The sequence below is a fragment of the Ictidomys tridecemlineatus genome, chromosome 3 (assembly GCF_052094955.1).
Source record: "Ictidomys tridecemlineatus isolate mIctTri1 chromosome 3, mIctTri1.hap1, whole genome shotgun sequence".
NCBI classification, from domain to species: Eukaryota; Metazoa; Chordata; class Mammalia; order Rodentia; family Sciuridae; genus Ictidomys; species Ictidomys tridecemlineatus.
This window is the reverse complement of record NC_135479.1, coordinates 87,690,059-87,748,825: the sequence shown is the minus strand read 5'-3', so window position 1 is coordinate 87,748,825 and position 58,767 is coordinate 87,690,059. Positions and strand designations below refer to the sequence as shown.

Here is a 58,767-nt window from a genome sequence, read left to right as displayed (position 1 = left end):
CCTCTTTTCCAGTATAAGCAAATATTTTTGTTTATTTCTTTGATCCTTGCTCCAGTAATCATTTCCCCATTCCTTCATGACACTCCACTTTACTAAAATAATTTTTCCTGTTGTTGGGGAGGAAACATTTTTCTTTTTTCTTTTTTTTTTTTTTTTTTTTTGGTACTGGAGATTGAACTCAGGGGTGCTTTACAATGGAGCCCTATCCCCAGCCCTTTTTATTTCTTATTTTAAGACACAGTCTTGGGGCTGGGATTGTGGCTCAGCGGTAGAGCGCTGGTTTAGCAGGGCGGGACCTGGGTTCAATCCTCAGCACCACATAAAAAAAATAGGCATTGTGTTGTGTCCATCTACACCTAAAAGTTTTTTATTAAAAAAAAACAAAAAAGTCTTGCAGAGGATCTCCCTAAGTTGCTGAAGCTGGCCTCAAACTTGTGATACTGAAGCCAGATTTAAAGATAGGTAGTCAGTGTAGTTAGGTAAATACAGTCTATTACTGAGTAAAATCGAAAATGAAGGCCTTGTTGAGAACGGAGTCCTGGGAAAGCAGAACAAGTCTTGGAATGTTAATGTCCCCAAGGCCCATCCCAAAGAAATTTTAATGAAAGAGCTCCCAGCAAATTTAGAAATGCTAATCCAAAAGTCCTTCCTGCCCAGATTACTCCTTTGGCCCACCTATGCCCCACCCTTTGGGCCTTCCCGCCTACATTCCATCAATGAAAGATAACAGAACAAAGGACAGGAATGCGACAGGATTCCACCTCTTGGGTCCCCTTCTTCCTCTGGGGAGAAGTCTTTTCTGCCTTTAATAAACTTCTACTTTCCACTCTAACCTTGCCTCAGCGTGCTTCTCTGGTGTTCTACTTCAGCATTGGGGAAACAAGGACCCGCTGGTAAACAGTGGTAACAGTTTACCAAGAGGTGGAATCCGTGGAAGGGCAATGTCTTCCCCTTTTTATGGCTAAAGTCTTCATTCAGCTTTCCCGCATTCCTGTCCTTTGTTCTGTTATCTTTCAGTGTTGGAATGTAGGTGGGAAGGCCCAAAGGGTGGGGCATAGGTGGGCCTAAGGAGTAATCTGGGCAGGAAGGACTTTTGGATTAGCATCTCTAAATTTGCTGGGAGCTGTCTCATTAACATTTCTTTGGGATGGGCTCTGGGCCTTGGGGACATTAATATTCCAAGTGCTCTTAACTGCTTTTCCAGGACTCCATTCTCAACATGGCCTTCATTTTCAATTTTACTCATTAGACCTGATTTACCTAACTACATTAACTACCTATCTTTAAATTTGACTTCAATACTCCTGTCCCAGTCTCCCAAATTGCTGGAATTACGGGTGTGAGCCTTTGTGTGTGTGTGGCCGGTTTGAGGTGGCTAAGGGAACAAAGCACCAGGCAACCCTAAGGGAAAGAACTACAAATCGGGTGCCTATACAAGCAGTGAAGGCCACCTGTCAATCTTCGGGGTCTCCTGACATCCTGGAAGGACATAGAGCTCAGCAAGATCCCCCAAATAGCCCCAGTAGAACAGGGGACTCTTAAAAACCTCCCCTTCCTGTCCCAAGCCCTCCTTTCCTGCTCTAATCCGGCTTATCCTGGGTGCGACTCCCCAGGAACCAGCTCTGTTGGACTGGAGGGTCTCACCCAGGAGCAAATCTCAATATAGCCTTGTTCAGCAGCTTTTAATCTGCCTCCTTTTGGTCACCAGTGCCTGACCTTACACTGTGCTCAGTGAAAAATTTTTCCTTCTACACTTTTTTTGGCAGTACTGAGGCTTGTAGAAGCTAGGCAAGTGCTCTACCACTGAATCTCATCCCCAGCCTCTTTCTATACTCTAGTGTTGGGGGTGTTTGTGAATTAAACTGACAAAAGACACATTAGCAAGAGAAAAGACAGATCTCTATCCACAGAGGAAGTTGGAGTTCACAGAATAATAGACTCAAAGAGGCAGTTAGAATTTGGAGTTTATGTACCATGTGATTGAAGGAAAGGGAGGGGGGAGAAAGAATGCTTATGGGAAAAAACTTTTAGGAAAGATAAAATAACCCCCAGGAGAGTAGATGGGCCACGGGAGGGGTCTATGACAATGTCTAGGTGATTTATTATCCCAGTGCTTCCTCTGGTGAAAGATGTCTATAGTCCCTGGTTTTGAAACTTCTGGGGAAGAGATTTAGAACAGTTGAACTCTTCTGGGAAATACTGATTTTGGGTAGTTAAAGAGAGTTCAAAAGCAAAACAAAATTTCCAACAACTCTGTTGATTCTCAAATACCATTAGCCCAAAATAATTCTTCTGCGACCATGGCATACACTGGGTCCCTTGACTGTACTGGAAAAACAAACAAACCCAAACCTAATGACCATTGATTCTTGATTAAACTGGCTTAGTTTTTCCAAAGGGGCCAAAGTTTGTAAGTGTGAAGACAAAGTCAGAAAACTGTTCCTGGGACAGGGGGTCTGGGTCATTGGTAGAGCATTTGCCTAGTGTACATGAGACCCTGGATTCTAGCCAAACACTGCAAAAATCAAGGACAACCAAACTGTCAGTCGGAAATGTATGTGGTACCTCCTGCTGGGAATGCCTGTCTAGGCAGGCCTGTGCTCTGACACAACCAAAAGCCAGGGCACATCTACTTCCTTCTTGGAAATAATGATGTCCACTCCCACAGTACCCTTGGGCACCTGCTGGTCCTTGGTCAGGTAGAAACCATCAGTTCATTAGCCTCTTTTGGTCTTAGATGAAGGCCGTGGCCAGAAATCCCTAATTCTACCCCTGTCCTCCAGTTCCAGCCCACGCTCATATGCACACACAAACATAGCTGAAAGCATACAGTCAAACAACCGTAATCTGCCTTTTGAGAATTCCTGAAATCCTCCAAACAGTGTTTTGTTCCACTTAAAAGACATTGACCATTCATTGCATGATGTTACTTCATTTCAGGTGTGACTAAAAAGAGATGTGTTTCAGAATAGATGAAAATGATGCAGAAACCCATGCCTAGAACTCATGGTGACTTGTTTAGAAACTTGATGACATTTTCTAAGAAAATCGAGTTTTCAGGAGTGATTTTGATCAAGTTGTCTGAAACTGCTCCACCTTGCATCTTCTCCAGGTTTGGAACAAACCTGGTGCCTTGTGTGATTTTACCTCTCTACTGAATCCTGCCAGAGTGTTCTATCAGACATTGGTCTGCTTGAACAGCTCCCCGTTGTCCAGACTCAACAGATGAAAAGGGAGTTCATTATCTTTCTTGCACAATGTAGCTTCCTTTTGAGACGTCCGTTTCTCTGCCTGAGTGTAATTCTCTCTAGATATAACTGGCCTGGCCTGACACCATGGACCCTTTGGCTCTTTCCATTTCTTATTCCAGGTATAATCACCTTGGATATTCCTTTAGAAGTTTCTAGAATAAACTCAGCTATCTGTTCCCAATGTGGAGTTGAAAAACCAGCCTTACCTCAGAGCAAAGCCTGTGCAAGGAAGGGGCATGACCTTTGTCCTTGGAAAGACCCACAAAGCACTCCTAGGCACATTCCCACCCTGCTGAGTTGTTTATCTACAAATAACAGGAGAGATCTGCAGAGTCAGGTGTCCCTGATTCAATCAGGCTAGGTGGGGACCCATAGCAGCCATCAATCAGCATGAGACAAGGAAGATACCTGGGATGCCAGATGACCCTCCCTGTAGTTTATGGTGGTCGACCATAATGGGAAACTCTGTAGTTCAGCAAGTACTCCCCTTGTCGTTTAAACCAACCAGTTCAAATGAATCCCCCTCTTGTACTAACCAATCACCCTTACCCAACTTGTTCCCACCAGTGAATGTGCTAATCATGTTTTAGAGTTGTTTTATGATTTTCCCGTGGTGTGTGATGATTTGCTAAGAGATGCTGTGATGTATGTGAAGTCCCTGCCTTCCCCAAAGAGTGTATAAAACTGCTGCAAACCCTGGGCTGGGGCCTCTCAGAGTCACCAGTTGCTGTGCACACTTGGAGGACCGAGCTAGCTCGCAATAAACACCTCTTTGCTGCTTACATCGATCTTGGTCTCTGGTGGTCTTTTGGGGGTCCCGAATTTGAGCATAACAGAGTCTGAACCTCATTCCCCTGCCCTGGTTTCCTTCTTTCTTCTGTCCCCAATTTTACCTGTCCTCTAACAGGACCCTCCACCTGGCACCCTCCTGCTCCAGATGTCCCTGGCTCCACATTGTCCTCAGGACAAAATCTAAATGCCCCAGGTGGTTGCTTCAGCTCTGCCACATCATTGGCCCAGCATGCCTTCAAGTGTCACCCCAGGACGCCTCTCTAGGACCCTGGCAGATGGTCTGCACTGTCACCCAAACACACTCTGGACTGTCTTTGAAAATCTCTGAAATTGGACAGAACTTCCCCAATCTCCTCTGGCTGCATTAGGAAAACAAAACCAAAAACTCCTCATCTTTGCATTGTCACCAAGCATCCTTTGCCACCACGTATGCCTGTGCTCCAAGGAAACCTCAGCATGGTTGGTCGTGTTTCTTCTGCTCATTTGGCCCCAGGTCCCACAGCAATGAGAATGTTGTCGCTGACGCTTAACAAGCTCATCACAGTCTATCAAACTATTGCAGGCATTTTAAATTGACAACTCATGAGTGGTAAAAAATGTTAAAATAGTAAAAATGGGCCAGGCACAGTGGTGCAGGCCTGTAATCACAGCAACTCAGGAGGTTGAAGCAGGAGGATTGAAAGTCCAAAGCCAGCCTCAGCAACTTAGCAAGACCCTGAGCAACTCAGTGAGACCCTGTGTCTAACAAAACATATATTATAAAAAAAGGTCTGGGGATGTGGTTTAGTGGTTAAGCACCGTGGGTTTAATCCCTGGTCCAAAAAAAAAAAAATAAAAATGGTTACACAATTAAAAAGAAACCCACATGCACTGTTAATAGACTCTTCAGAAATTCCTACAGTTGTAAAGCAGGCACATAATATTCATTAATTTTTTTTAATTGGGGAAAAATATACATAAGATTTACAACCATAAACATAGTTAAACACAGTTCAGTTATGGTGCAGTATCTTCACATTTTATGTAACAGAACATTTTCACTTTGCAAAATTGAAATTTTGTACTCATTAAAGAACAAGTCCCCATTTTCCTCTCCCTCCAACTTTGGCAGCCACAGTTCAACTTTCTGTCTCCATGATTATCTCCTATAAAGGGAAACACGGATTTTGTCTTTGTGACTGGGTTTAACTTAGCGTAACGTCCTCATCTATGTTATAGCACGTTAGAATTTCCTTTTAAAGGCTGAATAATATTCCATAGTAGGTCTGCACATTTTGTTCATTCATTCTTCAGTGGACATTTGAACTGCTTCCACCTTTTGGCTGTCTCCATGAACATGGTATACAAATATCCTTTATGTCTTTGCTTTCAATTCTTTTGGAAATATAGTCAGATATGAAGTAGCTAAATTATACTACATCAATTCTTTTTTGCAACTGAGGATTGAAATAACACTCCTCCTTTTTGGGGGGAGGTGGGGAACAGGGTTTCACCAAGTTGCCAAGGCTGGCATCTAACTTGAAATCCTCCTATCTCAACCTCCCAAGTTGCTGGTATTACGGGTGTGCACCACTGTGCCTGGCTTCAATTCTTATTTATTTATTTAGGCACTTGGGATTGAGCCCAGGAGCTTTACCACTGAGCTATGTCCCCAGTCCTTTTGATTTATTTATTTATTTTGAGACAGGGTCTCTCTAAGTTACTGAGGTTGGCCTTGAACTGGGATCCTCCTACCTCAGCTTTCTGAGTTGCTGGGATTACAGACATCACTGCTGTGCCCAGCTTAAATTTATTTATTATTTTTTATTGTGTAGTTGTAGATGGACACAATATCTTTTTTTAAAAAATATTTATTTATTTTCTAGTTTTTGGCGGACTCAACATCTTTATTGGTATGTGATGCTGAGGATTGAACCCGGGCTGCACACATGCCAGGTGAGCACGCTACCGCTTGAGCCACATCCCCAGCCCCACAATATCTTTTTATTTGTTTTTATGTGGTGCTGAGGATCTAACCCAGTGCCTCACATGTGCTCAGCAAGTGCTCTACCATTGAGCTTTAACCCCAGCCCCTCTAATTTATTTTTAATATGAAACTCCCTATATGTATTATTATTGTTTTTTATTTATTTTTTTTAGTTGTGAGTGGATACAGTACCATTGTTTTATTTTTACGTGGTGCTGAGAATTGAACCTAGTTCCTTGCACATGCTAGGCAAGTGCTCTACCCCTGAGCCACAGCCCCAGCCCCATATGTATTATTCTATAGCCTGATTTTGAAAATAGTATCACTTAGATATCCTACATATCCACATTATTCTTTTTAAAGGCTACATAGTATTGCATCACTTACATTTACTGTGGTTTATTTAGAGGACTCTTTAAAAGATTTAATTTTCACAATGTAAAATAAATGTTACTACATTAAATATTTTTATATTTCCTCCCACACCTATGAGAATGTATCTATAAAACAAATTTCTAAAAGTAGAATGACTACATCAAAAGCTATACAGTTTTCAAGTGGATAGACACTGACAAAATACCTCCTAAAGAAGCACACTGATTTTAGGCATGGAAATTTTTAAACAATAATTTTTTAAGTAGATGCAGTTTCTCATGAGGTTTCATGCATCAGATACATAAATTCTGGTAAATATGTTAAGTTGGCTGTCATTATTCTGTAGTGTCGGGGACTAGAAGGAAATTCTCCTTCCAAGATTAACCTGACAGCCCCCTGGGAGACATCCTACCTGGGAGGCATCCTGCAGCTACCTACCTCCCTGGAACATCCTGTGGTTATCAGGATCATCAGACATCTTGCAGCTGGCAGTTTTACCACCCACATCCAACAATTGCGGAGACCTTCCCCATCCCCAGCATATGAATACCCACCCAGCAATTGCTGATTAGAGAGCTTCCCCATCCCCAGCATATAAATACCCCTGTGTGAACAATAAAAGTTTGCAGCTTGATCAGAACTTTTGTCTTGCTGTCACCTTGTCCCTTCATTCCTCCCCATCTAGGTTCACTGCCCACGTTGATGTGTCCTGTGGGATGGGACACTGTAACCTTCTTTATCCTGCCCAATGACATTCTTTTGACACTTATACCCTGTTATTGCTCACTGATACTGTAGGAGGACCTGTCTTAGCTAGGTCCTAAGATCCTGGAGAGTGAGATAATTTGCTATACTCCCTGCCCACTTCCACAGTTATTTTCCATGAATCTGTGCACACTTATTAAATTTGTATGTAGAAGAATGAAGATTTTTATTTTTACTTCAAACTGAAGAGGCCATAATCTTTTTTTCTTTTCAATTTTTCTTGCCTCAAAGGTGAAATAAGGTGGACCCACTCAGTCCCAATGATAACAGTAACAATAGCAGCTATTAACATTTGTTTTTAAGTGACATTATGAACCAGATACTGTCCTAAAACTTTTAACATCTGCCAGCTCACTCAAAGCTCACAGAACGAGACAGGTGTTATTCTTATTTGTTTCTTACATAAGGGGAAACTGAGATGTGGTGAAGTTAACTGCTCCAGGTCACATGCCTGGAAAATACCAAGACCTCCGCAGAGAATTCTGGTTCATCTGGATGCCCAGTGCATGCTCTTCATACCTGTACCATATGTGGCATGTAAAACTCAGCTAATCTGATGTATAATTCATACATCCATCAATCACACTTCTTCCATTTCCCCTGGGGCTGTTCAGCATCCTCAAGGCCAAGTAGGGTGATCAGAAATTTCCTCATTTGGAGAAGATCCCTTTTGTATGTGTGTGTGTGGGGGGGGGTACTGGGGATTGAACCCAAGGATGCTCTACCCCTGAGCCACATCCTAGCCCTTCAATTTTATTATGAAACAGAGTCTAGCTAAGTCTCCCAGGCTGGCCTTACACTTAGGCTCCTCCTGCCTTAGCCTCTCAAGTGGCTAGGATTACATGTGTGTACCATGTGCCTGGTTGAAAAGATCCTAAATGGGGGGGATGTTTCCTTTTGGGAAGTTGTTATTACTTCTCAACATTCCTATTATTCCCAGTAACAAGCTGCTATTGTTACTGTTATCATTAGTGGTCGGACTGAGTGGGTCCACCTTATTTCACCTTTGAGGCAAGAAAAATTGAAAAGAAAAAAAAAGAAGATTTATGGCCTCTTCAGTTTGAAGTAAAAATAAAAATCTTCATTCTTCTACAAACAAATTTTTTATAAAAAAAAATAGTCTTTCTTTCTTGGGGTGGGGGGGGGAAAGGGTATACTTCTTTCAAATTACAAATTTCACATGCACAAATGTAAAGGTAAAAATTCTAAGCTGATTCCAAGCTGCAAGAGCTTGAGTTAAAGTGTAAGAGACTAGGGCATTGTAAAGCTTCTAGATTACAAGGCCTGGGTTAAAAAGTAAAAAGACAATTGTTACAATCATACAAGTCTATTGTTACAATTCCTCTGCTATCCCCGGAACTTGTAATCCCTGTAAAGTTGTTAGAACAATGAGGGAACTGCCTAGTAAATGTCTCCATTGATTCCCTGGTTGATTAATAGCTAAGGGCTCTAGGTAGCATGACACGTACGCATCTAGGCCCCAGAACCAATCAGTTTAAATGTATACCCCACTTAGAAATGACCAATCATCTCTGCCTAAATTGTTCCCGCCAATGTATGTACTAATCATGTTTCAGAATTGTTGTTCAATTTTCCGGCGCCTCATGATGATTTGTTCTGATGTATGCAAAGCCCCCCACCCTCTCCAAAAAGTGTACTTAAGCTCCACCTGACCTCCGCTCTGGGCTCTGGGCTGCTCTCCCTTCTTGAGTGAGCACAGAGTCCCAGCGCGCTGGAACAGGATCCTCAATAAACTTCCCCCCTGCGATTGCATGAAGTGAGTGAGTCTCTTGTGTGGTTTCTCCCCTCCGACGCTCCGCTGCACCCCAACACAAGAAAAGAAGTCCCAGAGAAGAATTGCACCTGAATTTACCAAGACCTACTGAGAAACTTGCATTTTAGATATGCCGTGTGATAAGATTAACATCACTTTCAATTTTCATAAAAGAACCTTATGGAATTTTAGAACTTGAAAATGTTTTGGTTACAATGAAAAAAAAATATGATTACAGAACAAGCAATGTCCTTCCAGGCATGTCTGCGTCGTCGCCATCAAAATAGATGACCTGCGCGTGGAAACCTGACATCCATATTCGGTTTTTAGCCTGTGAGATAATAAATGGGAAATCATAAGGGGTTGGGGGGAGGAATTTCAACTTTACACAATAGAGAATGAACATATCTAAATCAATTCCCTCCAAGAGGTAGCGCAGGCTTCCTGAAGAGTTTAGGTAAATTCGCCTTTTATAGACCTGCAACAGGCTACTAGGAAGTAGAGAATTTGGGCAGGCAAAGGGATTAAAGGGGAGACAGGGTTTGCACTAAATCTTTGAGGGAACGATGCTGTTCTCTTCCTATTTGTCTATTGATGCAATCATCATTCATTATAATGGGACGTTGGTTTAGGGGCGTGTGATCTAAAACATAAATTCTCCTTATTCAGCGCGAAATCTGCATCTGACCGCGCCATCTACCCCAGCGGTGCGCGGAGGCTGCATCCAGCGCCCCCTGGTGGACACTACTCACCAACACAGATATTTAAGAACGAACCTTTCTTTTTCTTCTTTCTTGGGGCCTTTAAAGACTTCTTGCTATTTTTCCAAATAGATCTGAAGGTGTCTGAAGAGATCTGGGGAGTGACTGTGATTTTTAAGACTGGTAGTTTACCTGAGGGGAAGAAGAACATAATCACAAAGGAGTAGGCCATCTCACAGCCCCATTGGATGGGCTGGATCTTAGGCTTCTGAGCCTATTGCACATGATCCGTCATTGAAGGAAGTTCCCTGGTAGGCCAATAAGTGACCCCAGGCTCTTAATTTGGATTTTGTGAAAGAGGCAAAATTAGAAATTAGCTGGTTAACTTGCAAATGATAAGAACACAGGTACAATCAGTAAAAGAACGTTAGTTCTACAATCAGTGATATTACTAATTGCCTTTTAACATTTAAAATGATGTGATTAGGGCTAAATGGTAAGAGACTTTCCCTAAGGAATCCAACCAGTTGTCCCCATTTGGGGAGTCTTTCATGAAGTTCAAACTAACCATCTGAAGCACCCCGTCAGAAACATCCCATAATTATTTTAGCTCAAGAGCTAAATAAATGCATTAAAATTACTCTTGATATATACTACTAAATTTGGAAAATCCCAATTTCTTGAACTATCCACTACCTTTTAATGTTTTCTAAATGAGTGTATTTTCAGGTGGCATTTCATAATTATCCTTTCCTTTATGCAAATTAAATCATTTACTGAAAAAGCACAATGTTTGCCAGTTGCAAATACATACTGGATGAGAATCGTTTTCTATCAAGTCATCTGAGACTATCCATCATTAGCACTCACTAATAGTGGGAAGATTATCTTGCAGTCTCTTAATGCCTTCTGCTGCAGTGGGTAATGAAAGCTTTTCATGGGGCCAGGAAAAGCAAAAGGAAATCATTAACCTGCCTCCTGTTTATCGAGTTTAAAATTAAAGTCAAATTTGAATTAAATTTAACAGCACAATTCTGTTGAATTGGAATTCAACTCTAATGGAACAGGGAGTAGAAGTTCTGTTCCTCCAAAGAAAAGGATCATTGAAAAATCCTGGCATCATTTGATTGGCAGTTTAAAAAGGCCAGAGTTGGGCTGGGGTTGTGGCTCAGTGGTAGAGCACTTGCCCTAGCAAGTATGAGGCACTGTTTGGATCCTCAGCATCTCATAAAAATAAATACATAAAATAAAGGTATTGTGTTCATCTACAACTAAAAAAAAAATTTTTTTAAAGGCCAGAGTTCTAGTTTAGAAAGTCAAAATACAGCAAGCAATTATAATTCTTCTCTCTAACCACTACCAGCATTGAAAGAAAAAATACGGTCTACAATCATGCCAGGCTCTAAGGCCATTCTGTGGAAGAAATAGCAAAGACCAGATATGTGTGCACCTTCATGCCTCTTGCCATGGAGTGCACCTCTAAGAGTTCCCCCAACTTTTCTTAGTATCGAATTTCATTTTCAAATTTGCTTATGGTGTCGTTTATGGTGCTGCATTTAAAAGGGTGTTTCTCCTCCCCCTCTCCTTCAACAGGAAGAGCAGCCATTGTTAACTCTAGTGGTGCCTGATCATGAAGGACAGGCAGGGGTGGCCAAGGGTGGCCAAAGTGACCAATTTCTGCCACATGGGATTCTCTCATTTTCAAAGGCTGCATGATCATAACATCCTCTTAATGCAGCCCCAGGCCAATCACAATGAACCATTCTTTGGGACAGATGACTCAGAAACACATGGTAACCCCTTGAGGATTACTGCTTGAGTTTTCCAGTTGCTATTTGGAGAAATCATTGCAGTCTGGGCTGGGAGAAGAATAGAGAACCAGAAAAGAGTTCCTGGAGAATAAGCAAGGATGGCAGCAAACGGAAGGAAAACCAGTGAAAAGTTCACTTTAAAAATATTTATTACTAGCCAGACCTCTAGTCCCAGCTACTTGGGCCGATGAAGTAGGAGGATGGCTTGAGCCCAGGAGTTCAAGGCCAGTCTGGGCAACATAGCCAAGACCCCGTGTCATGGGGGTAGGAGGGGGTGTCATTACTTAGATGGAAGACTACCTATGACATCATAAAAGTTCTTAACACTGTGCAAACCACTGGGCACATTGACACAGCAGTGGCCAGCCTGTGACACTACTCCTAGTCATCGCATAGTTCTTGTTATTTAAATGGGGAAAAAAATGTGGAGCAAATTGTGAATACTACAGAATTTAGGAATGAGCTGATTGGCAGATGGGGGAGACACAAATTGATAACACTCTACCTTTCTTCCTGGCTCTCAGTGCTCCAAGGATGTCACCAGCAGCTGTTTCTCCCAAGTCATTGTTTCCAAGGTCAATTTCCCTCAAGTGGGTAGAGTACTTGATCAGGCTGTCCAGAGAAAATTACAAAACCCTGTTGTAGGGACAAATGAGGCAAGGCACCGAAGACAGCAGGAAACAGTTTTATTTGGCTGCAGCCACGTTCAGAGGGCACAGTTTTTGCTATAATCAATTAATCCCCTGAACCCCGAGTTTAGGGAGTTTCAGAGTTTTATACCCAGCATGTAAGGGGAGGGGCTCAGAAGTTCACAGTCTGCAGAAGTTCACATAAAGAAGCTTTTTCTTTCACTGTTCTGGGCAAGTTAACTCTTCAAGGACAACACCTGAGAAGGGGAGAGCTTCTTCTCCCCTTTCTTTCCTCCCCCTGCCAGCTGTTACCATGGAACCCAGTTGGTAACTTATCTTAAAAATGTAGACATCTCTGTGAAGTCCAATCCAAGGCCAGAGGCCTTGTTTGCACATTTCTTCAAACTACTATACTGGATACATGTGTGAAAAACTAGTAAGGGAATGCTGGTATCTTCTTGGCCAGTGGCCAAATAAAACAGGGTGACATGAAAATAGGAAGTTAATCTACATTGAACTCTTTTGCAGAGACTCTTGCTGACAGCCCTAAAATCATCTATGGTGAAGATTTCTGGAGAAACCCAGTTAAGACTTTTTTTTTTTAATATTTATTTTTTTAGTTTTCGGTGGACACAACATCTTTATTTTATTTTTATGTGGTGCTAAGGATCGAACCCAGCGCCTCTTGCATGCCAGGTGAGCACATTACTGCTTGAGCCACATCCCCAGCCCCACAGTTAAGACTTTTCTGTGGAGAAAGAGGGTGCTACTTCAACAACGATGTTGTCACAGCATGGAAGAAACTCAAAGAAACTCAACTCAATCACTCAGTTATTCTGTAGCACAGACTTTTTTTTTTTTTTTTTTTTGTGGTACCAGGGATATTGAACCCTGAGGCGCTTAACCACTGAGCCACACTCACAGCCCATTTTTACATTTTATTCAGAGATAGGATCTCATTGAATTGCTTAGGGCCTCGCTAAGTTGCTGAGGCTGGCTTTGAACTTGCAATCCTCCCACCTCAGCCGCCTGGCTAGACTTTCTTTTTTAAGTCCTCTCCATTCCCCCTGCCCCACCCCCAAAGTACTGATCTAATTAGAGACTGGCAACATCCTGAGCACAATTCCTCCCAGTTTAATTTCTCTAGTTTCCATGCTGTTCATCTCTTAGGTAAGTTGGTAAGGTAAGAATTTTACTTGCCTTAAATCCTTCTTTCATTTATTTGTTCAAAAGATAAGGTGTGATATTTTGTAGGACTTTCCAGTCATTTACATGTTAAATACCAGCAAAATGTAAAAAAAAGTTGGAAGGACTGACAAAGGTAAATAAATATCAACACTCATCTAGCCACATGATAAATAAACACCTAGTTTTGCATAAAATTAGAAAGGCCATAGTTTTAAAAATAAAGGCAGCTTTCAAAATCAAGTAAGTTTTAACATCATGGAAAATAAATGCCTCTTCAACAAATGGTACTGGGAGAACTGGAAATCCATATGCAGCAAAATGAAATTAAGCCCCTGTCTCTCACCACGCATAAAACTCAACTCAAAGTGGATCAAGAACCTAGGAATTAGACCAGAGACCCTTCTTCTAATAGAGGAAAAAGTAGGCCCAGGGGCCGAGGTCATGGCTCACTGGTAGAGCACTTGCCTGGCATGTGTGAGGCACAGGGTTCGATTCTCAGCACTGCATATAAATAAATAAAGATCCATTGACAACTAAAAAAAAATATTTAAAAACGTAGGTGCAGATCTTCATCGTGTTGGATTAGGCCCCGACTTTCTTAACAAGACTCCTATAGAGCAAAAATAAAATCAAGAATCATAAATTGGATGGATTCAAACTGAAAAGCTTCTTCTTGGTAAAAGAAACAATCAGTGAGGTGAAGAGAGAGCCTACAGAATGGGAGGACATTTTTACCACAGGCTCATCAAATAGAGCACTAATCTCTAGGATATATAAAGCACTCAAAAAACTTAACACCAGGGCTGGGGATGTGGCTCAAGCGGTAGTGCGCTCGCCTGGCATGCGTGCGGCCCGGGTTCGATCCTCAGCACCACATACCAACAAAGATGTTGTGTCGCCAATAACTAAAAAATAAATATTAAAATTCTCTCTCTCTCCTCTCTCACTCTCTTTAAAAAAAAAAAAAACAACACCAAAAAAACCACAAATAACCCAATCAATAAATGGGCCAAGGAAATGAACAAACACTGCTCAGAAGATGATATACAATCAATCAACAAGTAAATGAAAAAACTGTTCATCATCTCTATTAAGAACACACAAAGATGTTGTGTCTGCCGAAAATTGAAAAATAAATGTTGAAATTCTCCTCTCTCTCTCTTTAAAAAAAAAAAAAACCTTGGGCTGGGGATGTGGCTCAAGCGGTAGCGCGCTCGCCTGGCATGCGTGCGGCCCGGGTTCGATCCTCAGCACCACAAACAAAGATGTTGTGTCCGCCGAGAACTAAAAAATAAATATTAAAAATTCTCTCTCTCTCTCTCTCTCTCTCTCTCTCTCTCTCTCTCTCTCTCCTATCTCTCTCTCCTCTCTCACTCTCTCTAAAAAAAAAAAAAAAAAAAAAAAACCTAAAAAAACAAAAAACAAGATACCCAGAATGACATGGGTGATAATATCCAAGACATCAACACGTTCATTATCAGTGTACTCTAGACACTCAAGGAGGCAGAGGAGAGCAGGTAGAAGTGGGTCGATCAGGGAATCCCTGGGTGGAACTCACAGGGATGAAGATGATGAAGTCACATTGGATTGGGGCTGGGCTGTGGCTCAGTGGTAGAGCACTGGCCTAGCATGTGTAAGGCCCTGGGTTCAAACCTCAGCAGCACATAAAATAAGATAAATAAAAATAAACCATAGTTGTAATAAAGTTATGAAAAAAACACACTGGAGGGCACTGAGGGCATGTTAGACTTGCAGGAGGATGGATTAGTGAACACAAGACATGCAATGGAAACCATTGGTGGAAGGCAAAGGGACAAAAGACCAGAAAAAAATGACTGTGGGCCAAGTGTGGGGGTGCACGCCTGTAACTCCAGCAGATTGGGAGGCTGAGGTAGGAGAATCACAAGTTGGAGGCCAGCCTCAGCAACTTATCGAGGCCCTAAGCAACTTAGTGATGCCCTGTCTCAAAAACTAAAAAGGGATGGGGATGTAGCTCAGTGGTTAAGTGCCCTTGGGTTCAATCTTCAGTACAAAACAACAACAACCACCAAAGATCTTTCATAATGATAATGAGGGTAAATTCATCAAGATCCTAACAATCTTAAAAGTTTATATAACTGCTGCACCCCTCCCCTGACTCAGGCTATGGCAAGGCCCTACTGAGGTGGATGGCACAAGGCGTCCATCCTCTGGAGGAGTGCAGTATGACTCTGGGAATGGGCTGGTTTGTTTTTGTATTCTCTTAATAAGTATAGTTGTGACTTCTCATATGACCATTAAATATGAAGGAAAAAACATGACTTTCCCAATTAATGCAACTACTTCTAAAGAATAAATCTGTTTGCTATAAATGCAACGATTCAGCTGTGGAATGTAAATTGTTAATGTTTAATGAAAAACCCCCTGTATGAAAAACAGTCAAGGAAGTTTTTGAGAAATTAAATTAAAATCTAGAGAAGAAGACAGATTAGTGCTTGTTCTTGTTCCTGTGCACAATGGTTTGTGCTCTTACTCTTGTTTGATTAAAATTAGTAGCCTCTCTTTTCAAGTTAACCACTTGCCATAACCGAGGTGCTGGTTCTAGTCAGTAAGTTAAGAAAGAATAGTCAAGGTATAGGCCAATAATCTGGGACATTTCTAACTATTATTAAAAACTAACTAAGCAGAAACAGCTCAAAGCAAAACGTGAACTGAAAGTAAAAATGCTTGCTTATGCATAAGCCAAGATACATTCTTCTTATCTAATTGTAGCTACATAATATTTTGTTTCTTTGAATAGTGATTCCTGTTTTGTAACCACAAAGTACTGTGAGCCTGCCAAAATGAAAAGTATATATGATCAACTTCACAAGTAAAGATTGGGATTCAGCACCTTCACTTTTGTGTCTGTGTTGTTTCTCCACCCCCTTTCGCTGACTCCTCACGATCAGTTCGTCTCCTGAGACCCCCTGTTGGAGATGGACTCTAACACGTAACTATAATAGAGCTTAAAAATACACAAAACAAAAACTGATTAAACTTCAATGAGATATAATCACAGATTCCCTTCTCTTAATAATTTTTAGAGCAAGTAACTACAAAGTTAGTAAAGGCATGGAAGACTTGAGCAAGGCTGTCAATCTAATGCATCCCATGCTGTATGAAAATACAATGTATCAAAATTGGCAGGGCACAATGAAAGAGGTGTTTAGTGCTAAGACAATTATTTATATTAGAAAAATAAAAAGGCTTAAAATAAAGACTTAAGCTTTTACCTTAGTAATCTAGACAGAGAAGAACATGAAACCCACAGTCAGGAGAAGAAAGGAGATAATAAGGAGAAGAAATAAATGAAATTGGAAATAGAGCAACAGTAGAGAAAACCAAAGATTTTTTTTGATTAATAAAATTATAAATTTCTAACCAAAATGATCAGAAAAAAAGTAAAAACAAATTATCAATGTCAACAAAAGAGGAAGCATCGCTATAGATCCAACAGACATTAAAAGGCTCATAAGGAAGGGTCATGAAAAAAGTTTTTGTTTGAATGAAATGAACAGATTTCTTGAAAGGCACCAATTATCAGAGATTTATACAGGAAAAAACAAGCAAAACCAATATAGCCCTATCACTACTTGAAAGATGAATTTGTAGTTCAAAATGTCTCATAAAGAAAGCTCCAGGTCCAGTGTCTTCACTGAACAACCTAAAAAATACTTAAGGATGAAATACTGCCAATCACTACTACAAACAGTATTTCATAAGATAGGAGAGGAGGGGACATTTCCTAACTCACTCTGTGCCTCCAGAACTATCTAGATCCCAGACAAAGATGTTACAAGGAAAGTACAAGGTTAGTATACCTGGGTACATAGTTGCAAAAAAACCTTAACAAAATTTTAGCAATACATAAAAAGAATAATGCAACAGCAATATATTAAATTCAATACTATACTAAAAGGCCAATAAAAGGAAATTTATTAATATAATTATTATAGAAAGTGCAGCAAAGCTCTCCAATTAAAACATCTTCCCCTTCTTCCTTTGAATAAGGAGGTAAGTATATTAGAGAAGGAATCTTTTTCTTCTAAATTTATAACCTGCCATCCACCAGCCCTCCAGCTTCAGACCTTGTTCATGCTTCAGGTGCTGGAAGGACCTCCTGGTGTGGGTGTGTACTCCAGAGCCCTCTCCACCCAGCAAGTTTTCCTAAATTTGTGGTACCTCTGAACTGTGCCTTGGCCCACGGAGGATATGGATTCTGTGCAGCTGGGCAGGGAGAGGCCTAAGATTTGTCAAGACAAATATGGCAAGGAAATACTCTGTTTTCCAGAAACTTTCAAGAATAGCTGTCTTTGGGACCGAGGAGGATGGGACAACACAAAGGAGTGTATACTTCCAAATAGGCTGTGCTTCCTTTCAGGTCACAGGGCTCTTGGAGGTGAACGACCTTACAAGAAGCTGCTAAAAAAAATCTGCATTTAAATCATCATTCCTACTGGACACCGTGGCACAAGCTTTGGAGGCTGAGGCAAGAGGTTCCTGAGTTCAAGGCCATAAGCACCGGTAGCAAGGCCTTAAGCAACTCAGTGAGGCCCCATTTCTGAATAAAATACAAAAAGGGGCTGGGGATGTGGCTCAGTGGTTAAGTGCCCCTGAGTTCAATCTCCAGTACCAAAATAAATAAATAATAAGACAACTAAATCATCATCCCCATGACTTACAAACACTTAGTTCTGGAAAGTGGACAAATCAGACCTCTATTTGCTCCTCACCATGTTAAAGTTTGGGTAAATTCCAACAAGTCCGCTCCTCCTCCTTTTCCGTCTATGCCATTATCTGCCAAGTACAACTTCACTAGCCAAGGACCAGCTTCCATGAAACCTTTCACTTTTTTCCTGAATCCTACAAGAAAATCAGAGTGATTTGTTATTTTAGACAATAGTTCCCATTTATCATCAGCTAAACTGATTCTTTTTAAAAAAAATCTGTACCCGCTGGGCTTGTGTGAGTGGATTCATTTTGCAATATAGCAAGGAAGTACTACATATGTAGTTTTTAAAGTCCTTGTTTCATACTCCATGTCTCCCTCATCCTTTAACCTGGGAAGCTGCAGATTGCTCTGTATTAATCTAGAGAGAAAAACTGAAGTCCCTAGCAGAATCTTGATAGAAGAGGAGTTGTCTGCTGATTGTTTAGAATACATCTAAATATCATGCTGTACAGGCAACTAAGGGATCTTAAAGGATCCTTTGTGTGCACACTGATTTGCCCACATGTTCGCCGAGAGCTTCCCCCCAGCTTAGCAGGTCTCTATTGACTGGGATGCATTTGGCAGTCGACAAATATTGTTGATTTCCTATTATGGGCCAAGCTGTCCTCTAGGTGTTGGGGACCCAACAGGAAACCAAAGGGACAATACACCAGCCCTTTAGCCCTCACGGAGCTGATGTCAGGTGAAGGTTAGCCAGCATATGTGGAGAGTCATGGTGATCAAGTGTTAAGTCTTCAATCCCTGGATGAAAACTGACATTTTAGGGAAAGATGGTGAATTTGGACATAGGTCACCCTAGTGCGCCAGCTCAGAAAAAACAAAAAGTAGAAAATAGGCTTTAAAAAAAGCGGGGGGCGGGGGTTGATTGGTTTCTTGGGATATGACTCTAATGTGTTGGATCATTGAATAAAATGGATTTATTTCCCTTCAGGACACACTTGGAGAGATGACAGCTGGCCTGTCCTTTAGTTTTATTGGGGATAAGCCTAACTTGTTTAAATCTTATTTGTCCTTATATCCAGGATGTGGGGACGATAACAAATGACAGCTTTCATGAATAATGGAGCAGTGTTGACACACTGGGACAATGTCTGGCACACGGTAGACACTTAATAAATGTTTGTGGAGTGAATGAATGAATAACAAATGGAGCGTAGAGTGCAGTTGTATTGTGGAAAGTTTTGTGTTCATTGTTTTTTCAAGTACAATGTCATTAATCATGCTTCGATTCTGCTTTGTGAACACAAATGGATTATGATTTTTTCTATTTTTAAAATCTTTTCACAAACATAAATGCCTTTGAAAAGTTCGGTCTACTGCTCGGAATGATTAACGACTTGAACACCGACCACACGTGGCCCTCATTTCTCCTCACCCTCTCCCAGCCTGCCAGAAGGCAGGATGGGTGCAAGGTGAGCTGGTGGGCCCAGGCTGAAGGCTGGAAGCTGAATTCTTACACAGCTGAACTTTGCAAGGAGAGAATGTTCTCAGCCAGGGCTGTACCCCTTGCAGCCAGCATGGCACAAATGTGCACCCCTGGAGAGGAGGTGAGCTTCTGGGCCTGTGTTAGGGCAGGTGTGGATTGCTTCCCCATGGGGAAGTCAAAGGTACCGCAGCTCCAGCTACTCCTCATGACCTCTTGCAGTGATTACAGGATGTCCCACCCTCCAGACACCTCCATTCTCTGAGCCTTTCCTCATGTGGCTTTTCTGCTTAGAACACTCTCTCTTGCCCCTGGTAAACTTCTCCTTCCTTCCTGGAGCACTGAGGTGGCCAGTACCCAAAGGCCAAGTGCAAGTTCCCATGGAACCAGCATTTCTCCAGGGAGACTCCCTCATCTCCCTCACCCTCTGATCTATTCTGGAGCCACCAGATCAGGTGGGCATTACACATTCTGATGGCATCTGACAGGTCTGCTCAATATTATTCACCACCCTGTGGGTGCTAGGCCCTGACAGGACTATCTCTTTGTGGTGAAATTAAAAAAAAAAATTGTTAAAAATAACTTCTTTCCACTGACAAAGAACACGTGTAATTTCCTGTATAATTCCCAATTTTACAAACCAGAACATAAACTTCATTCGCTTGATTACAGGGCTTCAGAAATCAAGGTGCAATTAGCATGGGATGATTCACACCTTGGATCTTAGAACCCATCTCTACAGGTTTTTATTGTTTAGCTGTCACCCCAGGATAAAATCTCCAATAAAATAATTTCAGGATTATAAGTGGTACCTTCCTGTTTTGGAGCTAATAATGCTGTTTTGAAGATTACGTCTTGACTTTAGAATTTGATCCTTCTGTTCCATATTGCCACTGATATTTCTGTGGACTGAGACTATGATGTAAGCAACAGTGTCTCACCTGGGCAGGTGGGTTTGGTGCTTGGGCAGCATGGTACCGTAGTGAAGTTCTGATCAATCTCAAGCTCATGGAAAGATCATGTTATGGTTGAATTTTGACCCCTGTACATGTCTAAGTCACTTATTGGTTTGTTTCATCCTAAATCCTCCTGGAGACTACATGTGGGGCTTTGGCTAGAAGACAAACACATTCAGGTGACAAGGTACCCCTTGGTCCTTATCAGGTCTTTCAGGAACTTTGAGGACTGCCTGAATGGGGATCAGGGAACCATGTCATCCACAGATGGCCATTCCTGACCACATTTCAGGGACTTCCAGCCTTTGGCCATCTTCTAGCTTTGCATGGACCTCACAGGTCTGTGGGGCGTAGGCCAAGGTGGACCTCTCCCATTTGAGGGCTGACCAGCCTTCAGACCCAGAGTTCCCAGCTTCTGAATCCCCATGGTGCAGACAGCCAAGGGATCCAAGGAGGGCCTAACTGACAAGGCAGATACCAGAACAGAAATAGGCAGGAGCCTGCTGATTCCATGGCTCCAGAGCAGAAAAGAGGCTGCCAGGAGTCTCACTCTGTTCTCTGATTTTCTTCAATGAGCAAAATAAATCAAGAGCATGCAATCTAATTTTTTTTTTTTTAAGTCCAAAAGCAGTGGTTCCCAAAATGTGGTCCCTGGACCAGTAGCATCAGCCTCATTGAAATGCAGAGTCTCCAGGTCCAGAACCTTGAGGGGGTGGTGTCCCTAACAATCTGTGCTTGCCTTTTTTAAAAATTTATTTTGGTTTTATTATTTAAAAAAAAAATTATTAGCAATCTGTGTTTTGGCAAGTCCTCCAGGTGCCTGTGGAGGCATTCAAGTGGAGAAAAGCACTAATCTAACAATTCTATTTTTTTTTCTTTTTTATAGAGTTTGGAGATGAGGAGTGACTCTGGCCAGAGCCGCTGGTTAGGTCTATGAATCTTTCTGGTCACGGGTGTTGAAGGACAGGACTGGACTGGGATGAATATGCCCCAAGTTTGCAAGCATAGAAATGGAATATCGTGCTTCTTCTATCAACTTGTAAATGGCTGCCCAACGTCAAGTTGTGAGTCCTTGTAATCATCACTGTCAAGGTTCTTGTGACTCCAAGTGAGGGAAGGAATGGGGGCGGGGGGGGTCAAGCTTCTGAATGGGGTTTGGACTCCTCTGGTTCGATGGGGACAACTTTCCAAGCAGAAGGCCAAAAGCCTCCTGTCCAAAAAGAGATGTGCAGGAAAATAGTGTGGCTGTTTTCAATTAGGGCCAAATGGAAACCATCTGGCCTCCTCACCCAGGAGGAGGATGTAAATCAGCTCCATCTGACCCTTCATTTTGAAACAAGTAGGACTGTTCTACCAAAGGCCAAACTCTCCCCTCAAACAAACACCCTATGACTCTACAAGCAATGGCCCAATGTGGGAAGATGTTTTTCAATTTCCTCGGTGAACTCTGGAAATGTAAAATAAATACATATCCAAGTTGTTTCTCTTGGGTTCAGGCAAAGGATTCCTTGCAGGTTCCTCCTTACTGTGACCCTTCCTCCTTGTGAGGCCCAAACCTCAACAGCCTCTTGTTTTAGCTGAACTTGGGGCTCATGGCTTGTTCAAGTCCTTCCTCAACTAAATCCTTTCTTGATTTCATACCAGGCCAGCATGTTTCCAAAGTCTTCCCAGCTCCATCCCTGGAGTAGACTCTCCTGTGAATTTTTAAACTCTATTAGCTCTACCCTGTGGAAAGACTATATTTACATCAGATGACAGAGAGAGGGTCTGATAAATTCTTTCACTTTACAACTTATAAGAATTTATAATTTTTGAATGTGGCGATATTTCACAGAGAAGATGCAAGACTAATAATACAAGAACAGGATAAAAAAAAAAAAAAAAAAAGCAAGCCACACAGAACAGTTTACGATCAAAGAAGAGAGTTGGGCCTGTTTTGGACTCCTAAAGTTCCAGCTGCTTGGGAAGCTCAGATAGGAGGATTGCAAGTTTGAGGTCAGCCTGGACAATTGATTTTGAGACTTTGTTTCAAAATTTAAAAAATTAAAATAAAGAAGGCTAGGGATACAGCTCAATGGCCCAAACCAGTCGCCCTTCCCTGCAAACAAATGGTACCAAAAACTCATGAAGTGGTCTAAAACAGAACAACACAGATTCAAACTGGCCTCTGGGGCGGAGTTTCCCAAAGACTACTGTAGGTGACACACCCAGGATTGTCTTGTGCTGGCTCTTTGGAATTTTTTTAACACAACACTGGAAACTGGGGAGCGCAACACCCTCACATTGCTGAGAGCCAGGCGCTGGTGTGGATGTCAGGAATAGGACCCTGGTCCCTATGAAGTCGTGACTTCTTAAAATTCCTTCAAAACCACTCAGTTTCTGGTTCTAAGTAAAACTGTAGTTGGAGAAGGCTCCAAGCTAGATTTATGAGGTCCTTCTGGCTGTTCTCACAAAGCTGTTCCCAAACCAGCCTAGGCCCCATAATTCTTTTTTTGGAACATTAAATGTGCCAAAGATTAACTCCTCGGGTGGACAAGGTGAAGCCCTTCCTGTTTGGTTTATATGGGGTCACAAGACATTGAGTCTTTTCTCCACTTGGGTTTTTCTCTCTGTTTTGGGGTGGTATTGGGAACACACAGCCCAGGAGAGGGGAAGTGAGTTATAAGGAGAAGGGATGGGAAGGAATTGTCCAAACAGCAATAACACTAATACCTCTTCTTCTCTTTTTCTTCTCTTTAGTGGTTTTCACTGCGATGGCTTCAGACGATTTTGCAGTTTGGCTCAAAGTTGATCTTGCTCCCTGGCCAGCTGGTTGAAAAACAAAAAAGATTTTAAAAAATGTAGCCTGTTGCAATTTGAATGATGCGCTAGATACTTCATTTTATGTGCTCTTTGGAGGGAGGTGTTTTCTCACAGGCATCAGCCGACCTGCTGCCAAGACCCTGTCCATCCTGTCACTTTTCATTCCCCTCCCTGAAGCCTTGAGGTGAACAGGCAACCAAGTGAGGCCCAAGAACTAGCCCACCAGGCCTCCAGTTAATCTCCCTTACATTCCACAGCTCCCTCAATAGGAACACAGCAGGGAGGAACATTTTGTTGTTGTTGTTGTTTAAAAAAAATGTATTGCCGGGTGTGGTGGCACACGCCTGTAATCCCAGCAGCTTCAGAGGCTGAAGCAGGAGGATCCCGAGTTCAAAGCCAGCCTCAGCAAAAGCAAGGCCCTAAGCAACTCAGTGAACACTGTCTCTAAATAAAATACAAAACAGGGCTGGGGCTGGGGCTCAGTGGTCAAGTGCCCCTGGGTTCAATCCCTGGTACCCCCGGCCCCACCAAAATGTATTAAAATATTATTTCTCTGGATTCAGTTTGGACTCTTTTTTGCCTTTCTCTTGCACCCCACCATACAATGCAGAATCTGATCCCATCCCACCAACCCCAGACTCACTTGTGTAGATGCCTCTCTTGCCTGTAGGACCACAGCCCCAGCAGGTCTCCTGTCCCCCGCTCCTGACCCCGCAGCTTCCCCTCCTCAGCTCCTTCCCAGCTACAGGGTCCTTTCCTCACTGGTCCCTGAAAAATATATAGCACCTGCTGCTCTTACATGCAAAGGTCTTAGACCTTGGTCCAGGCTGTTCCCCAGGCCTGGCCTGCTCATCTGCACCCTTCTGTGGGGCTCCTTCGTCACTGCTGTGCCTGTTCCCAGATGCTACCTCTTCAAGGTGGCCGCACTCAACTGTCTACTTAAAAATCACAGGCCATCTGTCTTCCTTCCCCAGACTCCCAGACTCCCACACCTTGCTCTTTTTCTTTTTTCATATCAATTATCACCTTCTACCAAACTGTAGCATATGTATTTTTATTGCACCTTTTGAAAATTGCCTGACCACCCTCTGCACGCATGCACACACCCATGCATGCTGTGTTCCAGCCCCCTCCTCCAGGGGAGAGATCTTTGTTTTGTGCACCATCATAACCTAAGCACATGGGGGAATATCTGATGGATGTCAGAACAAACAATGAGCAGAGGAAGGTACATCATTATTAAGATTGCATTCCTATGTTGTAACAAGTAACCAAGAAAACAAATTTGTCATTAGCCATTTGTGAGCTATTTGGGCCCCCTTGGTTGTTGGCAATAGAAAGTCATAGTACCTGACTCTAGCAAAAAGAAGTTTCTGGGAGGCCTGGGAGTAGCTCATACAGAGAGGAGAGAATCAAACATTTGGGTCTTACTAAGCAGTGATCTCAATACATTTTTGCTGGGCTGGGGGTACAGTTCAGTGGTAAGGCCCTTGTGTAGTCTGCATGAGGAGCTGGGTTCCATTCTCAGCACAGAAAAAAAAAGTTCTCTCATAACATCCTCAAGGAATACCTTGTACAATTTTAGGTTGATATTTAAATTTTCCATAAGTTTTAAAATTTCAAAAATTTTTTAGCTTATGGCAAATGTTGACATTTTAAAAATAAAATCTGTTGTATCATTATTCTCTTACATCAGTCAAATGGAATCTCAACTCCAAGCAATTTGACACCAACTATAATTCATTTTTTTTAAGAAAGAGTGAGAGAGATGGAGAGAGAGAGAGAGAATTTTTTTTTTAATATTTATTTTTTAGTTTTCGGCGGACACAACATCTTTGTTTGTATGTGGTGCTGAGGATCGAACCTGGGCCGCATGCATGCCAGGCGAACGCGCTACCGCTTGAGCCACATCCCCAGCCCCACCAGCTATAATTCAGTAAAACATCAGAAACAACATGAAACCCAAGCAAACTCTTCTTCAGTTGTTGAAAGTTTTATATTATTCCCTTTTTTTCTTGTGCTGTTATTTTTGTTTTCATTCTGCTTAATTTGTATTTGAAAGTCATTTGTAGGTCATCGTGTAAAATTCCTCTGTAATAAAAATGCTATGTGTCTAAATATTTAAATTTTAAAAATGTCTTGGGGTAATATCCTCATATGTCTATAAAGCAATAAATATGATGTAAAGTATTAAAAATTTCTTCTGCAGTTATTAATCAACTTTTAGAACTACACATATAATACAGCAGGTGTATTTTACACATTTTGATAAGCCTTAATAAGTACAGAAATAAAAATTTTATCGATTGCATCTCTCAGTGAGACAAATAATGTTTTTTAATATTAATTCACATATCCATTGGAGAATATTCTAGAGTGATGTAGAGTTCAGTATTGTTCTGTTGTTTTCTGTGGTTGTTGCTAGAGTTTTACATGCTAACAAGCCTTATTTGCACAAGATGAGAATGGAGTAGGGTTGCCAGGCTTAGCCTCCCTTGCCCCAAACACCCCCCATCTGTCCCCATACTCTCATTCCATTGCAGGATACCTGGAAACTTTAATTGTCAGATGAATAAAGAATAATTTTTTTTTTTTTTTTTGTGAGAGAGAGGGGGACAGAGAGAGAGAGAGAGAATTTTAACATTTATTTATTTTTTCTTAGTTCTCGGCGGACACAACATCTTTGTTGGTATGTGGTGCTGCTGAGGATCGAACCCGGGCCGCACGCATGCTAGGCGAGCGCGCTACCGCTTGAGCCACCTCCCCAGCCCAAGAATAATTATTTTAGGGCATGTGTATCCCAAACATTGTATGGGATATATTTATAATAAGTTGTTTTTCATCTGTATAATTCTAGAAAAAGTTTTACCTTACCAGTTTTATTCAATTCTTTGAATACTTGAATTATATACTAAAAATTGCCTAGTAATCTATCACATACAAAAATGATTTTTTTTGTACCAGGGATTGAACCCAGGGGTCCTTAACTACTGAGCCACATCTTAGACCTTTTTGTATTTTATTTAGAGACGGGATCTCACTAAGTTGCTCAGAGCCTTGCTAAACTGCTGAGTCTGGCTTTGAATTCGAGATCCTCCTGCCTCAGCCTCCCAAGCCACTGGGATTACTGGCAGGTGCCACTGGGTCCTGCAAAAAAAAAAAAAAAAAGATTTTTTTAAATAACATGTCAGCTGGTAATTAGACTAGGTCCTTCTTTATTAAAAGCAAAAGTTGGAAATCACTTGATGTATAAAAACAGGTTGTCCCTGAGTTATTGGAGTTAGTAACTTCTGTAATATTTGCATAATATTTTGAATTATCTCTTTGCTTTTGTATTACAGAGCAAAACATTCTACTAAGATACTGATTGGAAGAGAAGTTTTTCTTTCTTTTGCAAAGTAGGAGAATGAGATGCTTATGACCAAGGATATTTTAACAACAGGTACATGATTCTCATGAAAGTTGAGACCTGGGCATTTCTTTAAAAAAAAAAAAAATCTAGCTGGGCATGGTGGTACAGGCATATAATTCCAGCAACTTAGGATGCTGAGGCAGGAGGATCACAAGTTCAAGACCAGCCTCAACAACTTAGTGAGACCCTGTCTTTTTTTTTTTTTTTTTTAAAGAGAGAGTGAGAGAGGAGAGAGAGAGAGAGAGAGAGAGAGAGAGAGAGAGAGAGAGAGAGAGAGAGAGAGAGAGAGAGAATTTTTAATGTTTTATTGTTTAGTTCTCGGCGGACACAACATCTTTGTTGGTATGTGGTGCTGAGGATCGAACCCGGGCCGCACGCATGTCAGGTGAGCGCGCTACCGCTTGAGCCACATCCCCAGCCCAATGAGACCCTGTCTTGAAATCTAAAATAAAAAGAGCTGAGGATGTAGCTCAGGGGTAGAGTTCCCCTGGGTTCAGTCCCCAGTACCCAACAAATAATAATAATAAAATGAAAATTAAATTTCTAGGCTACAATTATTAAACAAACAAACAAACAATCACTCACACCCTTTCCAACATATCCTGGGAAATTTTTCATGTACTGTGTTCCAAGAGCAAGGCTATCTAAGGACAGGGGCCAGGACAGCAACAAGGATCTGGCAGGATCATGAAATGACAGGTAGTTGGGGTGAGACACCAGGTTCTTCTGCTCAAGAATCCTATTTTAGGGTGGCAAAGTCCAGGTGGATTCCATACTCACCCATGGCCAGGTGAGGGCCAGCACCTCCACTGACCTCACTCACTAAGGTAAAACCAGGATCCTGGTTAGTGGGGGAGGTTGGAGATGACCCTGGATTGTTGGAGAACAATCTGTGCAATTGCTTTCCCTTTGACAGTCGAGGTAATATAAGACACCAGGATTTATAAAGTATATTGTAGTTAAAATGGAAAAAGAAAATGAGATGGGGCAGGGGCTGCTGGTGACACACGGTCATTGAACTTTCTTGCCTCACTTGCCTCTTATTCTGTTATTTAAGGCTAATCCTGCCGGCATATTAAATCAGGATGGGAAAAATAATTTTGCTTGAGCTGAGGTCTATGATCCCAGCTCTGAAACACAGGTTCTTTCCCTCTGTGCTGGTGTGCACGTTACTGTTATAGACTGAATGTTGTTGTCTGCCCCAATTCATATGTTGAAGCCCTGACCCCTAATGTGGCTGTATTTGGAGACAGGGAATCTAAGGAAGGAATTCAGGTTAAATAGGGTCAGGAAAGCGAGGCCATGATCTGATAGATTCAGTGTCCTTGTAAGAAGAGAGGCCAGAGAGCTCATTCCCTCTTTCTACCTGATGTCCCGAGGAAGGTCACGTGAGGAGACAGTGAGAAGGTGGCCCTTTGCATGCCATGAAAAGAACCCTCAGTGGGAACAGAATTGGCTGGCACCTTAATCTTGGACTTTCAGCCTCCAGAACTGTGAGAAGATAAAATTTTGGTTGTGTAAGCCCCCCAGCCTGCAGCATTTTGTTATGGCAGCCTGAGAACATGAATACAATTATCCAGGGGAACTCAGAATAGTTAAATGTACCAGCTGAAATGGGATAAAAATGAAGGTTCCCGGGTACCATCAAAGATATGAAAAACTGTGCCCTATATGTGTAACATGAATCGTAATGCATTCTGCTGTCATATATAACGAATTGAAATTTTAAAAAATGAAAAAAATAAATAAATGAAGGTTCCAGTGGATTTTAGTGTCACAGCCTTAGGAAAAGAGAAGAACCTAGAAATGTACCTGAATTTGTGGTGGGTGTTGTCGTTATTTCTGAGACCCTAAGTGAAAACTTATAAGAGCTTCTGTCCTTTGACCCATGATGGCAGGGCCCAGCCCCAGCGCAGTTCCCCCCCACCCGGGGCACCTGTGGGGAATGACAGGACAGACACTCTCTGCCCTCAACTCCAACCCTGGGAAAACAAATCCAGAACTCTCCATATTAAGTGTCACTGTCCCTTTTAGCAGAAAACACTTGGGACATCTGGAAAGGGGGATCTTCATGTGTCTTCACTTTGAACCTGAAGAATCTGATTAACATATTGTATTAGTTTCCTGTTGCTGCTGTAACAAGTTACCTCTCATGATTCCCACACCTGTCCTCACCTGCCACATGCTAAGCCCTTGAGACACCACTTTTACATTTCCAACTCTTAAAAAACAAACAAACAACAACAATAACAGATCCACTTGTTATTTAGATTCCAAAGCTATCATGCAGGACTTCATATGTAGGATCAAGGCTTAAAAAAATAGCACAGGGAAAGTATATTTGATATTAAACATTCTTTTCCAGTTTCCTTTTGCATAGTTATAGGGCTAGCTGGATTATCAAATTCAACAGATGACCTATATAATTCTGATGAAGGTCCCGAAACAGGCAACAACCATTACGTATATGAATTTGTTACAAGTTATTTGTTTTCACGTCCATGAAGTGGCCTTTACATCAAGCTCTTTATCTTCATTTTTTTCCCCCAGCAAATAGAGCAATCATATTTACCAATATTATTGAAGATTCTGCTTTCCTGGGAAGGGGTTGTTGTTGCTATGGTGATGATGATAATTAATGTCTCTCAAGGACTTACTCTGAGCAAGGCATTGTACTAAGTAAGTATGCTCATTAAATCACATAATTCTCATGGACCATTATGGGCTAATTATCATTGTGTTCATTTTGCAGCTGAAATGGCTGAAGTTAGATTGATTCTGGAAGACACGCTCAAAGACACGAAGAGATTTGAACCCAGGCCTCTGTCTGTGCTCTTAACCATTTGCTACAGTTTGCTGTGACCAGTTATTAAAAAGTCATCAGATTTAAAATGTGTCATGAATATGCATCCTTAGAATCTATTAAAACAGATGAGAAGCGATTTAGAGGGAAATAGACAGCTATTGTTCCTGTCTGTCCAGCATCTGCCTTCCCCTATACCTCAGGATGGTTACTCCCTCTTTATGAGATGCTGTCAGGGCCGCTGGGCACAGAGCTCTGTCCTCTGCATGTGATGAGTGTTTGAGTGTGTGATTCATCAGTTCTGGCCAATAGCTCACTACCCCTACACAGAGATTGACCCAACAGGTAAGTATGTGACCTAAATCCCTTCTTATTGGAAGCAAGAAGCTTGTGCCTTCTGGCTTGATTACAAATCACAATGATGTAACCCTGGGGCTTCTGGCAGGTATATAAACTGTCCTTTCTGCTTGGAGAAAGCCTGGGAGAGGAGGCCAACCCTCCAAGGGAAACCAGAGTCAGGGGTAACAAACTTGAGGGCTCCTGATGACATGGTTTGAGCTCCTCCACTCATTCAGCCATCTCTAAAGGGAGCTGCGCCCATGGACATCCCAGTTATGTGAGTCAATAAACCCATATTGCTCTTTAATCCTGTTGTGTTGCTTTCACTTTTAACCCGGAGAATCTGATAAACATACTGTATTAGTTTCCTGTTGCTGCTGTAACAAGTGAAAATAAATTAAGTGGTTTAAAATAATACCAGTTTAGTTAATCTTATATTCTGGAGGTCAGAAGCTGAAATAGATCTTATAGGTCAAAAATGGTGAGTGTCAGCAGAGCTATATTCCTTTGGAGACCCCGTGGAAAAATTAGTTTCCTTGTCTCGTCCAGCTTCTGGACACCCCCACATTCCCTTGCTGCTGACCTCACTGCAACCTTTGCTTCTGTTGTCACAGCTTCTCTGACTCTGACCCTCCTGCTGCCTTTTATAAAGATCCTGGGGATTACACTGTCCCCACCCATGTGTTGAGGCTAATCTCCACAACTCAAAATCCAGAACTTAATCACATCTGTAGAGCTTCTTTTACCATAAGAGGTAACATTTACAGGTTCTGAAGATTAGGACAAAGACATTTGTGGGGGCCATTATTCTGCCTCCTGTACATCTAAAGAAGAATCTCCATTGATCAATAAGAAGGTCACTTTTAATCACAAAGCAGTTTCCTCCTTCCAGGTGGCCCCCAAAGGAACATAGGGCAAAGTTTCCCAGTGCTTACTCTGGAGCAGCTGAGGGGGATTTCCAGAGTCTGGTAAAGCCATGGCCGGCTGGTCTCTCCCCTGTATCTCTGCATACTCCGCCATGGGTCTGAGGAGAGCCAGGGCTCCGGAACATTGCAAGTAGTTACCGTCAAGGTGCAGTTCACTGGAGAAGAGAGCGAAATAATTGTTCACCAGAGTTAGTTCCACTTCCTCAAATCAGGGCTTAATAGCAGCGTGACCCAAAATAGCCAAATGATGGAACCTGCCTAGGTATCTCTCAATAGTTTAATGGATAAAGAAAGTATGGTGTATGTATACAATGGAGTTTTAGTCAGCCATAAAGAATAATGAAATTATATCATTTGCAGGAAAATGGATGGAACTTGAGATCATTATGTCATGCAAAATAAGCCAAACTCAGAAGGTCAAGGGTGATGTGTTTTCTCTCCTGTGTGGAAGCTAGAAAGGGAAAAGGAAAAAAAAAGTGGTAAGGGGAATCTCATGAAAATCAAAGAGAAACCAAAAAAGTAGAGGAAGGGGATTAGAAAGATGGAGGAAGGGAGGGAAAGAAAAGATACTGGGGAGCTATATTGACCAAGTTACATTGTTATATTGCATGCATGTATTTATTTATTATCTATTTATTATATACTATATATTACGTATCATTTTAATGTACCAATAAAATATAGAAAAGGATCTTCAGCTGGTAAAGTATATGCCTAGCCATAAAATAATCAATCAATAGATCATAGTAAATAAAAAAATAGGACACGTCATAAATAGATCTAGTGACTGTGTCAGCTGGCCAATAGCATTCAGTCTGACACCTTTGATCCCCAGACTTAGCTAATGGATCTTTTTCTTCTATTAGGGAAAAAACAATCAAAATAACTGTCACGATGGGTTGTGTGACTGAAGAGAAAACGTTGCCAAGACGAGCGGGGGAGGAGGGACCACGTCTCACCATATGGCACTCTGGCTGAGGAGGGAGCCCAGCTGCTGCCCACTCGGGGGCTCCAGCCCACAGTAACGCAGACTGAGGCTGCGAAGCCTTTGGTGCCTCTCCAGGCCTGAGAAAATACTCTCAATTTCTTCATTTCCAAATCTACAGGAAACGACAGGAACAAGTTAGCAATTTTTAAACCTCTGTAGCTGGCTGCATTACTAATCATAAAGCCTTCCCCAGGGTAGGGAGGGGCATTTCTTCTGAGCCCTGGCTTGGGTTTCCAGAGCCAGGGCTGGCAGTGTGTGTGTGTGGGGGGAGGTCAGCCCAGGTGTAGACCAAAGGGGACCAGAAGGCTGACTCTTGGGCAAAGGGAGCAGAGGATGGTTTGAAGTGCCCATTCCAGCAAACAGAGGGAGAACAAGCTCTGAGCCTTGAGGTTGGCACTATAGACATGGATGAGAGGAGGCTGAGAAGACCCCAGCAGCACCAAGACCCTATAAGGAGGGGCCTTATAAGGTACGTCCTGAGCAGGTTCAGGAAAGTTCAACTTCTCATTCTCCGATCAGGGCTCTGTGCTCTATCACCTTGGACCGCACAGTCTTTAGTTTGCAGAGTGAAATCGCAAGCATCTTCCACACCCTGCTTGGGTAGGGATTGGTACCATGAATGGGTCAGGAAACTGAGGTTCAATGAGGTAAAGTGACATCATCAAGGATTTGGCAATGTCAAGGCTTGAACTTTAGAATGAGGTGGGTAATATTATCAGAAATGACTTTTTAAAAATGTATTAACTAATTAACAAGTAATTATGGAGGGCCTCTGATATGCCAGTATCCCAGCTGGATGGGGGTTCAGTCATGCAGGTAAACGAAGGGCATCTTGCCTGGTGTACTCACAGCTTGCAAGGGAAAATTCTTCACCCAGAAGCTGCTAACCTGCAATTTCTGTTGAGGTCTCAGGTGGCGCTTTCCATCTACCCAACCCTGATAACTCTAGATTTCTATGCTTTGGCATCAGCAATTATGTTAACGGACAGTTAAGGCAAACTGATTCCTGAAGATGGGAATTTCCTCTTTCTCCTCTCTTTCCACCGCATAGGTCCCTCCCAGGACGTGGGGCTTAGCAGGGTCTCTTAGCAGTGGGGTTGATTCTTCCCAGTAGAGTGTGAGAAATCAGGGAGATGCCCAAGCCGATCCTGCATTTGCCGCAGGGTGTATTGAGGATCCTGGGCTTTCTGCTACCCTGGGCTGGGAGTCCTTCTGTCTAGTTTTTAAATTTTTAATTTATTTTTATTTGTTTAGTTGTAGATGGGCACAATACCTTTATTTAATTAATTTATTATTTTTGTATGAAGATCTAAACCAGTGCCTCACACATGCTAGGCAAGTGCTCTACCACTGAGCCACAACCCCAGCCCATTCTGCCTAGTTTTCGTTGATGGACTTGTTCAGTATCACCACGGTCCTGACAGGACCCTCTCTCTTTAAGGGACTTTGTGTCTCTGTGACATCATTTCTCAGGCAGGAATCATTCCTCTCACCTCATGGCCCACTGGTCTTTTGGGTACAAGACCTCATCTGGCTACATGGGAAGAGTCACAGACTCCACAACTTTTAAAGTGGAAATCATCTCAACAGAATCAGAAAGTTTCCATATAAACAGTCTGAAATTGTCTGTGAATGATAAATAATGGAGCCCGGGAAATCCAGTGTCATGGATCAGAGGTGGGTACTCACAGCTCGCGAAGGAAAATTCTTCACCCAGAAGCTGCTAACCTGCAATTTCTGTTGAGGTCAGGCAATTTGGATTCACATCAAGGCTCCATTCCTAACCTGTGGATGACCTTGAACAAGTCTTTCCTCATCTCTAGTCTAGGGCTGGAAATCCCATAGGTCATTGGGAGAATAAATGAGCTAATCCCTAAAGATGCTTGGCACACAGTAAGCATTCAATAACCATCTGCTGGCATTATTATTATTATTATTATTATTATTATTCTCACCCCCAGACCCTCCCTGTTGGCACCCCAGCTCTATGAAAGACATGCTCTGCTCCTCCCTAGCACCTCACCTTTCTCCCCTGCTCCTCTCCTGGTGACCACTAACCCATCACTTCATCTGAAGTACCACAAAACATGTATCCAAACATGACTTTCCATGGTGCATTAGCAGAGTCAAGAGCATGTCTTTTTCCACTGTACCGAAGACTCGCTTGGACAGCAACATTGCCTCATATACATATGTATTGTCCCAGCAGTGGGCACAGTGTCTTCTATAAATTGGCCTTCGACAGTTATTTGTTCAAAGAGCAAATGAGTGGAAGAGACTCTTTTGAGAACCCTGACATACTCAGGCACATCAACCCTCAGGAGGTTTTGGAGGGTCCTTTTTCAGCCATGCCTTGCTGAGGATGTGGCCACCCCTGGCTGCTGCCTCCCCTGCTACCTGAGGAACTCCACATTCCAGCCTTACCTGCAGTAATCGAGGACAAGGGAATGCAAACAGCTCAACTGCAGAGCCCTCCCCAGCCGCCCTAGAGACCAGAGATCCATCTTGCAATCAACAATTTCCAAGGTGGTAAATGGACAGGTGGCGCGCCCCTTCAGTTCCAGAAACCACGCCTGAGAAGGCAAGATTTAAAGCACGCTTACTTAACCATGACAGGTGCGCTCCGTGCTTTCATATGCTGCTCACATCAGTTGCACCCATTTCTTCAAGATTGTTGCCTTGAAGATAATCTTTAATCAACCGAGGAAAAGAGGGCATGCAAAATCAAATGGTTTTCCTTGAAAATAAAGATTCATTGAAGAATTATAGGAGAAACTCTAAGCTTTATGATGAGGCGAGATATATTTCAGGATTTGATTTTTGATGTTATTAGGGGCTGAATTATGTGCCCCCGGTACCTCAGAATGTGACTGCATTTGGAGATGGAGTATGTAAAGAGGTAATTGAGTTAAAATGAGATCATGGGATAAGCTGTAGCCCAATATGATTGGTGTCCTTATAAAAGGAGGAAGTTTGGACACAAATGTCCAGAGTGAAGACCATGAGAAGACTTAGGAAGAAGAGAGCTGACTGCAAGCTTTGCCTGGCTTTTCTGTCCTGAGCAACCTTCCTTCACCACACCCTTCCGCCATGATGTTCTGTCTCACCTTGGGCCCAGAGCTATGGAGTTGGCTGACCATGTGATCCATGTAATCCAAAATAAACTGGGATCCAAAATAAACTTTTTCTCCTTTAAGTTGTTCTTGTTGGGTTCTTGTTGGCCTCGGGAAATCAACCCTACCGACGCCTCTGTCTCAGGCTCCCACCTCCAGAAGTGTGAGATACGACTTTCTGTGGCTTAAGCCACCCAGCCTATAATACTTCATTATGACAACCCCAGCAGACTAAGATGTTGACTTTCTAATCAGCAAATGTATCTTCCTATGGTTGTTTGCTTTTAGGTAGAGAGACACAGATATGCCGCTCTTATAATTCAACAAAAACTTTATAATAAGTCATTTGTCATTCATAGTCATGGTATTCTCAGGGTCTGGAGGTCCACTCAGAACTGGACTGTGCGAATTCAGCCTCTGGATGCTTTTACTACTGAAAAACCCGGACTGGGGACAGCACGTGAGCACTTGGAGTGCCACTCCCACCCTACATGCCCCAGTGTCTATAGCAAGGCCATTTCTATCAGTCACCGAGGATATAACTGACAGTTAAATCCCTACATAACTGAAAGGAGAGGCTACATAAAACTATAAGTTATGAGAATGTCACAAAGTCACTTTTCAGCGATTAGAAGCACCACAGTCTAAGGATTCCTTTGGCTCAGAATTTAAGCCTAGAAGAGGCCTTGGTGGGATTTGGAAGATTTAGGGTTCTTCGAGGTAATGACATGTTGGTTGTATATAGGATTCCAAATTATACCTTGGCTGGGAATAAAAAGGCACTTGTAACCTTAACCACAGGGCAGGTACCTGAGGCCTCTGTAATGAGAGGTGCCAGTTTGAGGGCTGGATTGGGTTTCTCCAGCTGTGTGTGACAGAGGAGACCATGTGGCATGTCACGTCAGTGTCCATGCTAAACAGGCTCTTGACCAGGTCCCACCACTCCCAACCAGAGATTGGTGGTGTCACACCTTGGGCACCAGCACTGTTTGTCTCCAGCACAGATCCCTTAGCAACCTCCAGATGCACAAGAGGGCCACATTGGAAGGACCTGTGAAAGATCACATCACACACGCATGAGCACAGCCTCTAGTTCTGGCTTCAGTGGACTGGCTACCCTGACTGACTCTTTGAATAAAAGCTTCTTTTTTTTTTTTTTTTTTTGATACTGGGGATTGAAGTCAGGGGGCACTCAACCACTGAGCCACATCCTCAGCCCTATTTTGTATTTTATTTAGAGACAAGGTTTCACTGAGTTGCTTAACCCCTTGATGTTACTGAGGCTGGCTTTGAACTCTCAATCCTCCTGTTTTAGTCTGCTGAGCCACTGGGATTACAGCGTGTGCCACTGTGCCTGGCGCTGGTTACATATTTAAGATATCTTTTAAAATTCATTATTTTTATTTTTATTTTTTATAATTTTCTCTCCTCAATCTTCCTAAATTCTTTTTTAAAATATTTTTTTGAGAGAGAGAGAATTTTTAATATTTATTTATTTATTTTTTTTAAGAGAGAGTGAGAGAGGAGAGAGAGAGAGAGGAGAGAGAGAATTTTTAATATTTATTTTTTAGTTCTCGGCGGACACAACATCTTTGTTGGTATGTGGTGCTGAGGATGGAACCCGGGCTGCACACATGCCAGTCGAGCGCGCTACCACTTGAGCCACATCCCCAGCCCTAAAATTCATTATTTTTAACCATGACAAAATGAACACACACAAATAACACTTGACATTACGATCATTTTAGAGAAGAGAGTTCAGGGGTCTCAGGTGTATTCTCATTATTGTGCAACCATCTCCACAGTCCCTCTCCAGAACTCCTTTCATCTTGCAAAACTGAAACTCTGTAACAGTTAAGCAAGACTTTCCGGTCCCCTCTCCACCCATTCCCTGCCCTTGTTCTTTATTCTGTCTATGAATTTGACTTCCCTAGGTGCCTTATATAAGTGGAATCATACAGTACTTGTTCTTTTGTGACTGGCTCATATCACTTAACATAATGTCCTCAAAGTTTATTTCATGCTGCAGTGAGGCTTCCAATTTTTCCACATCCTTGCCAACACAGTTTTCTGCTTCTTGATAGTAGTCTTCCTAATTGGTGTGAGGTGGTATGACATTATAGTTTTTACTTGTGTTCCTTAGTGATTAGTGATGTTGAACATCCTTTCATGTGTAATGACCATATAGCTTCTTTGAAGAATCTCTTCAAGAATCAGTTCCTTCCTCTTTAAGTTTGCATAACAGTCCATTGTATATTTTGATTATTTATTCACCTGTCAAGGGTACTTGGGTTGCTTCTCCCTTTGGCTGTTGCAAAATAATGCTGCCATGAATATGGGTGTTCAAATATCTCTTCAAGACTAGCACTGCTTTCAATTTTTTGGATATGTACTCATAAGTGTAATTGCTGGATCATATGATAATAAAAGACACTTTTAAAGAACCACAGTTAGGGGCAGGGCTTGTGGCTCAATGGAAGCATGCTCACCTAGCATGCGTGAGACACTGGGTTTGATCCTCAGCACCAATAAAAATAAAGACAATAAAGTCCATCAACAACTAAAAAACAACAACAACAACAACAACAAAAAACCACCAATTAGAAAAAATGGCCCACTAGTGCTCTCTGTTAGGCTGTCCTTGGTCACAGTTCTGTAAACAAACAACATAGATTTAGGTATGTTTTTTGAACTTTTTATATAGATGCAAGAAAGCAATATACACTCGTTTGTGACTCTCTCCATTTTTATTTTTTTAAGAGAGTGAGGGGGAGAGAGAGAGAGAGAGAGAGAGAGAGAATTTTTTAATATTTATTTTTAGTATTTGGCGGACACAACATCTTTGTTCGCATGTGGTGCTGAGGATGGAACCCAGGCTGCACGCATGACAGGCCAGCGCGCTACTGCCTGAGCCACATCCCCAGCCCTGTCATGTTTTATTTTTCATAGTTGTACTTCATTCAATTCATTGCTCTATGGTGTTCTATCATATGAATTTAACATAATTTGTCCATTCTACAATTGATAGACATGAATATTTTCCTATATGTCTCCTAGTACCTGTGTATATATATTTATGGTGAATATGTACTTACATAATAGAATTGCTTTGGAATCAGTAGATATTGTAACAGTTTTCCAAAATGATTTGCACCAACTTAAGCTCCTACCACAGGGTATAAAAATTTCAGTTGCTCCACATTCTCTCTGACACTTATTAACAAACACTTATTTTCACTACTCCTGTGGCTGCATAGAGATATCTCTTCATATTTTTAATTTGCATTCTCCTTAATCCTAAATTGAGCACCTCTTCATATATTTATTGGCTCTTTGATAACTTTGGTGAAGTTCTTATTCAAGTTTCCTGATCACATTTCTATTGGTTTGTTTGACTTTTACTAAACAATGTGTGGGAGTTACTTAGGTATCTTGCATAATGAATCCTTTTTGGTTATATAGATAGCAAAAATCTTTGCCAGCACCGTGGCCCACCTTTTCACTCTTGCTGGTGATTCTTGTTGGATAGAAGCTGTTATTTCTAATGGAGTACATGTTATCAATCTTTTCTTTTATGGCTCTTTTTGTGTTCTGTTTAAAAGATTTTCTGCACTGCAATGTCCTATTGATGTATATCATCTAGAAACTTTATTGTTTTGCCTTTTGGTCTATAATCTACCCAGAATGATTTGGGGGATGATGTGAAGAAGGGATCAAGTTTCTTTACCCCCATAATAATACCCAATTGTCTCAGCATCCTTGGTTGAAAAGACCATCTTTTCCCTGCTACTCTGTATGGTAATCTTTGTCAAGAATCAAATGTCCAAACAGGTGTGGTCTGTTTCTTCTATATTGGTTTACTTATCTATCCTTGCAGCAATATTATACTGTCTTAATTTATGTAGCTTTATAATAAGCCTTGATGTCTGTTAGAGCAAATTCTCCTGCTGTGATTTTCCTGTCCAAGATTGTCTTGCTTATGCTTGGCTATTTACATCTCTCTATAAAATTTATGATCACCTTTTCAAGTTCAAGAAGGAAATCATTTTTTTTATGGCTCTTTGATTCTTGCTGAGTTGCCAACCTTCCATCAGGGATCATTTGCTTCTGTTTGGAAGATATGTTTTTGTATTTCCCTATGGGAAGATAGGCTGGTGACAAATTCTCCCAGTCTCTGTGCGTCTGGTAAGTTCCTTTTTTTTTTTTTTTTTCCCTTTCATTTTTTAATACTTTTTGGGGTGTAAAATTCTCAGATTTTCTACTGGTAAGTGGCTTCCTTGGTTTCTGTTGAAGTCAGATGTCAATTTTGTATTATTATAATTAACTCAACATTAATTTTTAAAAAATCAATGGTCTTGACTGTAACGTTTCTATACATGCATATAACGGACTTGACAGGTGTCAGTTTTATTAGTGCTCCTTTAAAGGTTCAGGTGCTCCTTGACTTATGATGGGGTTATGTCCTGGATGTATAAAATGCATCTCAACTTACAATGCTAAATGTAGATGCACTTAATATACCCAAGGTACCGAACTTCAGAGTTTACCCTGACCCACCCTAAACATGCCCAGAACACTTATGTTAGCCTACAGTGGAGCAAGATCATCCAACCAAAGCTCATTTCATAATAAAGTGCTGAATGACTTTCCACCATAAAGTCAAAAAATTGTAAGTTGAGCAAGATAAAATCAGGTACTGTTCCAGTGTGTTTTCCATTGATCAATTGTAAGATTTTCCTCTTCTTCAGTACTTTCAATATGGTGTTTTTAAGTTCTCTTTGTATTTAACTTGTTTGGGATTCATAGCTCTGCTTGAATATGAGGTAATGTCTTTCACCAGTGTGAGAAAGTTCTTAGCTATTATCGTTTCAAATATTGCTTTTATCCCACTCTATTCTCTTCTCCTATTGGGACTCCAGTGACACATATGTTGATTACCTCATTTACCTTCTAGGTCTCTTTTCTTCTGACTGTCTTCTGTTATTTCATGCTTTACTACACATATTTTCTTCTGGCCACATCATTTTTACTAATTATCACTCTAAATTTGTTGAAAATGCTGTTAAACCCATTTATTGAAGTTTTAATTTCCATTACTATATAGAATGTCCATTTAGTTCTTTTTTTCCCCTATTTTTGCAAAATTTTTTGCAAAATCTTGTTTTTGTTTGTTTGTTTTTTTTTTTTGGTGGGAAGGGGAGAGTGTTCCAGGGATTGAACTCGGGAACTCCTGGCCCCTGAGCCACATCCCAGCCCTATTTTGTATTTTATTTACAGACAGGGTCTCACTGAGTTGCTTAGTGCCTTGCTTTTGCTGAGGCTGCCTTTGAACTCAAGATCCTCCTATCTCAGCCTCCTGAGCTGCTGGGATTAAAGGTGTGCGCCACCGTGCCCAGCTGTGTTTACATAGATTTTTAAAAGTACATGTCTGATAATCCAAATATTTGAGTCCTTGTGGGCTGTTTAGCTGTTTACAGAGTCATTGTTTCTACAGCTTGTGAATCTTTTTTTTCCTTTTTTTTACATACTGGATTTTATTCTTTATGAAATTGTTTATAGATACAATTGGAGGCATACGATGTTGTAATTGTCTTCCAAGGAATATTTTCATTTGCTCCTGATCCATGGGGCACCATCAATCTAGGATCCCTCAACTTAACATTAAAACTTGAGATGATCAGAAAATAATCTGTGGTCACTGAGGACCTCTCTGTGTGTGGTTCAGTTGTGTTTCTAGGCTGCAGCCCTTTTCAGTCTCAGCCCAGAGCAAGGGAAGGTCCACCAGGGTCTCCTCAGAAAGCCAGTGTTCCCTAGCGTTGGCAAAAGATTGTCAAAAGCACTGTTCAGCTTCTCTGTTTCTCAACTGCCTTCTTTTAAACCAGACAGCTCCAGGGATAATTGTCCTTGTAATGTTCTCTTCCCTGGGTCTCCACCTTCTATTAGGTCATTGGTAGTGTGTGTGTGTGTGTGTGTGTGTGTGTGTGTGTGTGTGTGTGTGTTTTCCACATTTTAGCTTATGTTGCTGTTGTCGGCGAAAGAATTGGTCTGAATTATTTGCCTGTTCCAGAAGTGAAGTCCTTCTCTTCAGCAATAATGGAAGTTCAGTTTTAAAAAACAGTTAATCTGTAATTGTATATGTGATATAGGATATGACAGCACTCGAAAGTAATGAGTGTGGAGAAATCTTGACAATATAATATGAATGAGAAAGGTAAGTCACAATATCATACATCGTACAATTCCATTTATACAATGAAGCTCATAGGAACATAAATCATAAAAGCATAAAATATGCAAAGGGTCAGTACACATCAACTTAGGCTGGTGGTACCTCTGGGAAGTAGGTAGGGAAAAGAAGTGAAACAAAGCTAAAACTATTATATTGGTAAATATCTACAATTTTATCCCTTAAAAAAGTGTATTATGTCGGATGTGGTGGCTCACACCTGTAATCCCAGCAACTTGGGAGACAGAGGCAGGAGGATTGCAAGTTCAAGACCCGCCTTAGCAATTTAGCAAGGCCTTAAGCAAGGTAGTGAGACCCTATATCAAAAATAAAAAATAATTAATAAAAAAATTAAAGAACAAAGGCTAAGGATTGGTTCAGTGGTAAATGCCTCCAGGTTCAATTACCAGTACCACCGCCCCCCAAAGAAAGTAGATTATGTGTGAGAGGTAAGTCTACAGATGTCAGTTCTATTATTCTCTCCATTTTTATATATTTGAAATGTTTTATTAAAAATGTAGTGATAATGGGCTGGGGATGTGGCTCAAGCCGTAGCGCGCTCGCCTGGCATGCGTGTGGCCCGGGTTCGATCCTCAGCACCACATACCAACAAAGATGTTGTGTCCGCCGAGAACTAAAAAATAAATATTAAAAATTCTCTCTCTCTCTCTCCTCTGTCACTCTCTCTTTAAAAAAAAATGTAGTGATAAAAAAAGAAAACCTTTCAACAAGTCTATCAATAGCCAAATAAACTAGGGCTGGAATATATGATGTTAAACACTTATATACAATTTTAAAGTTTGAAGGAACATTTTTTTAAAAGGTAAGCCTAGAACAGATCCAAAGTCTTTTTTTCAAATATTATTTTAGTTATACAATATCTTTATTTTGTTTACTTATCTTTATGTGGTGCTGAGGATCAAACTCGGTACCTCACACATGCAAGGTAAGCTCTGCCACTAAGCCCCAGCCCCAGCCCTGAAGGAACTTTTTTTGTGTGTGTGTGTGGTGCTGAGGATTGAACCCAGCACCTTATAGCATGTGAGGCAAGCGCTCTACCAACTGAGCTATATACCCAGCCCCCTGAAGAAACATTTTTAAAACGATGACTCACAAGCCTGGCGATCTCCGGGTTGCTCAGCTGAAGGCCCCAAATGCAGATCTCTTTCCCCAGCATGTAGCGCTCATCTCGAATGGTCAGGAGCAAAGGTTCCAAGGACACTGGTAGGATGCTTGGAGGAGAGTTGTCAGGTCTCACAAGTGTAAACTGGAGCATAAGAAAAAGCTACAGGTGGGCATCAGTGTGTGTGGAAAAGGAATATTGTCATTAAACAACGTTGGAATAGCTTTTAGAATATTATTAACTATGGGCCAGGTGCACACTGGCAATTCTCCAGCACCAATTTACAAAGTTCCTGCCTCGTGCAAAGCTCAGTGGACTTTAGGGCAGAGACTTTTTTTTTTTTTTTTCCTGCTATTGGGTCAGAAAATCAATTTAGTGGGATACAACCAACTTTTTCTTTTCTCCTCTTTAATAAAATAGAAAAAAAAAACTGGAAATTATCTGAGTACATCTTATGGAGCAAAAATAATGATTGTCTCATGAGACTTTTATTTTAATGCTATTCAGAATTATAATGGAGACCCTCCCTAGGCAGCCCATCCAAGTCAACAGCAACAACAGCCCTTATTGTCGTACTGATGCTCTCTGGTGCTTATTTACTGGGTTTGGGATGCTAACTGTATTTCTGTTGGTGATTGTAATAAAAACAATTAGAAATCATTGCTGAGAGGACTCATTGGAGCAAGATTTATGATTAATCCTTATCATTAAGTAGTAGAGGCCAAGTGCAAGAACTACACTAGAAAATATTGATTAGTAATTAGTTTACCACAAAAAGGATAGCCGTGGGAAGATTTTCCATCAGGATGAACAGGAAGATGTTTGTGTGTGTAAGATGTGGAGGGCAGATGGGGTGGGAAGGGAGGGGGGGAAGAAGAGGGACAAGGGCAGCAGCCTAGGGGTGAAGAGGGAAGGTTAGAGAGGAACATGGGTTCTTCTGTTGTGAGGTGCAGTGGAATCATCTCCCTGCCCCAAAACACATTTAGGGAGAACATGATGGGGATGGATTCAGCCCCAAGTAGCCTTAGAATAATGATCTTCTATTTCAGAACTCCCATCTCTAATAATCTTGCTTGACCTCTGTCTTGTTTGGCACTCCACATTCTAAGAAATCTGTCATCTCTGATTATCAGAACTCGGACCACCGTTCTGGGCTGGTGATGGAGGAGTGGCGAGGCTGTCTTTGGGGCACGAGGCGCCCCATCTGGTCTATCACCTGACCCTTTCCCATGAGGTACTTGTTTTATTTTGGTGGTGACTTCGTCTCTCCTGTCCCCCTCACATTCAAGCCCTATATTTAATCTCAGAAAAGAGATGATATCAGAACTACCACCCCCCCCTCCCGAAAAGCAGAGCTCTGGGAGCTGAATTCCTCACCCTACATGAGGTGGGCCTCACAAGGGAGGTGGGTGAGCGGGAGTCTGGCTTGAAGACAGGGCTACAGGGTTGGCCACGGCGGGGCGGGGACTGCCAGGGCACATGGCTGGTGTGCTGGGAGGGGAGGTGCTGCGATGATGAGGGACCTTCCAGATGTGGAATGGGGAGAGGAGCCGGGTGGTCACTCCAGGTGAGAAGCAGGGTGAGAAAAGGCAGGCCCGCTGGGGACAGGTGCTGTCGCAGGAGCGAAAGGTAGGAGAGGAGCTCCGCTGATCATGGCGTCCCTGGCCATGATCAAGGTTTTGAACTTCATTGGGTCAGGAATGCAGAGGGGGTGACTGAGGACCCTTGTTCCTGGAGGCGTGACCCCCAGTCAGTCTGTTTTAGAGAAGACTAAAGACAGACGGCCCCTGCTCACCTTCCTGAGGCTCTGTTCACTGTCAATGCTGCTATTCAGGTCCCTTCTGATGGCTGGGCACACAGACGTCTGAAACTTCGAGCAGTGCTTCTCATAGGTTTTCAGGAACTTTTGAAGAATCGGGACAATGGGAAGGGAAGCCTCTTTGGTTTTGCGTTTCCCTTCCTTGGCTCTTGGCATTGTTTTGTAGTGTGAGATTCCACTTGGATTCTGAAAATAGTCACTTGTCCTGAAACCCAACATACAGGTGTCTTTTTCAAGGTATAGAACTTGCCTCTCCCTCTAGGAGCAACCAACCTTCCTTCCTTCCTTCTTTTCTTTTTTTTTTTTTTTTTCTTTTTGCAGCTAGAGATTGAACTTCACACCTCACACAAGCAAGCCTCTACCACTGAACCACATCCCCGGCCTCACCTCCTCCCTCTAAATGGGGACAAATATTGCTGCACACTCTTCTGTGAAAATCTTATTAGAGTGTTTTGCTTATCTTAAATAGGGCTGGGGAGTCAAGATACAGAGCGTAGAAAGGAACTGTTCAATTTCCAATTTCCATGTTTATGGATCCGTATTCTTTCTTTAGGATTCTTTAAAATGGGGGCAGCACCCATGGACTCAGAAGGGAAAGCAATCAACACTAACGCTGGGTACCAGGTATTACCAGGGACACACTGATTTCAAAATGGCACAAGTCTTGTCAGGCATTATAAATATCAAAGTGCTTAAGAATGTGGACTTTTGGGGCTGGGGATGTGGCTCAAGTGGTAGCGCGCTCACCTGGCATGCGTGCGGCCCGGGTTGGATCCTCAGCACCACATACAAACAAAGATGTTGTGTCTGCCGAAAACTAAATAATAATAAATATTAAAAATTCTCTCTCAAAAAAAAAAAAAAAAAAAGAATGTGGACTTTGTAGGCAAGTAATCTAGTGTTGTCTCTACCACTAGACTCACTGGCTTTAGGTGAGTTATGAAGTCAACTGTCAAATGAAATATGGTTGTTGTATAGATTAAGTAAATTTATAAAGCACTTTATACAATGCTTGGCACACACTGGAAAGACCCCAATAAACTACATTTGTTGATGTTATTGTTATTCTGTTAGTCATACAAAACCACCAATTAATACTGATTTTGTTTCTTAAATCAGCCAGCTCTGAAAGGTCCCTACATATGACAGCTAAAGGTAATAGTGAGGCCTCTGATCTGCATTTACATGGACAAAGGTTTTCAGAAATTATTGTAGTTTTCCCCTATAAAAAGGTTTCTAGATAGAGACTGTCCAAAGTTGTCTTACATCGAAAGGGCTCTTGAGTCCAGATCTGGTGGAGCTAAAGAAACTGGAAAGAAATGGGGTTATTGACCAAAGTAAATGTCAAAAGGAACCTGGCTCTTCGATCTCACAATCACTTTTCTATTGTGCAACTGCAACAGTTCTCTTGCCTGCAGTGGGTCTGAATAATGTTCTCTACCGAGGGCCAGAATAATGTTTTTGAAATATAAATCAAATCTCTCTAATGGTTTCCCATTACATTTGTCTTTATTTTGGGGGAGGGAGATAGTGGGAGGGTATTGAACTCAGGAGTACTGACCACTAACCCACATCCCCAGCCCTATCTTGTATTTTAATTAGTGACAGGGTCTCACTGAGTTGACGCCTTGCTTTTGCTGAGGCTGGCTTTGAACTCGAGATCCTCCTGCCTCCGCCTCCCGAGCTGCTGGGATTAATTTTATACGAGTATTCTATCAGTTAATGAGAGAGGGATATGAATATAAATTTTTCTACTTCTGCCAATTTTGTTTTATATATTTTAAGGCTATGTTATTAGGTACCTATAAATTTAGAATTGACAAATCTTCTTGAGGAATCAATCCTTTTTGCTTTGTGCTTTAGAACTACAATTCCCAAACTGTATGTTGAGGTGCTTAGAGGCACTGCATTACACTTAAGGGCACTATGGGATATTTTAAATTTTCAGGAGAAATCCAGCCAACATCTGTAGGTGCTGTGTGAGCTATTAGCTGGATTAGTTCACAATTTCAAATTAGACCTCATTGGTATTAGTATCTTATTGCTGCATAACAAATGATTCCAACATGAGTGAAAAGTATTCTGGAAAGAAAGAACAAACCCAGCAAAACACAGAGACACATACATAAGGGAAAAATTACAATATTTTTACAGACCAACATCAAAATGTCACCAACTTTCTCTTATAAACCACACACATAGATTCTGTAAATGCTCTGTTAAGACAGCATAATGTTTTTGTCACAAGAATTTCTTTATGTCATTTCTATATACAATAAATGTGGGCCAGGTTAACAAAGACTTGGGCACTTCAAAACCACCATGGATAGGTTGGTTCCTTAGAGAATAGTTACTGAAGGTCCAAATGTTTGTGCCTCCCCTGTGCTGGGCTTTACTTATCTAAAGGTGACTCCCCCCACCCCCAGTGGCCTGGAAATGGGACAGTGGAGGCGGGAAGCTGAGGGGATGAGGGGAGTTAGGAGTGCTGCCCTCTGACTCCAGGGATGCGGGACAGTCCCAGCTCTAAGCCCCCTGCTTACCCAGCTTGGACAGTTTGCTGACTCCACCTCGGAGTCCCAGGGAGCAAGGAGGAGGACAGGAGTGGCCGCTTTATGGTCACACAGCAATTTAAATGCGTTTTCGAGAAAACCCAAGCTACCCACCTGGAGCCCACAAAGCGCCCTGGGGCTGTGGACGGTCCAGGCCTGGGACGTTCCTACAGGGAGAAGCGGTGGCCTCCGGGGGGATGAGGCGGTGCCGGGTGCACAACCTCAGAACACACCAGGTCCCAGCCCTGTGGCAGCCCTGTCGCGAGCATTTAACCCGGGCCACACGGTTGCGGGGCCGGGGCGACCTCCGCGGGCCTGCACTCCCGGGCCCTGGCTCGGCGGCTCCTAGCGTCGCCCAGCGCCATGGAGACGCGGAGGGGGCGGTCACAGCGGGCACCGGTTACTGCGAGGCCGGCGGTGCAGGACAGCTGAGGAACCCCACGTGGGGAGCGGGGCTGGGGTGGCAGAGGAAGACGACGACGGGGACACCTGGCACCGACACCGGGAAATCCTGGTGGCCCCGCTGCAGGACAAGCTTGCCGCAGCCCACACCTCGCAGGGGACAAAAGCTGAGAAGGAGTACTGTGTCCCTGATGGTTGCAGGGAGACCTCCAAGGATGGACGCCTCAGCGGGTCCCCGCCGCAGGGGGCCACCTCGGAGCCCCTGGAGGAACAAAGTGCGGATCTCCCCGCCTCCGCCCACAGAGGTCAGCGTGAGGGCCACATTCTGGTCCCCGCCTGGCCGGGTCCTGCCCTCTAGACGGGTTTGACTTGGTGTCGGGTTGTTTCTCTCCTCTTCCCAGGAGGAAGAGGCTCGAGGTTGGGACCCAGAATGTTTTTTTCAGAGACATTAAGAGAAAGATGCAAAACTGCTGAAGCTTTTGGAAGAAGGATTTTAGGAAATCTTGTCGTGGGCAGTGACTTTGGGGTGATAAGAATTGGGAGAAAGCAGTAGGCAGAGTAACCCCTCCTGTTGAGGTCCTCCTCCTGAATCTGGGTGACAGACTGACTTGCAGATGATGAAAGGTCCAGACCTTGAGGTGGGGCCCAGTTTAATCTCATGACCACGACCAGAACCTTCCAGGCTGCGCTCAGGGGAGTTCTGAGTGATGCTAAGACTTGAGAAGAAAAGCCAGAGAAATGCAGAGAGGGGCTCACCTGCTGTGGTGGCTTAAAAGATGGAGAAACGGGGCCCAAGCCTGGAATGTGAGCAATCTCCAGAGCTGGAGAAAAGTGTAGAAATCCTTTGTCCCTGGTCCCTTCATAAAGGAGCCCAGCTTACCCACACTTTGATTTTAGTCCAGTGACACCATTTTGGGACTTAGGACCTTGTCCTTGGCATGTATTATCTAACCTGAATCGAACATTGGATTGAACGTCAGGAAGCTCCAAATGGACAGCGGTTCCCTCTTTCCTGCAGCGCTGGCATTAGCTTTCTAAGTGTGTATTTGAAACCCTAATGGCTCTACTTGGGGGAATTTGGGGCACACAGTAAAGTGAAGAGATGAGGAAGGTCCAGGGCAAGGGTTGCTCTTTTCAAGGGTCCATATTTATACCTTGCTAGCTCAGCCTTCCTAAGTTAGAGCCTGGAAGAGCTCTGAGGAAGGTCCAGGGAAAGGTTAGCATGCACCTTTCTGCATTTCCCTCTGACACCCACTCCCAGAAAAGGCGCTTGGGGAGCAGAGAGGAACTGTCAGGAAGGCCACAGTCCAAGAAGACAGAGTAGGGGGCTTATTCAGATTAGCTCAAGTCAATGAAAATACTCAAATTCAAATTATTTCATTCAAATCAATTCATTTCTTCTGGTTTCTCCAGCATCCCCACCCCACCCCTTTTTTTCCTTTTGCTCTTTCAGACTTCCTGACATGATTGTAAAAATTCCCTAAATGAAATCCCATCTGTTTGAAATACCTGGAGTGTTTTTCTGTCAGTATTTCTTTTTTCTGTTTTTTTTTCTTTAATGGACTTTATTTTTTTAAATACATGACAGCAGAGTGCATTACAATTCTTATTATATAAGAATTGTTATATCATATAAAACACAATTTTTCATATCTTTGTATATGATATAAAGTATGTTCACACCAAATCATGTCTTTATACATGTATTTTGTTTTTTGTTTTTTGCATTACAATTCTTGTTACACATATACACCACAGTTTTTCATATCTCTGTATATAAAGTATGTTGACACCCAATTCGTGTCTTCATACATGTACTTTGGATAGTGATGTCCATCACATTCCATGCTGTCAGTTTTTCTGAATGAATGAATCCTGATACAAAAAAATTTATTTTATTGAGTTTCAATAGAAGAAGACTTCATCCTCATGTCTAACTTTGTCTCTATTGAAAATTTGAAAAAACAGTTTAGCAGATGTTAGGTCATTTTGGCCTTATCTTTTTCTGGGTTAGGGGTCTTAACAAATCATGTCTTTAAGCTCATCTCTGGGTGGAAGCACCCGCAAGAGAGGCACAGTGTGACTGGGGAGACTCAGTGTTTTGATACAGGTGCTTCAGAATGCTGCTCCCCCCGGGGCTGTCTGTGGTCTGTGATTTCTAGTCACCCCTGCAGGCTCAGGCTAGCTTTTCACTCTCAAATTTCTGGCCTCACATGCATGAGTACTTGATCCCTCCCATGTGATTCCCCTGATGGCCCTTATAAGATGCCACCTCCACCTGCTCCTGACCACACTCTCCTCCCTGGGAGGACACCCCAAGGCCAAGTCCTGTCACACACCACTTCACCAAATGGAGATGAACAACCGAGGATTTTGAGGTAGTAAAAATCTGCCTACCAAATTAGCAGTAAAGAATGATAATACTCGGGGACTCAATGAGGAGGCTGTGGTGAGAAGGGTGGTTTTGGGTGGGCTGATGGGAGTCCCAGTCAAAGCTCTTCCAGAGTGAGAGTGGTCTGTAAACATCAATAATCCATATCTAGAAATTCCACATAGGGATCCTGCTCTGGAAATAATTTAAAGTGTAGGAGTTAAAATGGTTTCATCTGCAAGTGACAGAAAACTCACCTGATTTCAGTAATCAGACATTTATTGCCAACTAAGGAATCTGGTAGTGAAGAATCACAGAATTTGTTTAGAATCTACCTTCTCCTTGCTTAATAATTCCAACCCCACCCTTGCTATTGATTGCTGGCTCTGCATGACAACAGGGGCAATCATGCCTATGGCAGTTCCTATTAATTCTATCATAGACAACAATAATACATGCCAACCTGGATTTTCTTTTAAAGTACAACCTATAGGCACTTTTACATCATGTCTTTTAGGCGCGATGAAGAATAATACCTATGATATTGATGTTGGAGTTTCTTCCTTTGGAAATTGCTCAACAGTACAAAATTATTCCTCACCCACCCCATCTCTTTGTCCCCCCAATGGCTCAGTTTTTATGTGTGGAGGAAACTTGGCCTTCCCCAGGCTTCCAGCGAATTGGACCGGTGGCTGTGTTCTTGCCTTATTACTCCCTGATATAACTATTGTCCCAGGAGATGAACCTCTACCCATTCCTAGCCTAGACACCTTAGTCAAAAGACACAAGCAGGCAATACAGGCCTTACCACTCCTTGCCAGCCTTGGAATAACAGCTGCATTATAAACAGGCTGGTAAAATTTATTAAAGAATAGATTAATATTTTTGGCCTCTAAGCTCATACAGGTCCACTATCATCATCTGGAGATGGAAGACCGTGCTGCCAACATTTAAAAGGATGTTCTACCCTTCTCACAGGCTTATTTCTAAGGCCTCCTAGAGGAACAGAGCCTCTATCACCCCCTAAAAACATGGCCGGTAAGGTATGGTCAAATATTTTATATAAGAAAGGGGGAAATGTCGGGGACTAGAAGGAAATTCTCCTTCAAAGATTAGCCTGACAGCCCCCTGGGAGACATCCTGCCTGGGAGGCATCCTGCAGCTACCTATCTCTCTGGAACATCCTGCGGTTATCAGGATCATCAGACATCTTGCAGCTGGCAGTTTTACCACCCACATCCAGCAATTGCTGATTAGAGAGCTTCCCCATCCCTAGCATATAAATACCCCTGTGTGAACAATAAAAGTTTGCAGTTTGATCAGAATTCCTGTCTTGCTGTCACCTTTGGTGTCTCTTGTCCCTTCATTCCTCCCCATCTAGGTTCGCTGCCCACGTTGATGTATCCTGCCGATCGGACACATAAGGCCTTGGGTTCAGTCCCCAGCACTTCAGTCTATCAGTTAATTACATTGTGGCCTCCTGGCTTTGTCCATCTAGCCCTGATGAGATGGAATGTCTGTTGGCCTGGGAAACTCATTCTTTCTTCAAGACCCACTCAAAGTTTCCCTTCTGTCACAGGGCAGGAGAATTTCTCCTCTTAGGCCTCATAGTACCTTATACCTACCTGCCGGCTTTCTGTTCTCACAACTAAAAGGCTCAGAGGTTACTCCAGTTGAACTGGGCTAACTGGGCTGCACAAAATAATCACAAGAGACACTAATACCTTTTTCTTTGGAGTTGCTGTGATGGCTCCTCTGACCCTAAGGCTTCACAGGAAGAGAGAGGGAGAGGAAGAGAGAGAGTGTGCGCGTGCGCGCGCGAGCGAGCAAGCAAGCACCAGCTGACCCCTTTTATTGAGGAGAAGCTATTCAAATGAGGCAAGAGGTCAGGTTTCAGGGAGCTGAGACTAGCTTCATGATGTCCACTGTCAGCAGGTTGACTGACACCTGGGTAGGCCACACCTAAGGGCACAGTAAGAGAAGGGGACACACACAAGGCACTTCCATGGAAGATTCTATCCTAAACAGGGCAAGGGGTTATATTACAAAGGAACAGGTGAGCATAGCTTTACCCATGGTAGCAAGATATACCTATGCACAAGAAGGTTGGGGAAAGTTCTGCCACGTTTCTGTGACTGAGTGCCTCAGCACCCAGCCAGGGAGTATGACTCAGATGATAGACCCAACCTGATCTTTTCTTAAAATTGGGAGCCATCTCGCCACAAAGCAATGAAAAGATAATTTCAGCTTTACTATAAATTACTGCAAATTCTGAACCTGCTTGGAATGCCTGCCCGTGCCTTGAACTCGCCCATGCCTGGCTCTCTGACCAGTAGCAGCCCTCTCTGAAACTTTAGTGATGCCTCACAAATCTTGGCCTTCCCTGGCCAGATAACGACCTTCTCTGAGGCTCTAATGACCTTCATAAATTCTGATGTCGGGGCCAGCAAAAATGTAAACTCTACCATTAGTGTTATGCTCCTCAGAGTTCTGTTATCTGTAACCCCTTTGTGTAACTTTCTGGGCTATAAAGCTGGGCTGCAGGAAAGCTGCTGCTACTGTCTTGTTCCCTCGGTTTTGGGTGGGAGAGGCAGCCTGGTCGGTCAAAATAATAAGCTTGCTTTAATTTGATTTTCATTGGAGTCAGTGGTCTTTTCTTGCGTCCTGGTCTAACACAGTCATGTGCTAGGTTGGTCTCCCACACTTACCCACTTATATTGGGATGATTTGTTTTTCTGTTTCCTTGACCATATTTCAAGTCTTTCCAGAGCCAAGCTAGGATATTTATCCCATTTTATTGGCTAATTTAAAAATTATGGAATATTTAGTATATAAGACAGACATATATGAAAATATAGAATGAATATATATATATGGCATTCAAAATAATATGATAATATAAAACATCTGCCTTCTGCACACAGACTGAGAAGCCCTCCATGTGCTCCTCTCCTTATCCCACCTGTCCTGCAGTAACTACTATCCTGAATTGGGTGTTTATCATTCTCTTGTTTTCCTTTGTAAATGTACAACTTATGAACAGTCTTACATACACAACTATGTATGAAAGGGTTTCTGTTGGATTTTACAATATTGTCCATCTAGTGAGTATAAAACAGCATTTAGTTGTAATTTCATAATGCACATTTAACTTAGCATTTCCACAATCACAAATGAGTCTAAGCATTGTTAAACAGTCACTTTTTTGTGTGTATGAAAAATCTGTTTCTTTATCCACTTTACCATAAAGTTGTTTTCTTTTTCTTATTGACTTGTAGCTATTCTTCATATATTTTGGATTCAATCTTTTTTGCATATCTGAGTTGTATGTAGTGTGAACATTTTCTCCCAGCCTGTGACTGGCCTTTTCATTTTCTTCATGGGTCCTTCAGATGAACAACTTCCTAGTTTTGGTAGTTTAACTAATCAATCATTATCTTTCTGTGGCACATTGTCATATCTTGTGGCCTGAATATATTCCTCCGTATTTTCTTTCAAAAGTGTGAATGTTTTTACCTTTCACATTTATTTGTTTAGTCTATCAAGAGAAGGGTTTACTGGAGAATTACAGAGGTAGTGAGAGGATCCTGACACCTGATTGGTTCCAGAACATTCACTGAAGAGTCTGTCCTTTCCTTTCCCATTTGGCGCTTACCTGGAGTTTGCCCATGTGTCACTCATGTGTGTGGGGCTCCATCTAGGGACTTTCATTTCTGGTCCTTTGGTATATTTTTCTGTCCTTGGGCCAATGTCACACTTTAAAAATTAGCTGTTCACATTCTATGAAAAGATCTATTACAATTTTTGATTGGCATTGCAGTCAATCTAAAATTCAACTTGAACCTAACAGTTCTGTGATACTGAGTCTTCTTGTCAATAAACATTTCTTTAGTTCTTACCTTTCATCTGTGACACAGTCTCTGTAGTCACTCACCCAGTCCACTTCCCTTTCTCTCCATGCAGAGACAAACCACATTTCTCAGCTTCCCTAGAAGTGAGGTGTGGCCAATACAAGTTCAGAGCTTGAGACAGAGTTAGGGCTGTGCTATAAAGCCCACTGACCCTCCTGTGTGACGCTGCTTGCTGTGTCTCTTTCCCAAGTGTAGATTAATCCTCTCCTAAGGAGGCAGAGGATTAAGAGGATTCTGTGACCTTAAGAAATGATGAAACCAAAAGATGGAAGGACCTAGGTTCCCAATCACTGTGTGGAAGTCTTCCTTCTCAATGCCTCCAGTAAGCTGTTGGGTTGGAGGAACAAGAAGAACTTCTGTTGCTCTTCCTCACCAAGAGCTTCGAGTTTGCTAGAAAAACTAGTTTTCACTAATGAGTACAATATCTTTCAATTACACTTCACAATTAAAATTTTACCTTAATGATTTTATTGCTGTTGTATAATATTTTGCAAAAGAAAAAAATGAAGTCTTTTTTTTTTGCTATTGCTGGTATAAAGAAACAATAATATATGTGTATGATATTGTGTCCAAACAATCTTGGTCAGATTCCTTATTTATTCTGTTAATTTGGCTGTGGATTCTTTGGAGTTTTCTATGTAAAATATCAACTGATTCATTGTTGGTTTGGATTTTGCTTTTCCAAGTCTTTTTCCTTTTCTTTCTTATTCTTTTCTTACTTGTGTTAGCTGGGACCTATGGATCAATGACAAATTTTGCCAGCAGCAGGCATTCTTATGTTGTTCCATTTTTTAAGCTTTCGAGGTTTCACCATTCAAAATGATGATAGCATTTTAGGGATATCCTTTATCTGGTTCCCAGTTTTTAAATGTTTTTGTTTGTGTTTTGCTGGGTTGGGGATAAAACCCAGGGCCTCATGCATGCTGGGCAAGCACTCTGCCAGCAAGCTGCTTCCCCAGAAGTTTTATGTTTTTTTTTTCTTTTTAAAAAATTTTTTAGTTGTTGATGGACCTTTATTTATTTATATGTGGTGCGGAGAATCGAACCCAGTACCTCATTCATGCTAGGCAAGTGCTCTACCACTGAGCCACAAGCCCAGCCCTAAAGGTTTATTTTAACAGTTATTCAGTGCTTTTCCTGTCTCTATTGAGCTATGCTTTTTCTTTTTTAATCTGTTCATGTGGTCAACTGTTTCTTCCTCTGGAGATGGCCTCCCTTCTCCCTGGAGTGTATATTCCTTGCTTGACCCCAAAAGTCTTTTTTTGAGATACCTCTTATTCTCCTTTGAAGGTGTATCTTTCCTAAATAAACCTTTGTCTATGCCTCTGATGCATGCTGAAATTCTTTTTCGTCATGTGAGACAAGGACCCCACTGATCTTTTTTTTAAATTTTTTTAAATTTTTAGTTGTAGATGGACACAATACCTTTATTTTTATTCATTTATTTTTATGTGGTGCTGAGGATGGAACCCAGTGCCTCACACATGCTAGGTGAAGCTCTACCACTGAACTACAATCCCAGCCCCGACCCCCCTGCCTCTTTGAGAACTCTTAGAACCCTTCCTTAGAAACATTCTATCTCCTATGATGTCTCTTGGCAACCCAGATGGGACCAGGAGGAGTGGACTTTGACATATTCCAGGAAGGCCACAGAAACTGGCTTCTTATCTATATGGAATAATGCACTGCTAAATTTCTTTAGGCATAAACTCAAATTGATCTAGAATATAACCTTTATATATATATTTGAATCCTTCAAACCAAATCAAAAAGGGATCTGGGCTACAGGGCTCAATTGAAGAGAGATGGAGGGATGAACCAGCACCACCCCAGCCACCACTTCCTGTCCCCAGGAGACAGATGGCAACACACAGGTACTAGAGCTAGAAGGTCAACCTGGAGGACATGAGGCCTTGCCCTTTGCCCTGTGGCACCTCTTCTGGACGAGCTGCCTGCACGCCCTGTCCGGTCGTGTGTTCCAGTGAGTCGCCACAGGGGCTGAACCCAGCGATGCGCGCTTGGCCTCGAGAGGACTTGGCATGGAGGGCGAGATCTCTTGGTTTCCTGTCCCTTCTCCCGATAGGACCTGCCCCAGGTCTATGGGCTCTGAATGGGTCATATTCTCAGTCCCCGCCGCCTGCCTGGGTCTGGCTACTCCGCTGGCTCCTGGGTGGATCCCACGCTGCTCCAGCAAGTGTCCTCCGCCCTGCCACCAGAATGCCCACCGGGAGCCCTTAGCAGCTGGCTGCTCCAGAGCCCCTCTTCCGCAGGCCACTCACTCCGCTCTGGGGTACCCTGGGGAAACTCCTGGGGAAAGCCCGGGCTGTCACTCATCAGAGCCAAGAGGGTCGCTCCTCCTGGCGCAGATCCCTTTGTCCTCGCCACCTGAGCAGCTAGACTTCGCCTTTCCCTGACCCAAGGCAACAGAGGTGAGGGCCCAAGAAGAGCTTGAGGAAGAGATGGGAAAAGAGGGCGTGGGGAGGTCTCGAAGAGACAGACGGGAAGCACCATCTGGAAGGGCTCCGCCAGCAACCAGGAAGTGGCACCATCCTAGCCTCGAGAGACCTCACTTTTAGGAGGGAAATCTCCATTCCAAGGACTTGGAGGGTGACTCCATGAACTTCTCCGATGGCCATGCTGTCCACAGCTCACACAGCCCTGCTGGCGGTGGGATGCAGGTGCAGCAATGCTCCCTGCCCCCTGCCCCCTGCCCCCTGCCCCAGGCTGCTCAGGGAATGGTGGATGGAGACCATCTGGCTGCTCTGTAGGCTTCCAGGGCTCAGACAGGCGGTGCAGGATGAGCACCTTCCTCAGGCCCATCAGGAAGCTGTCCTCCCATAGCTGGTAGCTGGAGGCTCGACAACAGAAAGTGGTCTATGCCAATGGTGCTACCACTGCCACTGGCACTGCTGTGACATCAAGGTGGGGGGCTGCCCCCACCTCCCAAGCTTCCTTGTATTTGTGTGGAGAAAGACTTAAGCACCTTGGAGAACATCCAGGGTCAAAAGAAGAAGATCTTAGAGGATATGAAGGAGGTCTTGGAGGATGAAACAGGCTGTGGCAGCTGCACTGCCACCAGCTTGCCTCTTCTTTTTCCCCACCTGCAGCAGGGACTGGACTCTCTGGTCTGCTTACTTATTAGATCCCAGCTATTCCTGCCACCACGGACTTAGCAGAGGAGCTGCCAGGCCCCTGGTCCTGTCTGTCCCTCTGTCCTTCCCCACACCAAATAGTGACGAGGGAATAACATACACAGGCTCTCTTTTCTGCCTCCTCCTGCTCTCCTCTTCCTCCCTTTAGGTCCTGCCCCGGTTAGCACTGGCAGACCCACATCTGCAGCACGTCTTTCTGGTTGTGACAGCCAATGCATCTGCATAGCCCACCTGGCAGCCAGCTGTAGATCCTGGGGTCACTGACATGAACACAGTTCCCCTTTCTAAGGCTGTTAATTGTAGATCTCCCTCAGGCTTGTGTGAGCTCCTGCACATTCCTGGACATCCATTACAGTACTCAGCAGAGGCCCCCAGCAAAAGGACTTGTCTCTACTTGCCCACCTACATCTTGGATCTCCTGCTCCACTCCAAATTTTAACCATCCCTTTGTTCCAGAAACCACTCAGCCCAAATCCGGGACCTGTCATGGGCAATAACAGAGACCCTCCATTCCAGCAGCAGGGCTTCTGCAACATCATCCTCCAAGCCTGCTGTGGTCACAGTGCTATGGTTACCAGCCCTCCACCCAAGGCTGTCATCCTCCAGTCTCTTCTGTCCCCAAGGACAACTACAGCCCATTTTACAGGGTGTTTCTTGGTTCTGAGAACCTAGCATCCCATGGGAGCGTTGCCTCTGTCCAAATTGCCACCAGTTTGCATGCAGTCAGTGCAGGGGCCAACTGCAACTCTCAGCATCCTGTGAACCCAGGAGCCACCCCCTCAGGCCACATTTAGGGTTCCAAATGGGCAGCCACTTGAGGACTCTGTCTCCATGAGGATCACTAGCACTGGGTAGGGGTTCACTCTCTCCCACGGCTCAACCACTGAGAGGCAGCACATCGAAGCCAGGTCTGGGGGCATGGCATTGCCAAGGTTCACATTTGGCATGCCACTCAGCACCCAGCTCACCTTTGGTAAGAACCCAGGTGCTGTGTACATTGGCACAACCACAACTTCTGGCTCTGGGCTTGCCACCAAGATGACTAGCTCTGGGTATAGAATCTCACTGTTCACCAACACCACTCCCAGCCCTCTGGTGTTCTTGGGACCTGCAGCTCCCATGAATGGAGGGAATTTGGGCTTGGCCTGCCCATCCTTGGCTCTAGGCCCAAGTCCAGAGCCCAGTATGATTTGAGAAACCCCACTGTGAGGGACCAAAGAGAGCTTCATGGATCTTTAGCTTGACCCCCTGGCTGATCCAAGCTCTGGCCATTTTCTCTAGTCATGGCCTGGCTAGGCTGTCCCCTGTTAATTATAGATGCTCCCTCTAACCTCACCTCTTCGCCCCACTGGCCTTTATCTTTCCCAAGTCATGTATATACAAAGATGGTTCTAATTAAAAAAAAAATCTGTCCGTGTGATCAATTACATTAATAAATTTTCTAATACAAAGCAACCTGGGTGATGTCGTATTGTACTTTGTATTCAATGCTAGATTTGGTTTGTTGACATTTTATATAAGATTTTTGCACATAAAGCCTGGCGCAGTGGCACATGCCTATAATCCCAGTAGCTCAGGAGGCTGAGGCAGGAGGATTGCAAGTTCAAAGGCAGCCTCAGCAACTTAGCTGACCCTGTCTCAAAAAATAGATATAAAATATTTTAAAAAGGGATGGGATGTCTCCAGTTGCCCAGTGGTTCAATGCCCCAGTTTCAATTCCTGGTACAAAAAAAAAAAATATTTTGCATGTATGTTGCCTCTGGTCTGGGTATCAAGGTCATATTAACTTCATGAAATGAGCCAGAGAGTCATGGCTTCTCAAAACCCATAAGGTCCCTTTTACCAGAGTCAAGGACATGGCTGGCAAGTTTTCTTGCTACCTCCCTTTGTGGGGTAGATGTTTTCCCTAAATTATTCTCTTAGTAAAGGCCTGCTATATTTGGATCTGGACTGTCCCCAGAGACCCCTGTGTTAAACACCTTGTCGACTGCTAGTGGCACTATGAGGAGGTGGTGAAATCTCTAGGAGGTGGGGCGTAGGGGAAGGAAGGTAGGTAATTGGTGTTGTACCTTTGAGGGGGATGTTGGAACCCTGGCCCCTTCTCTTTCTCTCTGCTTTCTGGATATCATGGGATAAATAAGCTTCTTCTGCCATGTGCTCCTGCCACGAGGTACTGCGCCATCATGGGCCCAAGCAAGTAGGCCATGTTCATGGCAACTAATTCATGTTATCCAATGACAGATGAACTGATAAACAATTATATATGATGCAGACCTACAATGAAATATTATTCAGCCCTAAAAAGGAAGAAGATTTTGACACATGCTAAGCAAAATTAGCCAGTCACAAAGACAAATATCATTTGCTTCCACTTATATTAAGTACTGAAAGTAGTCAAATTTGTATAGGCAGAGAGTTAGAATGATGATTCCAGAGCCTGGGAGGAG

General features: G+C 42.8%; 1 protein-coding gene across 2 annotated transcripts; it reads right to left on the bottom strand.

Annotated features, from left to right (window-relative positions):
* Nucleotides 1–4,295: 4,295 nt before the first annotated feature.
* Nucleotides 4,296–46,814, bottom strand: LOC120884319 (uncharacterized). Of its 2 annotated transcripts, XM_040269894.2 has the most exons (11): nucleotides 46,599–46,814; nucleotides 43,912–44,140; nucleotides 42,108–42,260; nucleotides 34,079–34,227; nucleotides 31,626–31,766; nucleotides 30,676–30,821; nucleotides 23,097–23,192; nucleotides 18,007–18,136; nucleotides 11,941–12,047; nucleotides 9,700–9,816; nucleotides 4,296–9,254 (listed from the first exon to the last, which is right to left on the bottom strand). In XM_040269894.2, the coding sequence occupies exons 2-11, from the start codon at nucleotides 44,089–44,091 to the stop codon at nucleotides 9,250–9,252; spliced, it is 1,224 nt and encodes a 407-aa protein (XP_040125828.2). In that variant the 5' UTR covers nucleotides 44,092–44,140; nucleotides 46,599–46,814; the 3' UTR covers nucleotides 4,296–9,249. The 2 variants fall into 2 exon arrangements, with proteins under 2 accessions (XP_040125828.2, XP_077899550.1); XM_078043424.1 differs by lacking the exon at nucleotides 46,599–46,814 and having other exon boundaries at nucleotides 43,912–44,207.
* Between the last annotated feature and the right edge of the window lie 11,953 nt (nucleotides 46,815–58,767).

What these genes read in the sequence shown, in the direction of transcription:
- LOC120884319 (XM_078043424.1), bottom strand. Translation starts at nt 44,154, where the DNA reads ATGTTGGGTTTCAGGACAAGTGACTATTTTCAGAATCCAAGTGGAATC. An exon ending in TCCCCCTCAGCTGCTCCAGA is followed by an intron (nt 23,193 to 30,675) that starts GTAAGCACTGGG and finishes TTTTTCAACCAG; the next exon opens with CTGGCCAGGGAGCAAGATCA. An exon ending in TTTACCCAAACTTTAACATG is followed by an intron (nt 12,048 to 18,006) that starts GTGAGGAGCAAA and finishes TTCTCTGGACAG; the next exon opens with CCTGATCAAGTACTCTACCC.